The following is a 72,089-nucleotide window of genomic DNA, read 5'->3' as shown; positions in this document are numbered from 1 at the left end:
CAGCCTCCTGCGAACCTCACTCCTATAATTAGCTCCACATATTGTGCCCATGTAGAGACGTAACCGGGGCTGGAAGGTTTCTTCTGCTCATCTCCAGATGTGTCTCCTGCCTCAGCCGAGGTAAATGCTTGGATTAACAGCTCCTAACAGGCAAGGTCGTTCGAGACATCCACTGCCCCAAACAGCCACAGCCATGGTGCAATTGCTTTGCCTCGTTCGTGGTATCGCTGAGGCTGTACTCATGCAGATGACATTCTTTATCCTTCCAATATGCTAAGGAGGAATTTGTTTGCAGTAGACTTCTTCTCACTTCACCTGAATTCATTAATCTCTCCGAAAACAATGTTGAAGGGACATGCATAAAGAAAGCATGCTTTCAGCTTGACATGGACAGGACTAAGCACCCCCAGTGAGCACTTTACTGATGGCATTGATTTAGTATTTCTGCATGCATGCAAAATCAAATGCCAGAAAAGCACAAGCGAGTAAACTTTATCTGAAAAGGGGGAGGGAAAGGACCTCTTTTCCCAGAGCTACCATTGATTTACTGTGATGAGAGTTTTAATCAAGCCCTTGTACCTTTAAGCCGTAAGTTATGAGAGGAGAGCAGGGACAGTCTTTCTGAGGGCTTGCTGACACCCTGAGCTTTCACAATTATTCATCAAAACTGTGGTATTGGAGGAGGGTTTTTTTTGGGGGGGGGGTTGGGGGTATTTTTTTCTTGCAGGCACCACTAAACTCCCAAATAATGTCAGATGGTAGAGAACAATGTGAATCCCCCATAGAGGTCTATAAATAACGGCTATAAACATGCCGCATAAATTACTCAAAGGGTTATTTTCTCCTACCCGCATTCCCTCCCTCACGTTCAAATTCAATTTCATTCATCCAGTTCCTCACCCTGCGCTGCTGTGTGGGAAGCTTGGGTAGAAATCTCTACACGGACAAGGTTGGAGCTCTGCAGGGGAGATTTCCACTGTAACAGGCACAAACTAGTGCTGCAGAGAGACTCCCAACCCGATGCCAGGGCTGGTCCCCTTGTAGTGTGTCCCCCCAAAGTGCCACCCACCCTACACAGCCTCTTGGTTCACTCACTGATGAGGGTTTGTACCTGAAATGAAACACAAACCAGAATGGGCCCGAGTCATGCTCCATGGAGGAAACCCACGGCATGGCAAGGGGGTTTTTTACCCCTGAACAGTGTATTGGGTTTGTGTAGATCCTGGAGGGAGGGAATATTTCTGGGTTAGGCTTTTGAGAAGGACAGACAGAAGGTTTAAGACAAGCAAAACACCAACTAAACAGTGCCAGTGGAGGGGAAAGGTCCTACCCAGAATCCCAAAATAACTCAGTGGGACAGCCAGAAATCCAGACAGGCTGTCTTTGTTAAACAGTGTGGTTTCAGGAGGCATAAACCAGCCCGATGGGAGGAGCAGGACACAGATGGTAGATGCCACGTCCCTCCGTGTGCGTGTGTGTACGCATAATACCTCAGAAAGGGCAATTATTGTCCACCGTGCCTAAGCCAAGGTAACCACTGGCGTAGCCATACGTGGTTTAAAATGGTCTCTGCTTATAGGTAAACAGTGCCACGTCTAAAAATGATTAATTGGCAGATTAGAAATGTGACCCCAAAAGGTATTGTTCTCTGTGATGAAAGACGAGCCTGGCCAAGGATTTACTGCCCAAGCGTCTTATTGCCATAGTAGGGCTGTGCTTGCAGGCGAGGTTATTATGGTGAATGTTAATGACGACTGCATCTGGGTAAAAGCCTCTCCATCACCTCTCGCTGTCGATGCCTCTTCCGTAACTATGGAAATGGCACCTTCTGTTCAGCTGCTGCTTCTGATTAAAATTCAAGTGGAGAGGGATGGGGAAAGAAAAGCCAGGGGACAAACACAGCTGATGAGCCAAGCAGCATGGAGGAGAGGGGGGCTGCAGTGTACCTGTTCAGCTCCTCAGAGAGAGGGAGGGTGCTGGGCTTGGTTACTCTGATGACAGCAGTTTCGGATGAGAGCCACTGTCCTGTTTGCCCAGCGTGAAGTCTAGATATGGAAACAGTCCCTGCCACGAGGAACTTGCCCTTGGAGTACCCATAGGAATGACAAACACCAAGGCAGAGTGCCTTGCCCCGTACATCACCAATCCTCTCCCTGGCAGAGCCAGGTAAAGAGAGGGAGTTTCCTTCGCTGCTGTGTTGCTTCCCATGGTTTTGGCTGCTGATTAGAACCCTTAAGTAGTTTTTGTCTCTTTAAGCTGCAAGAGCAATAGCAGCTTAATGGCAGATTTCAAAGGTCTGTTATACATCATCTTCTAACGCAGATTTTGTGTAACTGCCTCTGGCTTCAAAAATTGGAATAAAGAAAGGATCTCCTGCAGTACGTGTAGGAAAAAACCCACATCTTGGTTATTATAAATTCATGCTATTACGACTATGACACAGTGGTAGTAGAGGAGCATCCAGCCCAAATTGGGGCTCTGCATTTTCTGAGGCAAACACGACTGTGCAGAGCATTAATATGAAAGACAGATAACGGAGGTGTGCTATTGCCTATGGCACTCCCCATTTTAAAGCTGGAGAACAGAGGCCCAGAGAGATGAAGTGACTCATCCCAGGTTATGCAGGAATCCTGTGGCGGAACCAGATGAGTCAAGCTGCTGATCCCAGCCTAGCGCTGGGCAGCAGAGCGCAGGCAAAGGGGCTGCTACAACATTTAAAACTGACTCCTCAGCCTAACCCTGGCTCCTTAGTCTTGGCTCCGGGAGCCTCACTGAGCCGCAAGGTCAAAGGCACACTCCTGAGGTTGGTGGGCTACTGGGAGCTTTGGCGTTGTGAACGGGGCAACATCTGCTGGCTGAGCGATTTACAGAACCAACACCTCATTTTGACAAATTCACCACAAAGAAATAGAATTTGGAGCTGTTCCATGGCCCTGCTGTGCCATCTTGGATCTCATCCTCCAAAAGCTTTTAAGGCATAACAACATTCTTTTGCTGTTGAAATCCTGTGTAAATATTATCTGCCTGGTCTCAGCACAAGTCGATTCCCCGTGTTTGAAAGCAGCATATGCTGTAGCGTTGTGCTCTCCTCACCATCCTCTAGCAGTGCCCAGCCTCCTGGGCTCAGGAGTGCTGGCCCTGGAGGGCTGTCTCGCTAGCTTCCTTGTCATTTTATTGCTTGGGCGGAGGTCTGGAGCAGGGTCTGAGCTCAGAGACACCTGGATCAGCACACAACTTAAAGGTCCAACCCTATTAATTTACAGATAATGGGATATGCCATGACCTCGCTGCTCCGGGGCAGTCGTGGCTCCCAGTGGGTAATTCAGGTTAATGGGGATGATATGGCAGAAATACTGAGTCTTTACCGTCTTTACTATCTTTACTCTTTACCATCTGGTGAAGGTAGTAGGTATAGATGACAGAGCATCAGTGTTTCCTAGGAGACACCCTGCCAAGGCTGCATTCTGGGACTTTACCAGCATCTGTGCAGGAAACTGTCCTGTAAAACTAATTATAAGCATAAAGTTTATTCTGACCTGCCCTTGCCAGTGCAGCACTCTGACACCGAGGGCTCGGCAACGCTGAGCCTACGCTCAGGGTTCAGCCACGGGGGGACTGACCCTTACAGCAGAAGCTGAACCCACGTCCATCAGCCATCTTCAGAGAAAGCACAGGTTGAACTCTGGATGGATTCTTACGTTTGCAAGACATGACATGTCACTTCAGCGTTCCCCAGCGTGCTAGAATCAGCTTCAGGAAGATCCCTTGCAAAGCCAAAGCAGGCTCACCTGTGCTTTTACCACCTGAATACAGTAATGGTGACTCTTACTGGTACGGGATTCTCCTAGTCCTTGGGATGTCGTTAAGACACTTGCTTCCCATCACTAGGTTGTACCAACACAGGCTGTGTGATCTACACTTTTGACCGGCTGCTTAGCTGTGAAAGGTTTTGTATCGTAACAAGCTTTGGCCCAAAAGGCAGACGTTCAGATCTATTGAATCTGTGTAAATCTATTTTCTTTTAGCAGAGCTACTCTGGACTGATTCTGATCACAGCTTTATTGTTGTGACTCTTACTGTTTTCTCAGTGTTCCTGCATATCCACTCCGGGTTTGGATCTGAGCTTACACGGTCCAAATCATCCTCAGCATGGCAAGAGTTAGAACGAACTTCATGGGCTGATAATTGAGATCAGATTCTGGCTTATAGCATCTCCTCCCTCCCTCCAGTTCTGGCTAAACAATTGTGCTGGGAACTTCAGCTAGAACAAATCAGCTCAAAATAATTCTGAACGGTTTGTTGGTTGTTTTTTTTGTGTTTTTTTTTTTCATTTAGACAGTGCAGACAGAGTGAGAGACATCCCTATGAATAATTATGGATCTTTCCCTGCTAAAATCATCACTTTCCCTCCTCCACATTTCACTCATCCCCACATTAGTGCCCAGAACATTACCTGCTGTAGTGGACAGCAATGACTCACCCAGGCAAGGGAGTACACGCTCCCCGCAGCCTGGCAGCCCCACGGATCGGAAGATGAAGCAGTAGTTGATACAGAGGGAACATTGTGCCTTCCTGAGGACTGGATCCAAATGGGAGGTGAGCTATTATTAGCATCAGCGTAGGTGCTTTTAGAAACACGCCAGGCTGTGGCTACAAAATCAGGAGGGGAAACAATGTGCCACGGAAGATCTCGTAGAAGCTCTTGCAGGAGATGCTTTTTGGGTCGTTCCCACATTGCAGCCACACATCTGGCTTTGCTTTACATGCACTGATTGTAAAGTGCCCATTGGACCACTTCAGGTTCAATTTGTACGAGTGGAAAGAATGTATTTTGGCATTCATAACATTGTACAAACAACTTAGCCAGCATCTTCTTGCCTCAACAGAAAGAGTAAGGAAAACAGCCCCAAAGGTGCTACTTAGAGCTCAAATACAACCCTCGGGCCACTTTGTGATTCTGCATGTTCAGTCATCACTGAAAGCCTGTTCCCCCCCAGACTGGGCAAGGGGAAAAGGCTCCTCTCAAGGACGAGCTGCAACAAGCCAAGAGTGCCTCTTTCCCTGCACGGAGTAGTAAGGGTCTCTGCTCACCTAACAACTCAGGTGGGGATGCCTGCACTGAAGAGGCTTGAAACTGGTGCCATGATTATGTCTGTTTCTTCTTTTGGGGCTGGCTTTGTGCCTCAGTTTACCTTCTCTAAAATAGAAATACAATTCTGCCCACCTTTGTAAGCAACTTGGAGTTCTCCCGATGAAAGCTGCCACACAGAAACTATATTATTAAACTAAATAAATAGGTTTATTCTTATGCCAGAGCAATAAATCAGATTCTCAGAAGAAAAACAAACAAATAAACAAACAACTCCTTGAGCTCAGAGTTTTTCAGCTCAGATCCCTTTTTCCCTCTTCTCACAGTCCAGTGTTGATTTCAACAACAAAGACCGTGTCCTTCGCGACCGAACTGCTTTGCCTTTCACCAACATTAAAAAATCACTGAGTAGAGCGGTTCCCTTAACCCTGACAAGGTCTAACAAACCCTCAGAGCATCCCTGACCGAATCCCAGGGCTGCGGTGGGAGGAACCCAGCTGCAGCAGGGGCCCTGTGGTCTTTTGGGCAACCGTCTTTGCGGTTTGCTGGCAATCAGTCTTTATTAAACTGTGCGTGTGGATGGTGCTGAGTTTGCCTGGGCAGCGCCTTCTGATCTGAGGAACGACGGAGAACTCATTAGCACAGCTCTGAAAAACCCTCTGCCAGCCCTGTTTCGTGCAGCTGAACGGATCAAAATCTGGAAACATCAGAGGGGAAGAAACAGTTTTTGTCCTTTTTGCTCTTGTGGGGCTACTCTGGTGTTGCCAGACATTCATTCTCTGTCACCGCAGACTTCACCCTTCCCTGGGTGGTGGGTTTTTTCCTAAAGCAGTTTTTTTCTGGTCGTTTATTTCTAGAGTGAGCAACAGCCAGCAGAGGGCAAGAGTCCCCCATCCTGGGCTGGAGAAATCCCTCCCTGTGCAGCCATCCCATATTAAAAACAGACTGATCCAAACTCATTTAAATCAATGAGAGTATTTCCATCCGTTTCAGTGGCCTTTGGATTGGGTCCTAGAGTTCTTTTAGTATTAAAAAAAAAAAAACAACAAACCCAACAAAACCAGCAAGATGTTTTATATAAACTTAGAAACAAGGTTTTATAAACTGAAAAAAGCCCCTGGCATTTATACAGTTTGGGTTTCACTGTAACTTGTCACTTAGATGTTAAATGGTCCTTTTGATTTATAATAAGTTTATTTTTTGAATAGCCGTGTTATGAACAAGTCACAGCAACAGAGGGGGTATAATCCAACACTCTGCAACTTTTGTTTTAAATCTTCTTTGAAAAGCTGTGTCTGCCTGGTGGAGTGATGAGGTGCTCATTAATACTCACACTCAAAGGTAAGTGCCTGTAAGACAGTTTCAGGCCATAATTTAGCAGAGTATGTTGGCAGGTGCTTGGCTATAGGCATGGAACCAGATCATTGACTGCAACGGGAATCGATGAAGCCTGAGGTTTGAAATCCTACTTTGCCTCCCAGAGGAAAATCCACGGTCCTAATGCCAGAGCCCAGCCCAGACGTTGTCTGCAGAGCTCCTGTAAACAAGGACATGCAGAAGGGAGAGATGGCTGGACATCGTGCTGGCCACACACTTCACAGCTGGGGACGGGCCTGAGGAGAACTGGGTTACATTTTCTCATTTCTGTCTGAGTACATCTGCACCTATATTTTCCATAAGTGTGAATATAAGGAGCTCCTGGGTTCAAAACACTAAATCTCTTGCTGACCCATTGTATGATTCAGGGCAAAGGCACATTTTCTAATTTTACAGCTGAAGAAATGGGCATTAAAAACCTTTAATAGGGTTTAGACAGTATCTCAAGAGCCCTGTGCTAGCCTAGCTCCTCGGGCTGCTCCAGGGCAGGACAGCAGGAATTGCAGATTGCCTGCAGCAGGAGAAGAGCTTTGGCCAATGCAAAATACTTAGGAAAAAAATCTCCCCAATAACGTTTATAAAGCCCTTTCACGTTCTCTGATGAAAGATGCTATTGAAGTGCACAGTGTTTGCTGGAAGTTTTCCCTCCCACCTACTGCACTGTTTCTAGGCAAATATCTCGCCCTTTTGAATAATACGGTGTGGAACGAAAAGATAAACTCCTGTAATTATGCCTTCCCTTAGCGTGGCTGTGCTGAAAAGACAAACTGCCTCCTTCAGCATTACTGCTCACAGAAAAAATGGGACCTGAAGCGTACGTGGGAAGATTAGACTGACTTTAAAACATCTTTCCTCACACCCTCGTTCTTGAGGATGCTACAGCAGAGCGTAAAAAAAGTTAAAAAAACCCCAACTCTGAGTACCACCAAGACCTTATTTGCACAGGGAATGTCATGATCTCCAAGCTGTAGTGGAGGTGAGGAGGAGCTGGGGGGTGGAGGAGAAATTGCTGCCAGTTTATTGAGAAAGCAGGAACGAGGAATGTGCCCAAACACTAATACAAAGATTCGTGTCGAAGCCATTGCTGGAACAAGTTTCTCCTGTGAGCCTGGACAGCTTCCCCGCTGCCTGATCCCACCAGCCAGCACATGTGTGGTGGTCACCAAAGGGAAAAGCTTGGAAACACACTGGGTACCCCAACCACCCTCTGTTTTGCCTTGAGATTATTTCAGTCTTCAGGGCTGCCCAGACTTACACTAGCACTAAAACCATTTCATCTGAGCACCAAAACAGCTTAGGAGAAAGCTCAGGAACATCTGAGAAGATAATATTAGCACGTCTCCCAGTTTGGAAGTGCAGTTTGCTACTCAATATCAGGGGAGAGTGGAAACTCCTATTTTGAGAAAAACCTCCTGGCATCAGGCCTGCCCTATGAGTTGGATTTAGAAATAAGGCAAACTGCAGATGCCATAGTCACAGATCTGTGTTTGCTCTGGGCCAGAAGTGATTCACCCACTGGCTTTGTGGTGCATGAAAGTATTCCCCGTGACAAGCACTCACAATGGAAAGATACAAGAATGACTTCAGCTGACATCCAAAGGGAAGAGAAAATCATCTAAAGCTCCAAGAGACAAAGGCAAGTGCTTCCTTTCTGGCTTGAATGTGAGAGTTAATGAGCTAACGTGGTACAAACCAAGGACATTTCACTGGGAACCTTCAATAGAGACAGCGAGAAGTGTTGGGCTGAAAGAATAAGGAGATGCTACCAGGGAAGTGCCCTTCTTGTGCTGCCTTCCCTCTCCAAAGAGATTTAATTCATTAGGTAAAAGTAATGAGTTGTCAGGCTACATCCAGTCCTATTTCTGGTTGCTGCAGTTCTCTCTGTAACAGTCTGCGGTTTAAGAATAAAGAGAAAAATAAAATGTTTCTTCTCATTAGAAGAGAAAGCCTGAAATAATGAAATAGATGCCAGAAAAATGATCTGTGCCTTTTTGCACTTAGAAAAGAAGACAAGCAGTTTCATAGCTGTCAAAGACACTTAGATTCCTAAATATTAAGTCTTTTTTTGAAACTGTGATTCTTCAGTTAATTCCCTGATTGGTTCCAAGATCAGGCCCAAGAGTTTGAGGTTGAACTATCTCATCCTTTAGACACTCATTTAGTCTTATTAAAAGTCTCTCAGGGATGGAGAATTTGTCACGTCACTTGGTAATCTGTCTTGATGGTGTTTTGCTCTCATCAATAAAAAAAAAAAAAAAAAAAAAAAAGCGCCAAATTTCAGATTTTTCTTCCAGATAGAAACTCTTCTAAATGAAGCAAAAAGAGAGAAATAGTCTCAGTTTCTTCAAAGAGATCTTAGTGGTCCCAAAGAGAATGGAAATCCCATCGTTGTATCATGGCCGTTCATACTGAGCTGTTTCCAGGCTGCAGGGTTGAAGCTGCTGGATAATATCTATTATCAATAGAAATCTGAAAGGGGAAGATTCTTTTTCCTTTGGTTGTCTTAAAAAATGACTTCTGAATTTTTTAATTTTTTTTTTTTTTTCCTGTGGCTTGATTCTTTTGTCTTTGAATAATTCCAGCCTTGCCATTTACTGAGAAGTTCTTTCTTCTAAATTTAGATTAGAGTGTTACTTGCTTCCATAAGAAGTGCTAATATCCCTGAGGTTAAGAATAATTAGATGTTAATTTTCAAAACCTGAAAGGAAATTATACCTCTAATTAATCATTTAGAGTAAAATAGCTGGTTTAAAAGCCATACATAGCTATATTAAACAAAGGTCTAGCCATTTTTTTCCTAAACAAAAATTAACCTCAGTACAAATTAAGATGATATGATTCTAGTTAGATTAATGACACCAATTAGGTTAACACGTTTCTAAAGCTCCCGGAGTTCATGGGAGAAGGCAGCAGAAGATCAGATACTGCAAAGCAGCTCCTCTGGCTTTGGATGGCCTCACTGGCTCTGGTGTCTCCAGCATTAACCTCTTCAGCTTCACAGCAGCTGAAGCTGTACCCCACTGACAAATTGTTCACACCCACTCTTCCCCCAAATCCCTCAGGGTTTGCTCCGTTGGAGTAAGGAAAAATTATCCAAAAGGAACTGGGCAACCTTGGATGTATTAAACAAGGGTAAGAAGACTACTGTGGTAGCTCACTGCGGTGATCAAGAAGTTTCATGTGAAGAGTTAATTTTGCCAAAATATCAGTCTTAACATTTCCTTCGTTTTCTCAGCTATTTGCAGGTGTTTTGTGCTGACGTTTCTGAGGCTGAAGTTCTCCAAACCCACCTCCCCACTGACATCTGCCTGGTTTGCTCCGGCATCTCCCCACCCGCGGCGGCACCTTTGCAGAGTCTCCCATTGCGCGTCCCTATTGGGGATGAGCCTATAGGGGCCTCTATCAGCCTATACACGCCACAAGCAGGTAGATTTTCCTCCCTCTGCGTTGCCATTACCACTTGTGGGATCAGAAATCAAATCTGGCAGCAAAGTCCAGGGCTCTGCGTTGCCATGCGGGTCTGTAAATTGGTCGTCCCAGTGCAGACAGCGGAGCAATACACTGGTGTGAAATGGGAGGGCAATCGGGGGCAATTCCTTGTCTCCCCTGACTTTTTGCCCATCTTCATGAGTTAGTGCAGCATTTCTTTCTCTACCCAACTCTGCTGTCAGATCCTCTCCTTACCCTGACTTTGCTTGCAGACCCGTGCAGACCACGAGATGGCAAGGCTGCACAGAACATCCCCCCAACAGCTACTGCAGATGCAACAGGTGTTTATTGGCCAATTTGCTGTTTGCCACCTGCTTCGATAGATGCTGAATTGTATTTTTATATGTAGCTTCCAGCAAAACAAATGTCCCCAGTGATGTGAACACCGGGTTCTGGAGCATTTAGGCGTGATCCCTTTGCAGCACCAGGAAGGGGCATATGATTCTGATGAGCCCTCTGGAGCCTTTCAATATGCCCAGATCCATATGTAAATATAGCTTGAGATGAGATTTATATTCAGATATTTCCCAGAGAAGCCAGCAGATACTCCAGGCATGTTACAAATGAAACAACAACCCGACTAAGCCTTGTAATTTAATTTAACTGCCTCTTTTTGGGTATGTGTCATGCATTCAAAATTAGACAACTGAATTCCCAATCAAATGTTCTTTGAATATAACAACATAGTGAAAGGCATAAAAGTGCCTTAAAATAGCCTGCTAACAACCACATGGAACCTATTCTTTTGGCAAAAGGAGGAGGCAATTTATGGGTCTGGACTCAGTGCTCATAAATAAGTACATGTTCCTTTTTCTTTGCATTGGCACATTTTTGGCTTTTCAGATTCGCCATGCACTTTATAAATTCTCATGTAACTATTCAGACAGTAGATGGGAATGCACAGGCCTTTTTTTGGGACATGAATTTATCCCATTCGAACTGTCTGGCAGAAGTTCTCTGTTAACCTTGCTCTGAAATTCCTCCTGGACGGGTTATTCGAAGTTTTCCTGCAAAGCCCCTTCTCCTTTAACAGCCTGAGACCAAACAAACTGCTTGTTTTACTGAACCTGTTCTAAATATTATTTTCCTTAATGGGAGCAGCAGCAAGTGAATTAAAACAAACTGCAATTTTAGTTTGTTGCCTCCATATTTTGTGATATCTGGTACCAGCAAAATGCCTTCCTTGAAGTAGGTAAGTAATAGGGTTGAGTCTGGAGTCAAGGAAAGACAGGCAGAATGGCAGAAACACACAGAAAAAAAAAATCAGATTGATTAAATAAAAAAATTAGGTTGTTAAATGCAACTGGTTCAGTACAGGCCACCATGCAGTAGTGCCTGAGTACTAAAAAAAACAGATTGAAGAGATCTTTTTCTCTGTGATTATGCTGTGATGGAATTTTGAATGAGAAATATTGACACTGGAAAAGAAAGTCAGTTTTCTAAGAGTGTAGAGAAATGTAAGACCAATGGAATTAATAATAATAATAATAATAATAATAATAATAATAATAATAATAAAAATATTCCCTAAATCAAATAAACCCTACCCATCTCTGAAATGGATCTCTCAGGATTTTTGAGAAAGCCTTATTTCTTAAAGGTCAGTTGACACACGGAATAACATAATATGTGACCAAAAGGCTGATTTCTGTCAAAAAAATCCACAATATATTAAAAAAAAATCCACCATGGGTGTGAGAGCTTAAAAGCTTAAATACAAACAAAAAGCTGTAGGTTTTCTGTGTGTTTCAAGTAAGGTTGCTCGTTGTAGAGTTGGTTGTCTCGTCCCTGCAGGCCAGACCGTCCCTTTCAGAAATGCCAGTTTTTGGGAAGGGGAGCAGCTCTCCAGGAGGTCACCTTTCCATTATCCCTCCGGAGTTCAGGGATGAGATATTGCTGGACTGGGCATCCTCAGACTTTAAAAGTCACTGAAAGAAGTTCTTCCCTTTTCCAAAATAGCTGGTTTTCTCTAATTCTTAATATAAAAAATAAATAACTAAAATGTTAGGGTGGTTTGATGTCTTTTGAGGGGGTGATTTGTGCCGCCCAGGTTTAACAATACTGCCTGTAACCAACAGATTTGGTTTGTCCTCCCTTTTACAAGTGCTCAAGGAAAGAATTGCTTTTAAAACCTAAGACTCCTTGTTAATATTCTTCCTGTCTGCCCCCTCCTCCACTACATCTCCGGATATAGCACCATTAGTTTGAGATTTTTATGACTCTCAAGGGAAACACAGAACATTCCTGAAACTGAAGTAGCATTTTGGAGTCCCTGAGCTGGAGTTCACGGTCTCTCTCAGGGGTAAATCATGGGAGCTGCCAACATAGGGGATATTTGGTTTAAGAGGACCAATAAACATCGATACTGTTACTTGATTCACTAATAAATTGTAAATGTTTCATCTCGAAGTAGCTCAAGTGTGATTTCCAGCAGCATCTTGATGATGAGGAAGCATCACAACTGAAGGTAGGTAGTGTTAGCAAAAAACTAACTTGTCAGGAAAGCTTCATTTGCTGCCAGCTGCCTCCATCTCAGCAGCTACCATGAGGGAAAAAAAAAAAAAAAAAAGACCAGTAAAAGAACAGGCAGCAGCTCTTTCAGCTTTATGTCAACTCCAAACAACACAATGTGATCGTGGATGTTAATAAAAAAGACTGTTTAATGGCTAAAAAACACCCCCAACCAGTAAAGTAAAAAACTATAGTATAGAAGAGCTTTAGCTGGGCTGAAATACTGCCATGGATTTCACTGAGTGCAAGAAGGATTTCTCCAGTTGTCACCCCTAAGGAGCCGGTTAAAAACTGGGGAGTATTTGAGAGATATTTGAGGGGAGGGAAATAACGAACTAGCCAGAGAATATGTTGTTGTGTTCATAGACATTTCATTCCTCTAAAGGATTGCTCCTGGGTAGGTTAACATGAAAACTGGACAGGAGCTGGGTCCAACATTCGTCAGCGTTGTTACTTCTGAGCTGTCAACTCCCCTTCCCAGCATCCAGGTTAGGTCTGACACTCGGTATGTTCTACCTAAGCCGGCCTAGCCCGGGATGCTCTTCTGGCAAAGCCTGTTTTCCGTGAGCTTCACTATGTGTAACTGCTGATGAAAAATGAAATGTGTAAATGCTGTCTCCTCCGCGTCAGTCAGCAGAGGGCTTGTCACTCAGTAAGGAAACAGGGTGCAGCTGCAAAAAAGCCCCATTTTCCACAGCCTTGGCCAGCTCCATCAGCAGCGCTCAGCTCCTGAAAGGAAAATCAGGTGTGTGTTGGGGTGAGGGAGGGGAAAATGCAGAGCCACCTGCCCAGCAGCAAAGCAGCTGTTTAATGAAGCTCTCCAACCCTTCGCTTTGTAATAGCTGCAGGGTGGAGGGAAGGACCAAGTTAGGAATCTGCAAAATCAGGCATGTGCTCTTACTCTCGGCCAACAAGTTCAGGCAGGTTTTTCTGTTTGAAAATAAATCTCACAGAGAGCTCAAGTTTCTAAAATAAATCTTTAGGTCAACTAATAGATTTCTACTCCTTACAGACTATATATATATATTTTTTTCCCCCCAGATTTTTCAGTCTCAACTGTGAAAATGCCTTCAGGCGTTGAACAGAGCGCTCTGGGCTAAGATTAGGCAGGATCTGCACGTGTATACACATGCATGTGTGTGTGCAAATACATATAGGCACACATACGGTAAAGTGACACTGAGCTGGTCTCAGTCCACCCACTATACCAATGAAATTATATAGTTTTCTTCTCCTGGGAGGTGCAAAACAACCACTGCAGTCTGGATATCCAGGCTGAAAAGGAGGTGGGCTCCCCTTAGTCAGCAGATCTGTGATTGTGAACTTAACTGGAATCCCAACATATTGCTATGTAAAGGGAACTTAAATGCTGCCTTGCCACTGCTACTAACACCACAGGCCTTTATCTCCGTGTTGCACATAAGCCAAGTGGGGAATAAAACATGTAGGTCTAGAGAATCATTTGCTTGTGCTATTTTCATAACTTGTCGGGTTAAGTTGTGCTCAGTTTTGCACCCAGTGGAGTCCCGGGGAAGTTAACAGTCCCCAAGGTCTCAGAGCTTTGTCTAGAAGGTGATGTTACACCCCTGTATGAAGAAAGGGGTGAGTTTATACTGACAAGTAACAGAGAAGTAATCCTCCACTCAGTATTCTAGAAAAAAGCATAGCGCTGGTGGGACACGTGGAGACCATCCGTTTGACTCTCTCGGTACTCACATCTGCAAGTATTTCTTGCTTGTCCTTCTAAAAAACTCGTATTTCTACTCTCAGTGCTGCTGAGAGTGAATGAACAACTTCCAGCCTGTGATACGAAGGTGCTGGTAATCACTTTTGTGAGATTTGGTTTGCATTCACCAGGCACGCTTCTGCTGGAGGTTAAAGAGCCAAAGGTGCCCCACTGGAGGGCTGTTCTGCCACAGCTACCGGGGTTGACTTGCTGCTCAATATGGGTAAGGAATGCTGGATCTGCTTCAATATATATTTTTAATTGGGTTGAGGGGAAAATGGATCACCCTTCTTTTTTTCTTTTTTTTTTTTTTTTTTCGATATGGGAGGCATTCATTTTTTTTTCTGGTTGGTTTTTTTTTTTTTTTTTCTTCCTCTTTTCTGCCAAAATATATCAGGAAGAAAATGCAAAATAAAAAGAAAACATACCCAGAAAGCTTCTATCCATCATGCAGTATGTTTTTCTGAAGACTAAACAGAGCACTTCAATTATAACAAACTGTAAGAGCTAAAAGATGTGCTCTGGTGTGGAAGTGTTTGGGTACAGTCAGTCCTGCTCATTATTTGTTACACCTCTTCTCTTGTGTACAAACCCAAGCCGTGATTTCAGTTAAACCCTTAGAAATGTTTATGCAGAATTCCTTACCCGTGTCTCTGATGCATTTTGTGCAGGTTCTCCTGGCTTTAGGAGATGGACTATCATATTAACAGAACGACTTCTAATTATAACTGGGAATCTGTCCCTTATGGAGCGAATCATTACAGTGATAACCTAAGCCAGCAGCGACAGATCACTGGTACCCTGCCCGTATAGCTGCTCCAAATGTAGTTGCTTCATAAAAAAAGATAATGTCAACTGCACGCCCAGGCCAAAACTGGAGCATGGCATTAGGCTTTTTATCAAGGGGGGAAAAAAGCCATTTCCCCAAGGTTGTTCAGTCAATTCTGCAGCTTTCTGATAAAGCTCAGTGGCTGGTAATCGCATTACCCAACTAGTGGATTTAAACAAATACCTGTTTGGCTCACTTACCACTTTAATGAACAGCAGAAGTTTACTGTAAGAACTATGATAGCATTAGGCCAATAACAAGCTGAAAAAAACCACCAAACCCTCTATGTTTTATGGCTTTCACTTCTCCTGTAATTGCCAGCACAGTGTCACTTATGGTGGTAAAAGCGTTTGAACCTCAATAAAGCTCCTGACTGCTTTGACCTTTGCCTGCAGCTAGATTAACAAAACAAAAGCTACAGCGCCAAGATTTTTATCCTGCAGGAGACCGGGATTAAAACTGTCATAAAATTTCTAGCAGGGCCTGAATCTTTATGAAAAAACCCTCAACAGCTCTTGAGAGCACGAGCAGAATTTCCTTGGGAGATGGAGCGGTCCCGTTAGCATCACCCAGCCATGGGTTATTAGACAGGAAAATGCAGTTGTGTTGACTTGCGTTGCTTTGGCCAAAGTCATAGTTGGGTGGTTATGTTCTGCCTCTTGCATTTCCCTTCAAGTTGTCACTGGTGAGGGAAATAGCTGGTTCCTTATCAAAGCTGTAGGGTGATGTTAATGTAGATACTAAACCAGATGCCTCCTTTCACACCAGAGTGGAGGATGACTTTACCTTTTCATACAGTTTGTTTAAAGTTACATTAAGTTAATGAAACAGCTTGGGAGCCTTTAAGGGGATGTGTATAATGCAGTTTCCATATTGGAAAGGACTAATTAAGAAATGTTTCTAAAAGCACTTGGTGATACTTGACTGAAGTGTACCGCATTAACAGTAGTTAAGGTATTTTAACTACGGTGGCATCTGTAACACTTGAAACGTAAGAAAATCCAGAGCCACTCTGGGGCGTGTTGGTGGATCACATATAAGACCGACAATTGTTTTTTATTATTTGGTTAAAACTTACTTGTAACGTGGAGCACAGACATTACTGTTGGAATTAATGTGTAGAGCAGAGATGGGGAAAGTGGAAACGTTGCTTTTTCTCTTGATTATGTAATTTTGGAGGAAATCAAGGACATCCTGAAGCCTCCTGTGTGTGTTATTTCACCCTGATGGCTCAAGACAGAGAAATAATCCTCAGTAACCACGGAAGTGGCTACTAGAGAGGTAGAGGTAGCAACCTAGTGGCTCTTTTTCACTGTGCCATTAGCAGAGCAGCAGGAGCTCTGTCCTGCCTTGGCCATCACAAAAAAATATGCAACAGGGACAGTTTATTGATGAGACTGGACAGAAGCTGCTGAGAAACTAGCAAAAACATTTGAGGAGCTGGAAAGGGGTAGTAAGTTCCTCCCCCAAAAAGCACAAGGAGAATTTGCCAAATTCATGTACTTGTAGTGAAATGAAACAAATGCATCAACAGGTTGTTGTGCTTTTGGTTTTTTGTTTTGTTTTGGTTTTTTTCCTGTCATATGTCAGCTTTTGAGAATCATTGATGGAATTTTATGAGGTTCAACATTCCTGGGACAGTTGGGATCTATCACATCCATTGCTCAGAGGGGAGTTTAGACACAGTGTAAATGCACTGACTCGCCTAAGGTCAGAAAATCGTGACCCAGTTAGGAAAATGCATTTTCTGACATATTGGATGAGAATTTTAACTCCTTCCTTGCCTCACCTGGCAGGTTCACAGCAAGGGAGTGTGTCCTGTAACGGAGGAAGGACCTATACCCACATTACTAAAACAGACTGACGTAGTGCTACGTAATCTTAACAAGGTTGATTTTATAAAACCAAGCAAAAATTGCACATTTCCTGAACAATTTCCCTACCATTGGTTAAAAATATCTCTACTTCTTTTATCTGACAGTAAATCTAGTGATCGCAGAGTCATTCTGATTCTCTAAGTAATGACTTGTAGTTGCAATATTTCTCATACCCATCTGTGAATGTAGGTGGGTGTCCTGTAGAGCAAGGTCTAAAGGACAAATTCTGGTCCTTGGCTGAAGCTCCCAGGCTCCCAATACAGAGTCACACAGGGTAAATGTGCATTGTAGGCCAGAGGAAGAACAGGCCTGTAAAAGAAGCAGGAGGGCAACTGTTTTCTTGTTTGTGGTTTTGTTTTTTTTTTTTTTCTTTTTTTCAACTACAGTTTTTCTCCAGAATTTCCCTGAGACCTAGGATGAATTTTTCAAGGGTTTCACCAGCGACAGCTACAGCAAGGGCTGTCTATGTTCCTAGTGTATCAGCTGTTTTGGAAATCTGTCTTTCCTTCTCTGTCTCAGTTCTCCCTTTATAAATCACGAAATAATAATTCAGCACTGTCTTTCCCAAGGAGGATTTACATTCTTGGGTTGACAAGGATTGTTCTCCTAGTGCTTGTTTATAAGGAATACAGCAAAATGGGCTGGATTTCATCTGGGACATGATGTTTTATTGTAAGTAAATTGAATAGGCATGATAAGGATCTGGGGCCCAAATCCCAATTCAATCTCCTTTCAAAATTTTTTAAGACCTGAACTTTTTGCAGTAGAAATAGAAGTTTGATTGCTTTGTCCTCCTTGTACCTTACTCCCACTAAAACCCACCGAGATCAGCACGTTTGGTAGGAATCTTTACCTGATCCTCTGCCTGAAATTGTTGAAAAGGAGAAGTCACATTTATATAGATGCCTTTGGGGAAAAAACAAACAAACAAATGAGCAAGCAAACAGACTTGTAGCTCACATGTCACAAAGTGCACATTCCCCCCAATAATTTATTTGTTCACCTAGCAATATTTCATATACATTCAGTTTTGTTCAAGAAAATGACCAGCATGACTGTTCAAACATGTCGCACGATAAACAATGGGCCTTTAAAAACAGCACGTAGAAAATTCAATGATATTGGAATTCTGTGTTCAGAAAATGCAGCGCCCGTTTCAAGAAACACCTTTAAAAACCACTGGCAGCCAAACTTGTACAACATGCAGGCAAAATGCTGCAGCAGCCCGAAGAAAAGGAAAATATTTTTGTCACCAAAGACTGGCAAAGCAAAAAAAAAAAACAACCCAAACCCAAACCAGCTTGTATACAATTCCCACAGTTGTAACGTCAGCTCTGTAGAACTGGGTATTCAGGGATATTCAGCAATGGTTTTGTATCACGGAACAATGATGTGTGATCATGAACTGAGCAGAATTGCTTTTTAAGTGGAAAACTGCTGAAATGCTGGCTAGATTTCTGGTTTATTTCGGAAAATGGTTTGCAAGGACGGAGATTTTGCAGATCGCAGAAGAAATTTGGATCAATGCAAGATGGTCTTGTCGTTCAGCCTGAGACAATGAGTACTGGAAAATAATTTTTGCTTTTCAGCATTAACACTTGGACATTTTTTACTCTGAAAAAGATCTTAATGTTATCGTGATGATAAAGGAGAGGATATTTCTCAGCCTGGGTTTGAGCACGGTATAACAGGCAGTAATCTGCATTAACTAGATTTTTGAGCATGTCGTGGATCTAAAAGATGTGGGGTTTTTCTTACATGATAGTTGCTCGCAATACGTAGCTCTCTTTAGCAATTAATTTCCCCTTAGCTCATGCTTGCTATTTTTTCTCTTTCTCTGTCAGTATGAGAAATATGCAGCGTTCTCTGTGCAGAAGGCATGACATTTTACTCAACTGCCTAATACAAATGCTTAATCTCCTCCTGGTAAATAAGTGATTCAATTACGTTTATCAAGCTGGGTGGAAGATCTTTATTTTAATGCCCCACAAGCTCTCTCCGTAGCGCCTTGGATTTTCATAATACTGCCATATATTAAACAATCTGTTTAGGAATACCTTCAAAAAGTTGTTGATTATGCTTATGGATTAGCTCCCTTTTTACAGATGGAGAAGCTTTAGTTTACTTATGTGCACTGATAGGAAAAGACAGGATTAGTCTGGCCAGACGGTCTAACCTTCTCCCTGTGAGTCTCATTATAATTAGGTAAGAAACAGAATAAATATTGGATAGATTAATTCACAGAAAGTGCTAGTTGACTCTTGGGCTTCTTGGGAAACAATTTACAGGCTGATATGTCAGTGAGACTTAAAGGCTCTGGGCAGAAGGGTGACTGGAAGCAGGTATGAGGAATGCAGCAAGCAGAGAGCAGATACACCAGGAGCCTCATTACAGCAGTTCTCTTGTGATCTATTAGACAGCTTTTCCTTCTGGCAAACAATGAGACTGTGTGGTGCAGGTCCCAAATATGCCTTGAGCTTAGTGCAACATCTTGAAGACCAACTGGCTTTTCTCTTTGGCTCTGTTGTCGGAAGCAATCATCTGGAAATAATTGGAGTCAACAGCCCGTCCTATTTGTCTTGCTTACCCAAACAATATTAAGACAGGAAAGAGGATAAAGGTATCTCTGAGTAGGATACAGAGTTAATTACCAAGCGTGGATTCAACATGGGGCAGCTGAAATCTTCCTTGAGCAAATCACTGTGCCTTTATCTTAAAATGGAGTTCCCCATAAAAACCCAAACATGAGCATTAGTTAACGTGAGGCCAACAGGCATACCTGGAACTAAGGAACTTCCACTTCGGTAAAACAATAAGATCTTTTTTAACTGCCTTCAACTGGTATATGATACTCTGGTTTGTAACTGTTACCTTTCAGAAAATTGAAAAAGTCAGGCAGGAAAATCTTGCAAGTAAGACTGAAGAAGGTTTGTGAAATCCATTTGCTCACTCTGGTGAGTAGAAAAGGAAGAAATATTCCTAGCTTAATCTTTCCTCTTTTCAATGTCACAGATTTTCAAAACATTAAAGCCTGGCAAAGGAAAATATTCTTTTATACAGTACAGAATTTCTCCTTGGGCTTGGCAGAGCAACATTTTTATATATTTTTTTTTTTTTTTTAAAGAAGACATTTATTTGGATAGTGCACAGAGGTCAAGTATTTGGCATTTGAATAATCTTAGAGTATGTGAAGCCTCAGAACCATGAGACAGTAAATCTGAATGATCATTAACTGTGGAAACTGGAATAGTGAACGTTTCCTGCCCTGTGAGGAAGAGATTGGTCATCTGCTTAGCCTCAACCTGTGTAAATTAAAAGTCATCTATATGATGGTGACAGCTCTCAAAGCTTTGCAGCAGAGCCTATTTGCTCCGCTCAAGATGGAAATCTTGGCTGTCACTCTCAAAAGGAAATACTGAACAGAGAGGACAGTTGTTGTCATACGTGTCCCTCAAAGATTTCGGTCAGGACACATCAATTGCCAGGTCAGCGTGGCCACTGGATGTGGCTCTGAAGGGAAAAATCACATCACCCCTCTGTGTTCTTACGTCCCATCTGACTGCTTCCTGCTCTCTGGTCTGTGCTGCTGTGGAGTCCTGATGGTAGAAAGGTTTTACATGTGATGATAGATGGCAAGCCACTGGGAAATCTCCTGTTCTGCTAGTGCTTTAGATAGACAGATACACTCAGCCTCTGTGGCTGCAGCTCTTTTACCAGTTCCAAGTTCATTTTAAATAATAGAAAAATATGGGCTGCTTAAACCTGCACTGCTTTTTTTTTTTTTTTTTTTTCCCCCCTTCCCTTCCTAGAGCTCCTTCTACGCTTTTTGAGCCTTGTCAGTCCAAATGTCCATCAAGATGACAAGTGCCCATGACCCTGCTTACAACAAGGGAACAAGGGCAGTTTTCATGCAGAAATTCTCTGAGTGGCCCAAACTGATTTTGTTTTTACTGGCAAACGTGAGAGCAGCAGAGGTGTGGCTGGGCCCAGGCTCGCCTGGTGCTGAGGTCTGAGTGCTTTTCAGAGTCACTGGAGAGAGAGAGAGGTCTGTTAGCATCTGTTCGATGACGGGAAAAAAAAAAAAAAGGGATGAAAGTGAGACCAAGACTTCATTATTCTACCCTCAGTCTCTCACAGGCAGGAGCGCTGTGCTACACAGGCAGCTATCCATGTCTATGCAGACATTGCCACCAGCATGATGACCGACTTATCCATCCTCATCTTACAGGTTATATTGGTACTTCAGTATTGCTCTGGATTTGAATGACTAATCTGTTTGTATCAGCCTATGCGTAGCTCCACAGAAACCCCCTGACACCCCCTGACACCATGAAACCTCACCAAATCTAAAATTATTGGAGAGACCCTGTGTAAATCTCCCAGCTCCAAAGGAGAGATGGCACAAATGACCTTACTGGTTCAAGTTATAAAACGTATACAAATAGGGTTGGGCAGCAAGTGTGTGCAGCGAAGACTTTGTACCCTGCTAGTTTTGCTGTTTGCTCAATTTAATGGGTGTTTTTTTGAAATGTATCAGAGTTCAGGTTTTGCTCAAATAATTGTTCTACATATTTGAACCCCGTGAGACTGAAAACCTTGGCCACGAGTCTCACGTGACTTTCTTATGAGATTTCCAGCTTTTCTGCTCCTGGTCTTGGCTTGAAGTACCATGAGAATATTTTTTTCATGGTATTTCAACACTTCAAGTTTCAAATTCTAGACTTTATTGAAATTTTAACCTGTTTGGGACATTGTGTATCTTTCTTACGCAGCATTCATGTGGGAGAAGGAAATAACTATTTACTTCAGCTAACCAGCAAAGCTAGATGTTTCATTTTCCAAGTATAAGAGGAGGTAGACAGTGCCATTCACTGTCCCACTGAACACAACAAAAGCTTAAAGGTCTGAAAAACACCGTGCTTCCAAATTCAAGTGTCTTGTCCGTGGCTTCAGACCACTGCAGGCTGAGTCAAGAACTGTTGGCTTCATTTTCCCAATCACCACACCCTCGTTCGTGTGAAGGCTGGGAGAAGCAAGCCCTGTGCTTGGTGTGACATGTTAGCACCTGAAAACACCTATGAGACACATACCTGAGGCAGCAAGTGCAAGGAAAATCTACCAGCACTTATGGGACTTGAAGTGGTCTTGGTTATTACACCAGGAAAAAAAAAAGATGCCAACACTACCAGGGCTTTTACACCTTTCTTCTTTTCTAACATAGCTCCATCAGGCTGGTGTTGTCTCAGTCAATATTAGTGAATCTGCCCCAAAACAGGATTCTTCCTTTTACAGATCTTACTTTGGATCCTGCAAGATCTGTAAATGGGCACTTTGTTGTAGGTTTCCTAGGTGTACTGATAATTAATAATTTTAATGTGCTGAGAACAAGGCCAAATGTAGGGTGGAAAATTAGCTGGCTTTTCTGCCTCTCTCTACACAAAACACAGGCTTAGGTCCATCTACTCTCTTCTTTCACTTTGAGCTCAACATTTATTTAGAGTGGCAATGTTAGTATCCTGGCCGTGTATAGATGTGAAGTGCATTTACACCCTGAGGTTTCTTTCTGCTTCCAAGAAAGCAACAGTATTGCACAAACTCCAAGGATCAGATTTTACCTTTGCAAATTGTCCCATAATGTTCTAGATGAAAACGTGTTTGCGGTAGGAAAGAAGTCTCATTTATGCATAAGTGAAAGACACAGAAGGCTGAAATTCTCCAGACCCTGGGGACTTAATACTGAATGAGAGCTGAATGAACAATGATCCCTCATCAATAATATCAGGGTGTCCTTTCAAGGCCCTACCCTGTAAAAGCTAGCATTATCTTAAGGCCTTTCCCTTTCCAAGCCAGTAGATATTTAGCACAGGAGCTGACACTGAGACATGAGTAAAGGCTTATGCGTTGTTTCAAGAAGCCGCATTCTTACTTGGCAGGCCCAGGAGGAGTTATGTCAAGAGCTGCTTATTTCTAATATTGTACAGAGAATTCCTCCCACTATTTCTTCCAGATGCTGAACAGCTCATTTATTTATTTATTTGGATTAGCTATATTAAAATATAACATGCTTCCAAATGCTTTTCTCCCAAATTCCCAAAGGGGGGCCCTTTCTCATGGGGATGGACGTCCTTAAGTCATTTAACGTGCTTAACTCCCACTGCTCAGAATGAGGGTAAAGTTCCTGACTCCAGGGTACCCAGGATCTCATAGAAAGCTTAGAGCACTTGGTATGGAAGGAGTCAGAGAAGGAATGTAGCATAACACTGGGCAGGGAGACAGAAAAATGTCTGCAGCTTTTCCAGTGACTGTGGCACTGATCTGACTAACAAGCACCTGAGCAAGGAATTATTGAGTCTTTAAGCAGGTCTCTGCTGGACTCAGAACAGAGAAACAAATGGATGAGTAGCATTGACCTCCTTGAGCCTTATTTGCTGATGACTTACCTAGTTTTGAATTTTATTAGACCCGCATCAAAGCACAGAGACCTTCCAAACAAACCTGGGATGCATGCAGATTTTCATTTGGATTTGTCTGGAGATTTGGGAGGTTGATTGTACCAAAAGAAAAAAAAGTTCGGGCTGGTCTCTGAAGCTAGGAGGAGGGCAGCCACTTGGATCAAGTTTCCCTTGGCAATGGAGTTTACTGAAATCCACAGCACAAAGGGAAACTTAGAGCAACTCCAAGCAGGGCAAGAGCCAAGGGAGTGTTTTTGCAATGCCCTGTGAGCTGGAGCGACTGCCTTTCCGGAGAGGTGGAGGACAGGCAGCCTTGCAGGCAGTGCAGAAGACCAATTCCCCACCTGAACCAGCCCAGGAATGAGGAGCAATGAGGCTGCCCAGCTGAAGATGCAAACCCAAAGTGCTGCCTGTTGTCTCCAGCAAAGCGTGCAGGACTTCACCGAGCCAGGACCTGGACGTGAACGAAAGAGGCAAGACATGGTAGGAAAACCTTCTTGTCCACAGTCCCTTAATGAAAAGTAAGCAGAGATCTGTAAACACTGTCCCAAGACCTGAGCCTCCCAACCTCAGCTCTCCAGGCTGTTGGATCGAGGTTTAGCTCTTCTGGGGAGCAGAATCACGAAATGGCTCTAAATGTGGAGCTGTCTGAAAGTATCCACGCTGAAATCAGCATGGGGTCTGCGCAGTTTGCTCTTTCTCCCCTGTTGCACCTAAATCAGAGCAGTAAGAACTTTGAAACAGGGGAACACAGTGAAAAATAAAGCCTTTAAATGTCAGGCAGATCCCTCACGGAGGCCAGGCTCTCGGAAGACCGTAGGGTGCTCACCGTCCACTGAAGCCATTCACTGTCTTTAAGGGGCTTCATTCAGGCTACCAGCACTCAAAGACATCGCTCCTCAAAACCTTTGGCCCTGTTTTACCATTTGTTTCACCTGGATCTTTTCAGCTGTTGTAGCATCTAATTCTACTTCCCAATGGAAAGAGCAACATCCCATCAGCAGAGCCACGAGTTTGCTGGCCTGGGCTGCCAGGCACGTTCAGTCCTTTAGACATCCTCCCCATTCTCACCGAGGGAGATGGTGTGTATTTTAATGGTTGGCACTTTACAGTTTTCATGGACGAGGTTCCCTGAAGTGCCTGCGCAGCAGCATTCCTGGAGGAAACCTTTACTTTTTGCTTTGGCAGCAGTACAGTCTTTAGAAACGGCATTTTTTGCAGGCATGCTTTGCACAGCAGAGAATATCTTCCATTCGCAGACCCCATCCGACTTGGAAATCTTGTAGAAGGTTTCTCCGGAGCCGACGGGGATACGGACCACACCTTTGCTGCTCTCCATGCTTTGGCTGGTGGGATGGTTGAGGTTGAAACTTGGGGATTGCTTCTTCGCTGCTTGCTTCCTTGGGAGGCACTGAGCTCTCAGGACGTTCTGGAACGCTTTCTTAAACTCTTGACTCGAGCACGGATAGATGATGGGGTTGATGCAGCTGTTTAAATATCCAAGCCAAAACGTTATTTTAAAAAGTGTGTCCGGGGGTTTGATTGCAGGAAAGAAAGAACCTAAAATGGAAAATACACATCTTGTTAAGGCAGAGACAGTGAGAAATTGCAGGTAACCAAAGAAACTTGGAAAAAATAAATAAAAGTCTGTTCTGTCTTGAAAAAATTTATGACTCAAAGCCCAATTCCTGCAGGGGCAAGTCTTTCGGAAGGTAGGGTGTTGTATAATTACATGGATGTTCTATCAGTGATCAATTCAAGACATCTACTCTATTCCACAAGCATTGTATTCCCAGTTACAGGCAGTGAGGCAAGCAAGGGGGCTGGTATCGAGTGGTAGAGGAAAATTACTTCCTCTGGGACTTCTAGCTCAAGATTAGTTAGCCAAGTAACAGTTATATCTAGGAGGTCATCAAAAGAGGTTTCAAATGACAAGCAAATGGCACCACTTCAGAAGTCAGAGTAAGGAACAAGTAGGATTACTGAGTTGACTGCATTCCAGCTAGAAGTCTTGAAAATTATGAAGTTATTTATATTGAAAATATAAAGTTATAGAGAGGCTACTCATTTTCCTTTGAAACCTGTAGGTAAATCTAACTATCCACATTTTTCTGTCTCACAGAATGCACCTAAAATTCAGACAAGTTAAAGGAAACGTTCCTTCTTAATGTTGACGAACACTGGAGAGGGTCTCATGAGCAGCCATGATACAGATACTGATACAGGCTTGCAAGGTTACCTCCCAGAGATGATAGAGCAAGAACTTAGATGGCTCCTTTGTAAGGAACCATCATTATTCAGCACATCAGTGACAGAGCCATGGACTGTGCATTTATTAGTCCTCACTGTCTTGGCACACAACAGTCAAGTACAAGTGACCATGCAAACTGAAAATTAAATAGCGTTACTAATATCCTTTAAAAAAATAATTATGATATATGATAACATAGGATTTAATTACGATTTATCTGCTGATTTAAAATCTTGGGAACATTTTCCTAATGCCAAGCCTTTGTTTCTTTGTTTAACTACAACTTGAGCTCCTTATTGCTTGTATAAGCAAGTTTTTAACTTTAAATTATTTGAATAGCATGTCGATAAATGCTTAAGAGATTTACTCATGGAGAATGTTGTTATAAAGCTAGAGACACATTTAAGATATCAAAGATTCAACACTGCAGCTTACAGAGAATTGTTTAGAAATTTGTTGCTTTTCTTGAATGATACTGGAAAATGGCCACTGTAACAAGATCCTAATTCCTCTTATTTGGTACTTCTCTTTGCTTAGAAATAAAACCAATATTGTCTGAATGTGAACGGACCAGAAAACGAAACTCTGTGAGTTGCTGGGTTGGGAATAAGTGATAACAGCACTTCTAAGATTAGTTTTGCAAAATGAATCTAGAACTAGAGAAAAACATTTGCCATATGTTGTCAAGGCGAAAGGCTGTTTCTTGCCTCATTTTTTTTTTTAAAAAAAAGGGGGAAAAAATGTGGTTCTATCATACCAGTGTCAGTAATTAGTTTGGGCACAAGAAGAAAAATAATTTCCTGGAAAACATAATTGGCTTCTTTTGGACTTTATAGTGAAGTTTGTTATAAACAGAACTTTTAGCACGGACAGGCTTGTCTTCCCGTTTCCCCCTGGAAGAATCGTAAGCATGGACATGTTGAAAGAAATACTGTGGAAGATGTGAGCATCGATACATGTGTCATCCTCTGCAGTTTAACTCTGTCTGTAAGCAGCTCCTAAGCTCTACAGGGATTGATCTGTTTGTTGGACCTCCCCTGACTTAGGAAAAGCTAATAATGCAATCAAAGGGTCTTCTAATTTAATTCTGAGAGCTGCCGAACTTCAGTTTGGATCTTTTACTTCCCATCTTCGACAAACAAAGCTACAGAAAGTGCAGCAAATGCTTTCAAGTGGCAAAAGCCCGAGAGGAATTCTCAGGGTGTTTTTGCCTGTGTGAGAATGTATCAAAATATTGCCCAAAGCAGAGACACAAATAGTGCAGTGTGATTAATGACTTGCTCATTCTGCTGAACACGGGCTCTGCTGTGGAAGGCGAAGCAATGTCTTCTTGCTGTGGCACCAGCTCCTGCCCGCTGAGTGGAGCTGATGGGCCCGGAGGACCCGCTGCTGTCAGGGAAGGAATCGGTGTTGTGGATGGGTGAGGAGCCTTCCTGGTGACTCTGACCTGGGAGAGGTCCCCAAGACCCTGTCCGTCTGGTGTGTGGTTGAAATGCTGGGGTTTCAACCCCAAGCCCCAAATCAAGGCTGACATCTGGGTGATTCCCACAGCCCTTCCCAAAGGGGGGTGAGTTTGCCTTTAGGCTTCCCCCCAGGGTGGGCCGGCCTGGCAGACAGAGCCATTGGGTAAAGGAGCCCCAGGGGTCCCGCAGTCGGTAACCCAAGGTCAGGTGTCCCACTTGGGGATAACAGCTGGGACCCCTTGAAGGAGGGGCAGTGTCTGTGTGTGAGGTGGGTGCCCTGTGCAGAGTTCCCTGTTGGGGAAGGACCTCCCGCCTCCCTGGGACTGGGCTCCAGTCAGGTCTGGCTTTTGTAAACGCGGGCTGTGTGAGATTCAGTGTGTGCCTTCCTTGGTCTGATGTGTTTGGCTTGTTGACTCGGTTGTCTCCCGTCCCTTCTATGGGAGACTGCATGTCGCCATTTATCCCACCCATTGTTGGTCGTGCGGTGTCGTTGGGGTCAGTGGGATTGATGTCGGTTATGTATCATCTGACTGACTTGTTTGTACCCCCAGCGCTCACCCACGTACTGACCCTTTTGTATCAAACACAATTTAGTGATTGGTTCATCTTTCTGCTAGCTGTGTCCTTTATGCTAGGCCTGATAATTGGCAAAACAGTGGTGGAGCAGCGGAGGAGCGAGACCGAGTCAGAAGACCCAAGGGTGGTGCAGAATGTGCCGCAGGAGCTCGCTCTTTGTGTTGGAGCAGCTGGACCTCTGATTCCAACCCCAGCCACAACCTGGGCATTGACCACAAATTTCACTGCCCCCGTGATTGCTTCTGCGTTGCCCCAAGCTGGCTAGGTAGAGCAGTTTCACTGTTACAACACCAACCAGTATTTAAGACCAAAAATGTTGTGCTCAAGCAAGCAAACGCTGTTTTGCAGTTAAGCATGAGTGAGCAGGCGGATCCACGACCTAGAATTTTTTCTCAGCAAATTAATGCTGCTTTCCTTGAGTGAAAAACAACCAAATAACGTTCTCAAAGAACTTTCTGGCTGAAGTCATTGGCAGATGAAAAATAACGAAAGGCTTCTAAATGCCCAAATCATGCTCAATTTTTTTTTCTTTATTTCCTCATTTAATTGCAGCATATCTACCGCTTTCCCATTTTGTGTTAAGACAAAAGGTGAAACAAATCTCAGTTTAGGGAATCAGCTGTGTGAGGCTGAGTGTAAAAACGGGTAAACAATAACAATTCCTGTTTGCTGCAACTTCTGGCTCACTCTAAATGGAATGCTAGTGCCTTGCCAAAGTCTGTTAAAAATAGAAAATAGCCAGTGTCAGAGTCTGTCTCTTGCTTTTTTTTTTTTTTTTGGGGTGGGGATCTGCATGCTAATTTATTAATGTAACCTTTTTTGGTTCATCAGTGTAGAGACTTGTTGCCTTGGAACAAGACACAGTGAAAAGAAAACGAAATAGCTCCAACAGCAACCAGACTTTGCTATCTGTAGACCCCGTCACTCTCCATCTTTAACACTTTCTTTCCAGTGGTGGACACAACTTGGGCTTTAGGACAGTTGCTTTGCTCTGCCATGCATTTGGCTGTGCCAGGCTGTGATGTTTCATGAGTTTAGGCCAGCTAAAATTCTGTCTCCAGGCTTTATGATAACTGTGTGTTGTCCTGTGAATGGAACAGTGCAAACGTCAATAGGAAGAAATACTGTAAGTAGCATCTTGAAAGGGCTGAGGGTGGAATTGATAGTCAATGGACCCAATACGTAACAGAGTTAGAGGTAAAATCAAAATAGAGATAATTTGGACTCTCTTCTTACTTACACTGACAGCTTATTCCACTTCCAGAGCAATATAAATCAAAATTTATAAACCTTGAGCTGCCGAATTATTGTGTAGGGTGAAAAAACCCATTTCTCCTTCTGCGTCTTCTTTGTCTGATGAGCAAAACCCTTCTGTATGTTGCAGGACTGCTGTGAGGAACTATTGACACACCAGCATTTCCTTAGTGCCTCTGTAGAAGTGTGATGTGCAAAGGGCCACGGAAAGCAATGCCCTGCTGTTGCAAACACCGGTTTACCTCTGTAGTTCGAAGCTTTCCCTAATCTTCTCTCTTGGCTACCCAAGTATCTGGCAAAAGGAGAAGACTATCACATTCTCCAAGGCCTTGAGGAATCATGTTCCTCCCCACAGAATACTGAGAATGGATTATTTTCTTCCAGGCCTTTAATATTCGGTGATGTTGCTGTCACGATTCAAATCAGTGGCTGATGTGTCTGGTAGCAAGCAGGAGACATTTTCAACCAGTGCTGCTAAGGCTGGTGATAAAGTGTTTTGTTCAGCGTGCTGAGACATCGAAATGGGCAGCAGCTGGCAGCTCAAGTCAGATGAGTTCGAAGTAGAAATAAAATATAGGCTCTGTGGGGTTTTTTAAAACAATGATTGTAATTAACCACGAGATTAAACAATGGAGTGGTGAATTCTCTCTTCTTTAAGATATACAGCGTGAAGCTGTTTCCTACAAAGCAGCGAGGCAGCGCAGGGAAACCAGGAGGATCTGGGGTGAGCGGTTCAGAGTCCGTGTCCACACAATCCTTGACCACTCGGTGTCAGCTCACGTTTGGACACTTGCCTGCTAGCAGCCAGGACTGAGAAAACAGAATTATTATAGCACCTAATTCTCCAGAGCAAGCTTTTCTGATTCTCTCGTTCTAGGCTAGGTGTAATCATAGATTAATAAAGTGCTGCCACCCCAGTATCCTCTAACAGAGGTGGGTAGGGAGCACCAGTTCAGAAGTGAAAAGTTTTCTTTCTTAAAATTAATTCTCTGTTCTATCCAGATGCCTTAATGTCTTCCCTGGTACACTGTAAGGAATAAAATGGTAAATAGTGGCAAAACTGATTACAGATTAGAGGCTTCATCTTACATTGTTTACCTGCAGTCTGCTGGAGGAATAATAAAGAAAACTTCAATGAGCCTTTTAATGCCTTTGAGTTATAGATTGACTAAATGATGCTTGAATTCCTGCTTTGTTTTCAAAAGGTTGAGGACTCTCAAGTGTCAGTAGTACAATGTAATTGCTTGGTATATGAAAATTAAATAAAATAAAATGCACTATTAGCCTCCTGAGATCCTTTGCCACTAAGTGTTTCATTGCTCACGCCTGAAAATGTCAGGATTGCACTCCCTTCCCTAATCATTTGTTTTCCTGTTTGTCAACTGGAAGTTTCTTCAGATCTGAGAGAAAAGTTTTCCATGTACCTCCTGGTGAGTAAGTGCCAATTCAGTCACAAAGATGTAATTTGACTTTGCCGTTTGTCAGAAGTTAGAGCTGCTTAATTATAGGTTGTTTAAAACCCAGTACTGATACCGTGCGTTGTTTCACTAATGGACAGCAAAGGGAGATTTAGAAGCTGCCAGACTAGAGAAACTGTTATTTGTTTCCTCTCTATCATCTCTGTCAGCACCATGGGAATAAGATCCCATACATTTTTGTGACCCGTGGACCCGTAGTGGTGTAAAAATCCATCTCGGCTACTAAATCTTGCAGCTCTGTTTGGGTTTGATACTTTTTTCCCCTTTGGATGTTGTACGTCACAAATCTGGCGATTGAGTCGGAGCACAGGAAAAAGCAGGGAGGGGGTTATGGCTACACTGGGTGAGATCAGGGCTGTAGCTGTATGTGATGAGACCCTGCACAGCAGTCCTGCCCCTGTACTCAGAGCGTGCAGTGAGCAGCAGCTAGGAGTGAGCAGCTGCAGCCTCTGCTCAGCAGACACCAGCAGTGCCTGTGCACCTTGTGAGCAGACAACCACGCTGTGTTTGTTAGTGTTATGTTACTGGGGAAGCAGGAGAAGTACCCAGTTTAAACCTTGCACAGCAGTCAAACAAAAATCCCAGCATCTCTCACCTCTGACCTATAGGAACTGCACCTCTGTCACGGCAAGCTGGAAACAGGGAGAGTGGTCTGGTTTACAGGGAGGCAAGACTTAAAACTCAGGTCCTGGGATCTGCCCTAAAGGGGTCAAGCAGCAGCTATTCCAGAGCATTTGCCCTAAAGACCCAGAGGGTGAAGCCCAGAGGAGCACTGATGTCCCCACACAGATTAACTGTACCAGGGGCACCCTCGATCTCTCGTGAGGCAGTTTGCTTTACAAACATTGATAAATGTGTTACATCTTGTGTTCCCAAGCTCAGCATTAGCACTGAACTTTACTCCATAAGACTGGCGTTCTATACTGCATCTCAGGTCAAAACACAAACCACCCTCTGGAAAGTGTATTTTTATATATATATATATATATATATATATATATATATATGTATTGCTGCAGACGTGCACCAGCTGCACTCTGTACATATATGCTCTCCCAGCACGTCTCACCCCACTGCACTCTTAGGGAAAAGTATTTTCTGTGGGAACAAAAAGTGGGATCAAAGAACCCAGGAGCAGTAGGAAACGCTTCTGGGTTTTGTACAATCAAATTAACGCCTCAAACGCAGAACAGTGGTTCATAGACTTGAGGAAGGGTAAAAGTCTGCATTTGGCAAGTCTTGCACATTTACAGCTGTGCCTGTCCCAGGGCCTGGAATATTGTGGCCGATTCAGGGGGAAAATGAGAGTGACTTTACGCCTGGATATCCCCAACCCATAATAAACAGATGTAGAAGGGACTGAGGGTTTTGTTTCCTTCCCAAGGGCTTGAATTCAGATCTCTGGGGCATCAGGAGGGTCGTGGGTGTTTGGACACAGGTGAGAGGTGGAAAGGACAGGCAGCAGGAATGAATCAGTCTGGGAATGGTGCTCCGATTATTTGGCTTTTTTCAGATCTAATTTATGCTCTGTTTCGCATTGTACCCACTCACGATAGCTGATATTTCTGGCAAAGAGCAAACATCTCAGCAAGCAACTATTTCCAGATTCACTGTGGACAGCTGCAGATTTAGAAAGCTGATAAAAAACCATGGGAAGGTAAACTGAGGTTTTGTTACCCACGTAAACCCAAATAATCACATTGTTTTACAAATCAATTGCATTGTCGTTGAAATTCCAGCTCCCATGCTGTTACTGCAGTGGGATGGTTCTGGATCTCGTTGCTCACATTTTTAAGATATTTGATATTCGTCCCGAAGCCCTCGCTCTTGGAGTCATGCACTTGCAACAACATCTTAGCTTTACTTTAAAAATTAAAAAAAAATAACCCAACAAAAAACAAGCGGGTGGGTCAGAGAATAGTTTGAAAAGATGAGTCTATCTCAGCCTGTCTCATGAGTTTGTCACTACGTGGTTGTTAGTCGTGATTTTGGAATCCTTGGGGTTAGCAATACAGGAATTATCTTCAGCAAAAGCTGAGTTATCTCTCCCTTAGGTATCCAAACTGAAGACAAATGCTGATATTTGCTGGGGGAGGTGGGAGAATCACTCATTGCCTTTCAATCACTAACAAACCCTAAATTGCGCCGTGACGTTTGAAAATGAGTGAAAAATTACATTCTTGATTCATTTATTCCAGGGACTGGAAAGTGGTGACTACACAAAGCAGGAACATTTTTAAGACAAGGACAAACCTTCTCTGACAGGTATCGCATGCAGGAGGGCCATGGAAATGAATCACGAAACACAGCACAACTGACTCTGCTTTCTCTCCCTCGTTTTCTGTGTAAATGACTATTAACATGCCCAATCCCTTCGCTGTGTCATGAGGCAGTGGGACACAACGTTTCAGGGTAACGGTGGAGAAGTGTTGGCCACAGGGATGTCAGCGGGATCTTTGCCATTGGCTTCAGTGCAGCTGAGTTATCCGCCTAGACCGACAAAGCCTTTCCAGTCTGTGTTTATGAAAAATGCCCCTTGTGATTAGCAAAAAAACCAAAACTTGCCAAGGAAATATCTTGGCCGTTTATATTCATTGCTTATTTTCTCCCCATTCAATGGCTTAACACACACACACTTGTGCTCCATGATTCAAGCAGTGTAAACACCCCTCTTCTCCCTGACCTGTGCTCCAGAGAATGAGCTGGGGATTTATTCTGTATTTTTTTTCCCCCCCTCTTTAATTTTTTTTTTTTTAATTTTTTTGTTGTTATTGTTGTTGCTGAGGAAACACACTGAAATACTAGTGGGGGGAATCTAGCTCTGAATATTTCCTCCATGGCTGGAGTTCAGCATTTTCTGTTATGAAAACTATGTTGGGCATTAGGTTGTCACAGCTTTTATTAATTTTATTTTCTTATATTATTATCAGCTGAACAACAAAAAGAAAGGGGATTCAGATTTATGTTTCTCTGAATATCTGGACAACTCAGCCATGACGATGTTGAGGGAGTGCATGGGCTGCTTGCCTTGCTCTCTGCCCTCCAAGTAAAGGGGTAGGAGGGAGAGGAGGATCCTGTATTTATATTTACTACTATGAGGCCATCTATGCAATTCTAAAGAAAAGAAGAGGGGATGCATGAAAAGGATTTAACCTTCTGTATGGGGAAATGCCAGGATAGTGATTCCCTGTGCAATTCTACACAGTGCTGCTTCTCAGGAAAACAACTGCTTTCTCTTCCTTATTTTCCTCCTCAGCAAACTTACCCTCCCATCACGTAAACACCTTCCCTTTAACACTGCCTTCACGGGATGACACAACACTACCCATTGCTTCTGTATCATCCATCAAAATTGTCTTGCTTCTGCAGGAAATTCATCATCTACAGTTAACCTGTTGCTCAGGGGATCCCAGCTCACTGCTGAATCTCACATCGTGGCAGTTCCCATTATGCTGCTGCTTAAATTATGGGGGATGGATGAATCACGAGCGCTGCCTTTTTTGTGCCCCAAAAGACCCTAAAAAAACATATTTATGCTCTCAGAATCTCACACCGGTTGGAGTCTGTGTGTTACTCTGAAGTGGCGTTCCCAGATTTTGCTCGTTAAAACACCTCTGTCTGATGGAGTCGGTAGGTGGGAAACAGAGAGAACAGCAGGGTATAAACTTCAGGACTGTAGCAGGTGTTTGAACTCCTGCTGTGATATGGGTGAAACAGAAACCCTGGCTCTTCTTCCCTGACCTGAGTCTGTCATATTCTGGTTCACGATAACAAAGGAACATGGTCTGAAGCCCGGTTGCTTTGATGTAAGTGGGCAGGATACAGGATGGCTCGTCCAGAAACTGTGGAACTTGATCTGAAAATATTCTGGCAGGAGAACACATTGACTAGACTCAGATGGTCTTGAAAAGAGCAAGAGGCCATAAAGCCATACCTGATATGTTTTTCACCAAAAATCATACAGGTCCTTGAAGCCTTTGGGAAATACCATACCCTCACAGACTAAGTGGAAGCTCTGTGTTGTCCCAGCATTGCAACATAGAGGAGGACGGGTCAATTCTGCCTTAACAGCGTGATTAAGGTAAATTAATTTCTGTATCTGATAACATACAAACTACTGCAGCTTTTCTGTCATGTCTGAACAGCTTTGATTCCAAAATTAGGCTTCCCATTACAGCTGAGTGGACTGGGTATGAACGCATGGCTCTGGAGCCCAAGCAAGGTGCCGTAGTTAAATCAGCCACCTTATTAAAACACGTAACAAGTGATGATATAAACAACTAATGCAAACCTCACAGGAAAATAGAGATAAATCCACCAATCTCTAACTGTCGGTGCATGTTCCTACTCCTCACCTTGTGACCTCCTGAGATATTGCATCAGTGGTAGAGATAGAAAAATATGTTCTGGTTTTCTAGTTTACCTCTACCGAAAGTAGAGAGTCATTCTCTTTGACTCCATTTAAAAAACAACCACAAAATAGTAATTAGGAACCAGCTACAGACAAGCACGTAGGCAGGATTAGAGGATTCCCTTGATAGTGTTTGTGTCAGCTCACAAGACTAATTTACTACTCTACTACAAATATAAATACCCTCCAGCGGATCCTCTTTTCTGCTCTCTTCATCATGAGAATGATTGACAAATGCTAAAAGCCTTCCTCTCCCTTGCCCGGTTTTAGTAGTATGGATTGTTTTCTCTCCTGTGACATCCTGGCTCAGACTTTCCCTTTTCCCTTCTTTCTGCTTCTGAACACAACATCCACCACCAGATTGATTTAAGACAGCTTGCCACAGAAAGTGAACGGCAAAGTTCTGTAAGTCTGTTCGCTTCTGAGAGTTTGTTAAGATGAACCATCAACCCCAGCTTAGGACCATTTCTGTAATATCCCAGCCCTTTTTGCTTTTTTCCTTCAGTTCTGTGCATGTTTCACCTCAAAACAACCTCCAAGCACTGTCATCTATGTTGTTGAAAATAAACCTTCTGAAAAACTCCCAGAGCGACCATTAAGTGTCTTCCAGCTACAGCAAAAGGTCTGCTCTGTCAGCTGGCACCACTTTCCAAGGTGATGTTGAGGGCACGCACTGAATTTCAGGACTCTTCTAGCTCTGAGAATTTCTTCCTATGTCTGTCTGTATCCCTTTCTAACAAGGGGAAAACAAAAAACAGAAAGGGAAGGGGCCCATAAGCCTTAATTGCCTAGATGAGCCTCATTTCTGGCTCCTACCCACAAGCCCTCTGCCACTGGCATGGGAGCTGTGTGTAGGGTCAGGCTCTTATTAACCCTTTCTGAGTGATGTAGACAAGCTTTTTTCTTTCCTGCCTCTGTTTTGTTGGTTGGTGTTTGGTGATTACAGGACCGTCAGGTGATGGACGCTATCTCTGCCCGCTTCTGCTCAGATATGGGGAGTGCACGCTTTTGGGGAGGACGTGGCTCCTGCCTGTGCTGTCCTGGGTTTTCCTTCCTCCTGGGGCAGCCCTGCTGCTGCTGCTCCTTGATGTTCAAGTTCTCAGGTTTCTAGTTCAGCTTCAAGTACTCCCTGTTTGCTAGTGCCAAAGAGAATATGGGGTGCTCCAATCTGGAAAGCAATATTGCTTACTTTAGGGCACTTTTTTCCCCCCAAAATCTTAACAAACTTTGGCAACATGTCAAAGAAGATCTTAAAGAACTTTGAGAAGAGATGCGGGGTTTCACTTCATACCTCACTTGGAAAAAAAGAAACTTGGTGAGAAGAAGGTTTTGGTGACACCTGGCTTGCCCTCCTCCCAGCTGTTTGAATGGAGTGCTTCAGAGCTTTGAGAAAGGAGCCAAGCATGGGGTAACCAATGTGGGAAGGTCAGGACTAAAAAACTTCTTAAAGCTATTCTTGCCCTGTAAATTAACATGAGTTGTTAAATGGGGAAGCTCAAGTCTCTAGTAGGTGTCTAGCGGTTGCGAATATGGTGATTAAGTGTTGCAGAAGAGACTAAGAAAATGATGCAACGGGTGTAGAAGATGATATGGGAGCAATAGCCCTAAAGTAAACAAGGAAACATCCTTTCCAGCTGCCTTCTCTGAAGGGCTGAATAATAAACTACCTGGATGGGGTAGGATGCTCTTGTAGTCTGCTTGCTGCAAACATCAGCCTCTACTAAACAAGTGGCAGCAAGTGAAAGTATTTAGAGCTCCTAAACAGGCAAACAATTTATTCAGAAGACTAACATTTCCTTCTGTTGAATATATATCCCTTGTATGACTATCCTTATGGAAAGGTGGGTGCCTAGTGTAGAATGAGGAGAGTTTGGTGGACATATCTTCAAATCTTCTGCTTGGGAAGCAATTGCAGAGAGCTGAGGATGTACACGGACCTCAGTTTTCTTCACATCCTAATACTAGGGTTAATGTATTGGACGTGATTACCGTTAGGTAATGACATTTATAGGAAGAGTCTTTGCAGAATTCCCCCAATAAGGTTAATTCAGCAATAGGTTTACAGTCTCTCTTGGGTAACAGCAATGCAGAGGAAGGTTTGCAGAATAAAAAGAACTTTATACCATCAGACTTGCACTGCTGTGGAGCAGAGCCAGAATTCAAGCTCAGTAAGAAGAGGTATCGTATAGAGAGGCTAATGGGCATAAAGGACCTCACAGTTCTTGCTGGCTCTCTTTAAACCCCAGTTTAGGTGCCTATTACTACCTTTTACCCTGCACTTCAGTTGGTCTAAGCCTTCCCTAAACTATCATCATGGCAAAGGACCTCTCCTTGCTCTAGGAGAGCGATGTGTCTAGAGAGAAACTGAGATTTAATTAGGGGGCTACAAAGACTGCAGATCTAGTTGGGATACACTTGAGCTTGGACTTGGGAGGTTTTGCTACACCATTTGTGAAGACCTGTCAAATTCAAAGAAGCTTTTACAGAAAAGCTTTGAGACTAAGAGCGGATCCACTGGTCGTCTCTAAAGTGGGAGAGAAAGCACATTCAAAAGAGAAAACCTGACTTCTTCCAGGGGAAATCAGCTGTTTTGACACACTTTTATTTTACAGTTTTGTGAAAGGTGGGTTTGCACTCCAGCATGTGGTGAAAATATAAATCTTAACCTCAGTTATCTTCATGCAACAGGATTATCATTCCCTGGCTCACTCCACAAACATCAAAGTAAAGTGAGAAGAAGGTGTATCGGACTATGGCACTGAAAACCTGTGAACAGACCCTTTGTCTGGAATGAAACTCCGTCCAAGAAGGTAAGACAGACATCCCTCAGATCGCAACGGGCAACTTCACATACCGATTTCAATTAAGATATTGTCCCATGGCAGGGACACTCAGACTGTTTCCCCAGTCACTTTCAGCAGCATCTACCAGTACAGATGTCATGTCTCTATCCCCTTCTTGATATTCTCTATCACCCTTCCCATACCTACACCCCACAAGTTTCTACCTCCATGTATTATACACTTTTAACAAGCCTGGTGTTTCCTATTTACCTCAGTTCTTAGCTGGTAGAGTTGATGTTAATAGACATGGGGATCTTGAAGGTGCTGGAGATCATAGTAAAATAAACTTACGTTTTGGGAGCCCCTGTTGCACGGAGTGGCAAGCACCTGCCAGTGGTTTGTGTAGCACAGTATAAGAATGGGCAATCTAAGTTGGGGACATGCTTCTAAAAGGCTACAACTCCTACAAATGACAGAAGTGAGCTGACGGGATCATTTATAAGCCCATCCCATAGCCAGAAAGCTGCAGACCTGGTCTGCTGCACAACAAAGTTCTTGCCCAGCTGTGTTGGCCACAGTTGGCCACAACTCTTTGGCCACAGTGATCTGTGGAGCTGGAAAGCTTGATCTCTGCCACTAACCTGCTGCGTGGTCTTGGTGGGATCACTTCTCCTCCCTATGCCTATCTTCACCTGCCTGCAGAATAGGTCTGGTGATGGTTACTGGGCAGGGGAACACTCCTGGAAAGTGTTCTGCTTGGTATGGGTGTAGAGTGCCACATGGAACCATCTCTGGGTGGGTGGGACAGTCTGTCTCAAGATGTTTCCTTGGTTGTTTTTTTGTTGGTTTTTTTTTTGTTTTCAAGACATGTTATTTTGTGCCACTTGTGTGTTTAATAGTTTTCTCTCTCTTTAAACAAAAGTAGCAAATAGGTTTTGAAAACATACGGTTTAAAAATAACATAGTAACCCCACAAAGATAGGGAAACTAACCTCAAGGAAGTTTCCTTATAAAGGATCAAAGAAAGATGCAAAGAAATGCTTGAGTTCAGAAAATTTCTTAAACCCAAAGCAAATTAATTAACGACAGCTCTGTGTGGACAACCACATTTGCAGATGAAAAGAAGTGTGTTTAATGCGTTCTCACAAACCCTTTTTGGGTATGTTTCAGACATCTTGGCAACCAGCATTCCAACATGCTGACATCCTGGACAGCACGAGCCAGGCCTTTCAGGGCTTCTCCTTATGAAACGTCTACATCTGTTACTCCAGCACTTTCCAATATCGACCAGCAGAAAAGATTTTGTATTTTGGGGTTTTTTCACATGGCAACATTAGCAACAGGTTTTTGGGAAGCAACCTGGTAATCTTGGTAAATCTGATAGAAGTTAATTAAAAAAAATCAGCTTTTTATAAGTTAAAAAAAAAAAAAATCCCCGAATCTTTCTTTTCATGTTTAGGTAAGGCTGTTCTTTCTTTTTCTTAATTGTACACATTTTTCTGTTACTAGCTAAAACTTCCCCACAATCTTACCTTATTTTTTCTGTACAGCACAAGCCCTTTCCATAAGAAAAGTTACTGAAATTGAGCAAGTCACAGAAACGAGGTTCCATGTTTTGAAAACTGATCCTTAGTACAGCTGCTTCCGAGCAAACTTCAGTGTGATGTGCCACATACATACCTCACGCTCACATATAGGTATGAAATTAGTATTCTGCCTTTAAGTCCTGAAATCGCATCAAAGGTGACTGAGCAAGGCTTAATTAAAATTCTAATTACTTTTTTATATTTCAGTGATAGCAAAGCAGAACAAATCCCTGACTTTCCTCTGCTTTAGAATTACAGCCAGTGAATAAATATTCATATTCAGCGTGATGGTTGAAGCCAGTGTTTGGCCAGTGGGCTCAGTGGGTTTCCACAATAGATGCAAGCCAGAGAAGTATAAAATGAGTTTGAAGGAGCCTCACTGCTGTCTTCTGGCTGGTCATACAATAAATTAAAAAAATACATTCATTTGATTTGGAGTATCGTATCTCATAGTGTGGATTTCCTGATAGGAAGCTGATTTTTTTTTCCTTATAGTGGGAAATATTAGTTGCACTCCAGGAGTTCTGGCCCCAGGTCTGTGAACAGCTATTTTGACCTTGAATGCATTTATAGCTTGACCTTTTATATCTTTATATCACCTGAAGGACTGGCTGCAAACTTAGCTATAAACCCACACATCTAATATAGCAGAGTTGGTCAGAAATAAGTCTGAGCTCTGAAAGAGTATTTTCTATATGGAAAAAGAGTACTAAATCCTTTTCATTATTCTCAGAATTTTATGCTGATCATCAGCAGAGATGTTTTGTTTCATTTGAGACTTTCATTTTTTACATTCACTGCTTTGTGATGGTGAATGTTTTGATTTTGACAGCTTTGCAATGGGAAATTATTCCCTTAGAGCTTTTCTGGTCAGCATTATTGTACAGAAGCACGAACACGGCCCTCCCTCCAGGAAGGTGCTCTATAGGGCAGAGGGGTTGCTTTACTTACCAAGTGGCATTACTACAAAAAATGGAAGCCAGCAGAGAACGAAGCATCCCACAACTATTCCCAGGGTCTTGGCAGCTTTCTTTTCCCTTGAGAACTTGAGGAGACGCACTGAGAAGTGATGCTTGCTCTTGGGGTTGGATGCCGATCTGCTCCCTTCAGGAGCATTTTTACGATGGATCCGGAGAGTCACTTCTTCGGAACGAGATCTCTCTGTCTTCAGACCAGAAGTCAGACCTTTGTTTTCCCTTTTGGCCACTACATACACTCGGCAATACATCACCAAGATAATAGTCAGGGGGAGGTAGAAGGAGCCTAGAGCAGAGAACAACACGTAGCCAGGCTCCTCAGTGATTTGACAGATTGTCTCGTCTTCTGGTGCTGGTTCCTTCCAGCCAAAAAGAGGCCCAATCGATATCACCAGAGACAACGCCCAGACGCACAGTAAGGCCAGGAGGCCTCTCTTCTCTGTCACTATGCTTGGGTATCTCAGTGGGTAGCTCACCCCGATGTATCTGTCTATCGAGATGATACAGAGGCTCATAATGGAAGCAGTGCAGCAAAGAACATCTACAGCTGCCCAGATGTTGCAGAAGATTCTCCCAAAGGTCCAGTAGCCCAAAATCTCCATAGTAGCTGAGAAGGGCAGGACAGTGGAAGTCAGGAGGAGGTCAGCTACAGCCAGGTTAATTATATAGTAGTGGGTAACACTCTGAAGATGTCTGTGGCAGGCTACAGAGAGGATAACCAGGATATTACCCAAAACCCCAAAAACTATCAGCCCCCCTAGAATAACACCTAGTAAAATGGCCTTTGAAATGTTCACAGGCCCCACAGAGTGGGTGCAGTTGGAGCAGTCGGAGGAGTTTCCAGGGAGGAAAGCCATGGTGAGTGGCCGGTAATGTTCATGCAAGGCTGATGTACTTCACTTCCCTGTCAGGTAGAAAGAGTGATGAGATCAGTTCTCGGAGATCCTACAGGAAACGTTTGCCTGGCTTTGCTGGGGAAAAGAGGTTTTAAGGATGTCTTAGAAGTGCAGCACCAGGAACAATGAGAAGGATCCAGAAACATGTTAGAAAATCTACCTTTCTCCCCAAGTTTCTACCATTACAGCACAGTTAATAACCACCATTTCCAAGTCAAAGATAACTCCATTTGCATTTTTTCTTGGGGTGCAGAAGTGAGGCTACACAAAACTGAGGCTATTTATCCTACTTTCCAGGATTACATGATAAGAAATATTGGAATTGCAGGTTAAAACCATTTTTGTTTTTTTGGGGTAGATTCGATATCTAAGTAACATAAATATTCCAAAGAGTCTCAAATTTAAGTTTCTTCCAAGAGGAAATCACTGGTGCTTTTAATTACCTTGTGTTAGTCCTGATTCTGCCTTATAACTGGTTTAGAAACCTGGCAAGGTGAAGGCTTCTGCTTCTGTGTCCACTCAGCAATGTCATTTGAGATACCTGCCGCTACCCATCTTGAGGGTCTGAAGCGTCAGTCAAAGCTTCCCCATGCTGTGGAGCAGTTATCACTTGAGGTCCTGGGCTACGAATTCAAGTTCATTTACATCAGTTTCTGGCTTGCTCTGAAGGGGAGGGTGAAGTTTGCCATGTCAGCGCTGCAGGCTGTGTGCTCTGTGCAGGTCATCGCTGCCCTGAAGGAGACAAAGACACAAACAATATGATTCCCAGAAGCAACATTCACTTACCGTTATGGTTCCCATATAAGAATAGAGCGGGACGCTATTTTAGGGAGCCTTCCTCGAGCTGGCTCCTGCCAGTTGAACCAACCTTTTTCAGCCCAGTATTGTTTAACAACAACTAAGAGACCAACATGGATTTTGTTGCCTGAATTTTCTCACCACATTCTCAGCATTAGTCTGTGCTCCTTTAGGGATAGTAATCAATCCTAATTATCAGTTCACCTGCAGAGACCAGTTCTAGGCGAGAGAGAAACCTGTGGGACTCAATTCAGGACTACAAACTGTGAAGCAGATTTATAAACCCAGAACTTAGTCAAAGATTTATTTATTAAGTGCATCCTTTACTCACTGAACTGGTTGTTAGTTCAGCTAAACTGTCCATTTTGGAAATCTATAGGGAAAAGCAATTCTTGCCAAGCAGAAGATGTTGCAAGGAACAACTTTCCTACTGAGTGACACAACGTTTCAGAATATCTGGAAGCCAAGCTCAGCCTTAGCTGACTAAATATGGAGAAAAGGTACATCAGATGGAAAAGTGAGGGTAAGCCTGGGAACAGAGACACGGGGGGCACGAAGGGGAAAGCTGCAAGTGTGGGCTAAAAAGCTTTTTCACAGCACCTAGATGTGGGTATAGTGTTCCCATCCAAAGTATTCATCAGACACGTGAAAAAAACCCACCAAGACTCCTGTTAAATGTGAGATGAGATAAGGTAGGGCTCTGTAAATCTCCTAATGTTAGGTCTTTCAGATGAGTCCCTCAGATTGCACTTTACAGAAACACTGAGCAGCAACAGCTGTCATATAACTGAATCTCAAACCCGAATTTTTCTGCAGGCAAAGGCATTTAAAACTCTGAACCCTCGAAATTCCCAGTTCACAAGCAGGGAGGGTGGGGGAAGGGAGATGAAAAGGTATTGCACTGTGGGAATTTGCCTTCTGTGCAGTGAAATGAAACTGGAGCTTAGATTTTCTTCCCTGTGAGAGGGAAGAAGTTGAAGAATAATTCCAAGAAAGAAAAGGACAGATTTTACTAAGCATATAAATGAAAAGTGACTGTAACATCAAGCATCTCTAACCGTTCTAACTGTGGCCATTATAGGGTGGATGGTGGACAAGGAAATGAAGCAATTACCAAACTTGATTTTTAAGCACATGAAGCAAAACTTCCCAGAGAGTCAAGGAGATGCAGCAGAAAGGACCGACAGAGATAATCATGCTCAAAACCAACCAGATAATACTCAACCTGGGGAGACAGATGGTTTGGGGAAGAGCATACCCTGGACTCTTGTGCCTGCCCCAATCCACACTCACCTCTTTAGTCTCTAGAAGGCAGCACAGCTCCTCTGAGCATCTGGAAAGGAGATTCACAGCACCACACAGCAGGCTCCTCTCTTCATGCAGAGATGGGACTCTGTGCCTGAAAATCCATTGCTTTTTTTCCCTTTATTGCCCCACTAGTATTTTGAGGGCTCCCAGTTGCAGTGATTCCCTGGATCCTAATGCTTGTGAGGGGCTTGACTCCAGCATCCCTCAAGGGATCCCTCCCCAGTTGCAGTGCTCAGCTCCACACTGTCAAGGAGCAGCAGTAACTTTACTGCTCTGCTGATGTAGCAGGCAATATCTTTGCCATTACCGTAATCCCCTGCCATTCCCGTATTGCTCAGAAAGGAAGAGCACTTAATCTGATGACAAGTGGTGTTTCAAACATTTTTTTTTTTTTTTTTTCCCCATGCAAATCTACCCGTTCCTGCAGAAATCATCAGAAAGTGGAAGCCAGCTAATGAGCTCCTTTTTATAGGCTAACAAGTAATTCTTGTGATATAAAAAGACAACTGCCTGCCAGGCAAGCTGAGCATGAAGAAAATAACAAGGAGAATGAACCACACTGACCATGCAATCCGCATGCTGGGAAAAATTACTGGAGTAGGCAGCACAGCCAACCTGGAGATTGGGGCTTAAGTATGAAAAGCCTTGTGCAGAATCTGCTGTTGAGGTGAGATTGATTTTTCACATGGTTCTTTTAACTGTTCGGTGGTTTCTTTTAAGTGCCCCAAGTCACTGATGATGAACAAATGAATATAAAAATGGTGTCCTGAGTGAAAGGAGGGGAGCAGAATGCAGACTGGGATTTTGCAGCCAAATGAAAGCAATTCCTATAGCCACAGGGAAGCAGATGAACCAAGCACAAATCCAGGCTGGGTGTTGAGTGGGTTGAGAGCAGCCCCAAGGAGAAGGACTTGGGGGTATTAGTGGATGGCAAACTGACTGTGAGCCAGCACTGTGTGCTCACAGCCCAGAAAGGCCCCGTGTGCTGGGCTGCACCCAGAGCAGGGTGGGCACAGGGAGAGGGGGGATTCTCCTCCTCTGCTCCGCTCTGTGAGCCCCCCCCTGCAGTGTGGGTCCAGCTCTGGGGGCACCAACAGCAGAAGGACACGGACCTGCTCGGGCGGGGCCGGAGGAGGCCACGGAGATGCTGGGGGGGCTGGAGCCCCCCTGTGAGGACAGGCTGGGAGAGTTGGGGGGTTCAGCTGGAGGAGAGAAGGCTGTGGGGAGACCTTAGAGTGGCCCCCCAGGGCTGAAAGGGGCTGCAGGAAAGGGGGGGGGGACTCCTGATCAAGGGGGGAGGGATAGGATGAGGGGTAACGGGTTTAAACTGACAGAGGGGAGATTTAGATCAGATCTAAGGCAGAAATTCTCCCCTGTGAGGGGGGTGAGGCCCTGGCACAGGCTGCCCAGAGCTGCTGTGGCTGCCCCCTCCTGGGAAGGGTTCAAGGCCAGGTTGGACGGGGCTTTGGGCAACCTGGGCTGGTGGAAGGTGGCCCTGCCCAGGGCAGGGGGTGGGAACTGGATGGTCTTTATGGTCCCTTCCAACCCAAACCAGTCAGGGATTCCATGTGCCTGTTCTCCCACGATGGATTCTCCACCTCCTCCTCCTAGGCAGTAACTCTGAGAGGGAGAGTTTTTGTTGGACTCACATGCTTCCTGAACAGAGGCAAATTTAAAAGTGATGCTCAGGTTGCCCCAGAGAGCACAGAACACAGAGCTGGGCTTGTCGGTAGCCCTGATGACTGTTCCAACAGCTGTAGACTGTCTGCTTTCTTCTTGGACAACCCTTGTTCCTGGAAGGAAGAACATCAAAGCAGCTAAGGGGAACCTACAGTTTGTGTAGATTAGGCAAAGAGTTTGGGGAAGCGTAGTCCTCCTTAACTTATGACAGTTCCAGCTCCTGTATCATTTCCAGTCTTTGTTTTTGGATGAGAAGAAATAGCAGGGGAAGGAGAGAGGAGAAGAGAATTCAGATGAATTTTGAGAACCTTGCAAACTACAAAAACAAGAGGCGATTTGTAAATGCTCAGCTCCCATTTCTCCGCAGTTTTTTTTGGCACCCGTGCTACTTGTTCTGGAGTTGTAACACTTGATTTTGAAAGCTGCTTGGAGGTCTTGAGAATCCCTGCACAGACTGGAGTGCCGGGCTGTGCCGTGGCCCTTCCCTCAGTAGCAAAGGCTGTTGGGAGAAAGTGGAGTCTAAATAAATAAAGGAAATCTTGAGTTACTAAAGACCCTTAAAGACCATGATTCAGCAGACCTATTTTAGATGTATGTCTTAGGATGAGGCGACTCTATTTCACTCGATCAATTGGAAAATGAGTCTAAATGACTCAAGGGAGGGAAGAGAGAGAAACCCCGCCCAGGGTTTTGTTTCTACTAATACATATGACCTCTTCATACCGGTGGCTTGTTTCAAGCTCTTAAATGCAGAATGGAAATAAATTTATATTAATAGCTTCAGTCATTAACACTGTACTCAAAGTATCAGCTCACTTATGAGTAATACCGTTGTTAGAGGACATCTTTCTGAAGTGGAGGGAAGCAGAAGGAAGTGCCAGACATTGGGGGTGGTTTTTTTTCCTAAATCCTCAGAGAAAAATTAATGCATCGCAGTGAAGAACTGCCCCTGGAGACCACTAACAGTCCAAGGTCAGAAGGGCTGCTGAACAAAGTACAGTATGTTATCAGGTAAAGATGGACAGGGCAGGATTACTGCCACATCTAAGTTTTATGAAGGAATCTTTGTACTTAGCTCTGCAAGACATGCTGGAGATGCAGGAGTCCAATTTAAAAGTTTTGGACTGGTCAGAAAGTTCAGGAGAAAGCAGTGAGAATGATACAGGTCTAGAAAATGTGACCTGTGAAGCTGGGAGAGGGGAGCTGTTTAATATCAAACTTTGCACCTCTGAAGACAGGTGAAAGACTACCTGTAGAGGTTATGAATATCCACCACTGGACGTTTTTTAAGAACAGATTAGGCAAAGCTCTGTCTCAGTGTTTAGCTTTCATTCTCTGCTTAGAGAGGGTTAAATGCCCTGTAGGGTCCCACAGTTAAGATCCGCAGAGAAAGGCAGGTCTCTGAGTTCAGCAGTTCAGAACTGGAGTCCTGGATGTGGTCCTTGTTTCTACTGCAGCCTTCTCTGCTGATCTTGGGCAATCTGTTTCGAAGTGTATCTTCCCTATCTCTGAAGTAGAGGAAATAATGCTTTTCTTCTTCTTTTATTCACTTAGACCATAATAATTTTGGAGTAGGGGTTGCATCTACTCTGCCTCGATAGCACTCAACACAAAAAAGATCCTGTGCTTTCTGCCTTCTAAACTACACCGAAAAGCATGAGAGGGTCCCCAAGGAAGAGCTCCAGGCAATGCTCAGCTGTTTCTAAGCCTCTGTCTCTTTCTTATTTGTTATCTTTGTTAAAAGCACAGCCTCAAATTCTGGCCTTCGGTCAGCGTTGCCTTTTCATTTACACGTTGTACAACGGCCCAGCATCCTGATGCTTGTCTGTCCGATGCCCTTTAGGGAAGGGCCGTTGTTAATCTGCTGAGCTCAGAACTAGCCCATGCAGGCAACCTGTGTCTGGGACCAGGAGTGGGATAACTTCTCCAAGGTGCTATGGGCTTTGACATGATTAGTTATTCACCTCTTCAGAAAGTAGTGAAAAATATTGCTTTGAGAAACCACCCCTCAGGGTTTAGTAAGGGCTTAGCTTGTGCTTGGGTGAGAAGAAAAACCCATTCAAAGGCAAGTGATATTAAATGTTGTCTATTAAACTCGAAGCTGGAAGTAGTCTCATTCCTCTGTCTTTTAAGATTTGGACAGCCTGAAGCTTATAGCACAGATGAGTTGAAGATAAATTGCAAACTTCTGAGTATTTAAAAAGAAAAAAGAAAGAAAAAAATAATCAACCCAGCATAGTTGTTGTTGGGCTGCAGCTGCTCATACGGTGAAGACAATCACTTTGCATCGAGAGTAGGGACTTTGGAGGATATTGCTACATGTGGTGTGAGACTCAGAAGACAGGAGTATCTATTCTGCACTTACTGGTGATTTACCGTTCCTTGAGAGCAGTGGAGTGAGCATTCAAACAATGGGTTAAGAAAAAGTGAGTTAAGAAAAAAGCGTTGGACAAGAAGGACTGAACTTGCCTGTTGATTTCATACTCACTTTACTGTTCGATAGGTCTCAAATTTTCCATCTTGGGATTCACAGGGACTTTTTTACCATGTTCCTAGATCACTTAAGCATAGGTAAATGCTGGATAAACAAGATCAATGCTTTTACATAAATCAAGACAGCTTCATTAAAGCTAGGGGTACTTCCTTAATTCACAACAGATAATGATTTGGGCCACTGGATTTTGTGTTCAGCTGCAGGTCTGAAGGCTGCCTAATTAGAGATGCTGTTAAATGTTTATCTCCATGTAGCTCATGAAGAATTTCCTAGTTTGATTTATTACCTGGATGATCTGATAAAGTCTAACCACATACAGAGGACAGTTCTATTTCGTAGCCTCAGGAAGATTGATTTTTACCTACTGCTGAAACAAATCTATCCAAAGATGAATGCCTACTTCAGTTTTCATCCCTCCTTCTTTCTCGTTTACCTCCTGCATCTAGCTGGGTCCTTTCCCGTGATGTTACTGCTGCTTCCCTCTAGTGAGAGCTTATGCTGCTTTTCTTTGCTTTAGCTTGATGTTCATCTTTAATATGTAAAATAGTTTGGGGGAATTGAAGGTATGGCTAAATCATACCTATCTTGGACTGTCTTAAATACTTCATTTGGGTTTTTATCTGCTGCCTGCCCACATGTGAGAAGCAATGAGATCCAACGCACTGAAACACCTGCCTTCATGCTACTGACTGAATTTTTTTCTCCCCAAAGCATCTCCCTTCATCTCCCTTCATCTCCCTTCTTCCAACTTTTGACTGGCAAGGCAGAAGTCTCCTCAGGGCCAGAGCTCTGACTATGCATCCAGTGTGGCACATCCAGCTCTTTGTACAGTCCTGATTGCAATCCGTATAACATCACTGGGACAGAAATAAAAGCAGTGTGCTGCTTTATCTTTCCCAGATCTGAGCTAGATTTAGGTCTGGGCTTGTGCCTCAGCATTCACTACAGGCCTGCAAGCTTTCTTTTCCATCCAAAACACACAGTACAGCAAATTCCTTGACTACTTTAGAGAAGCATGGCTCTGAAAAAATCATGGGGAAGAAATTTTGTCTTTATTCAGAAACGTTCTTTTATTCCAGGGGGGCTGGATGTCACTGTGAGCTTTATTTGTCCCCTTGTGTTGGCTGATTGTCCAAGCTTAGAGCATCTTCGTGTGCCCATACTAAATTTCTCTCGCCATCTGACTTTGCATACAATCCTGTCATCTCTGCTAAGCCCCCCACCTCTCTACTGTGCTCGAACAGCAGCTTTTGTCCAAGTAATCTTCCAAGCAGCTCAGAGCATAACGATGTTACGTTTGATATATGGAGCCTCTCATCTATAAGGAGCCTGTGGTACTTTGGGGCTGTAAATGCAAAGCTTGTGTCACCCACTGCCATCTTCAGGCGGCAATGTTAGAGAAAATATTTGCTAGCAATGTTAGAGAAAATTGTTTAGGGAAAGGATGTAATGTGTTAGTGATGTATTGGCCTTTCCATCGGCATGTGTTTACCTATTATTTGCTATCAGCGCATCTTGTCTGAGATCCCCTTGAAATGGAAAGGGCCCAGGCTGATGACAGCAGAAGTCAGCAGCTTTAAAAGCAACGTGGCAACAAGAAGTACTTCTGGCAGCGTGTTACAGGGAGCAGCTTCCCGATGGCAGCACCAGCATGGGCAGAGAGGAGATCCAAAGCCCCCTCAAGTCAGAATCAATAGCTGGAGCTGCGGAAACCTGCCTGCTGAGGTTACTGGGCCCTGTCTCTTAGGGATAGCAGCTACCATGCCAGAATAAATCAGTGCTCCATCTAATTTAGGACCCTGTCATACAGTGGCCAGCACAGGATGTTCCAGAGGAAGAGACATTTGTAGCGTAAATCTACAGATGATCAGACAATCAGCGTCATACCTATGCAAGATCACTGCAGCCACTATTTTAACCTTTTCCAAGCCAAGGCGTCGCCCTGCCAGCCTCCCTTCTCCGCTGATGATTTTGGCCAGACCGATGGTGAGCTGTGTGTCCTTTTGCCTGGGCTAGACTCACTCCCTTCTCCTGATGCACCTGCTTGCTCCTTACCTGTCTGCTGTGTCTACCTGCCTGTTGCTTATGTCTTAAGCAAAATGGGGTTGGAGCTGCCTTTAGTTCAGAGCCGAACACAACAGAGCACGCTGTGTTCCTAATTAAGACTTCAAGGTATTACTATAACAGCACCAACAAATATCTCTGCTGCTTTTTTTTTTTTTTTTTTTCTTTTTCTCCTGATGGGCCTTTCTCTTAAGAACCTCAGCTCACAACAGGAGTTAACAGCTTCCATGTGCCTAGTGCTACGACAAAAATCACTGCCCAGTTCTTCTTTCACTTCCATTAATTGCCTCAAATTAAAGCTGTCTGTAGAAATGTGTACAGTTTGTATCTCGATGGCATGCCAGTAGACATAGGTGTTTGAGAGATCTAGACAGATTTTTATTCCCTTAAAGCAACAAGCTGTAGCTTTCTTGCTAAGTACGTGAGTATTTTAGTAATATGTTCTCTCTCCTGTCTCTCTTTTTCTTTTTTTTTTTTTTTTTCCCCAGGCTCTCTAATCGTTATTACTAAAATACACACACCAATAATTCCCTTCTTCTGAGCCAGGCTCTTATGACTGCATCACACAATTACCGCAAATTAGCATCTCATGAAAAACAAAGAAACAACACAAAGCCCAAAAACCCAAACAAACCCTCCCCACTGCCTGACACTTTAAAACTCTACTTAAAACACCAACAGGCAGGAATGGTAATTAGATTTGCAAATCAAAATGTTTTTACATGTTAAGGATTTAATTCAACAGTACTGTACATTTTATTTATACTCAGCGTCTGTGTTGCTGTAAGATTGTATGCGAAGTAGAAAAGGCTTTTCTATTATGTGGGCTAAGCCTGTAGGGGAAGGAAAGAGGCTTTGTGCTATTTATTGCTCTTCAGACCCCTGGAGATGAGGCAGGTGAGGAATGGAATAACATGGAATAACTGAGGGCAGGCACCGGCACCTGTGGTGGTGGAACATCAGCCTGTAGCTGACCACCCTGCTCACGGGAGCTCAGAAACATCCCAAATCCCCTTCCATCAAGCTGCAACCCTCCTGACAGCAAAGCACAAAGGCTGTTTCTGCGCCTTGGATCCTTTCAAAGAGGAAAAAAATCTCAAAATAATTGCATGAAAAAGAAGCATCTTAGTGTCCAGAAGAAGGAAAGAAGTTATTAGACTTCCTCTGCTTCTCTAAAAGCGAGTTCAAATCAAACCTCTTGTGCCCAGATAGAAAGCTGCCAGCACAACAAATTCTCCATCTTAACATTAGACAGAGCAAAAACCCCAGCTGCAGATGCAGCTGAACTTTTGATCAAGCCCAGCTTTGCTTACTCTTTGTTAAAATACTCACGGTTCAAAAATTGGGGGAAAAACAAGCAACCAAATTAAAAACCATAAATGAAAATATATTCTTAAAATGCTTGCTTTTTTTTTTTCCCTATGAATCAGTGTTAATTTTTAATGTGGGAGGATAATAGCAAAATTACCCTAGGTTCATTTAGCACAAATTTGAGCCTTTAGTGACAATTTCTAGATGATACACGATCGGCAATCATCTAACAAAATACGAATGATTTTGCTGCATCAAATGCATGACTTGCAAGGTTCTCTATGTCTGTTTTTAATATCGTATAGATTAGAAAGTGAGTTAGAAATAGACAGGACAAATTATAGAATTAGTCTCAGAAGCCCTTCAATGTTCATGCAAGGAATAGTCTCACATGAAGAAGATGATGGAACGGGATTTAAAGAACTCGCTCCTAATTTGTTACACACTGTTCAAGCCTCCTGGAGTACCTGTTGTAAAGCTGGCTACGGAATAAGTTCCCCAACTATTTTTTTTTTTTTCCGTGCTGATGAATTAAAGTTCAAAAGAGCAGAGAGTTATTTCTGGCATCTTTCAGTGTAGCGGAAATTAGTAAATAACTAAAAGGGGAAATGACAAAGTATTTGGGTGAAAGCAGAATAAAAAGAAACAGGTTGTTTATTACACTGTAAAGCTGTTTTACAGAGAAGAAATGATGCGTTGTGCTGTTCATTGTTCTCCAGACCCAAGTATAACTGCAAGCAGTAGGTTTTCCAAGAAACTAAGAGTGCAACTACAAGAAAATATGTATTTTTTCTTGCTGATGCTTTCCAGGCTACATATTAAATACCAATTAAGAATGTGAAAGGAGTCAGAGACTATTCCAGCTGGATGGATGGATTGTTATCTATGGAGTGGTTTGTGGCTGGGGCAGCAGAAGGTGGATTCTGACCTGCTTTGAGCACTTGTGCCTACAACGTCACGTAAACGAGGCGAAAGGAGCGGGGCTGCCCCAGCAGTGATGCTCTATAGCTGCATCCAGGCGCCTGGCAATGGAGAGCAGCCCTAGGAGTTGTCTGCTGGGTTCTGTTCCTAGTTCCCCACCTGACACTTACATTGCCTGTGCTTTGAGCTAGTCAGAATTTATCATTACTGTTTCTTAGCATTACATGGTAGTTATCACCTAATAAATGCCATCTTATTTCAGAGACGTAAGCTAGCAAATCCCTTGATATCTTTTACCCCCTTCCCCATGGCATACTGTATTTATCCTAGTCCTTAGATTATTATTATTTTTTTTTTTTTAATAAAATGGTCTCTGAGTTTTACTGCGGAGTGTGGAACTGGTTTTGGCCAGCGGCAAAGTAATTTGTAGCGATGCTCTGCGATCCTTTCTGTCCTGACACATGGGTTGTTAGAGGTCACACAGGACTTCGACTTAGACAACTGCTCTTGATTGCTCTTGGAAAGATGACCAAAATATCAAGTGGCTTTATAGCTGTTCAGCTGCAGCAGTTTCCCTAGCTTACGTTGATCACTAGGGAGGGCCAGTTCAAAGGCAGACGTGTTCCTAATCATATCCCTGTGTAAGAAAATCCTCATTCCCTAGAGCTTCAAACCTCAAGCACGTGAAGGTGTGAACTTCTCGGGCTGCTCTCTTGCCTTGAAACTGGGCCCCAGTGAACATGCACAGATTTTCCCAGGCTGGCTGGCATCAGCATGCCAGTGCACGCTGCTTTTTGGCAGAAAGATGGGGCACGATGTTCTTTATATACCGAAGAATGGACCCAAACCAAAATGATTTTCTCCTCCAACATTTTCCATGCACAAACAATACACAGAATTCCTGTGACTCAACGTCAGCGAAACCAGTCTCGAGTTCTGGATTTCGCAATTAAACTTTGTCCTAAATTTAATACGGCACGGAGAGATGGAGGAAGTGGACACATCACTTATTTTTAGGTGCCTACCTCTGTTTCTAGGCAGTAGGGCAAGTACTTTACAGTCCTAAGCACCTACAATAGGAGACTAACTGCTGACTAATTTAAGTTCTTGTCTTACAGACTGGAAAATCATATGCAAACAGCAACGATCCAGGAGAGATTTGAGTTTAGAAAGTATGTGTGTGGTTTTGTAAGTGTGTATAGGGAGTGTTGCTCCTTTTGCTGCTTATTTGACTGTTGGTTTAGCAGACTCTAAGGGGAAAAGATGTCTCTCTTGTCTAATACTTGAGCCTGGTTTGCTCGGGAGAAGAATAATAATAATAGAGTTCCCAGTATCTGCAGGCATACTGTTGCTGAACCTTATCTTCACAGTGCTGGTGCTCAAACAGTGACTCATTTTAGCAAAGCGATGAAGGTGAGAAAGCAGGAGCAGTTAAATGAAGAAAAAAAAAATAATCTGTCCATTAATTCCATTAATCAGGTAAAGAATCAGTAATATATCACTCTATGATTTTCTGCAGATGAACTTCCTTACAAAACCAATACTCAGGATAATAAAAAAAGAATGTGCTGTTTTCCCAATGTTAACACTAACCAAGTAGTATTACCTTGGAATAGATAAAAAATCATGTTAAATAATCTACCTCTTAGAGGCTGGAACAGTGCTCCTTTGTTCATATCAGCTGAGGCTGACTGCTTCCTGCAGAGGGTTCTTATTCTACCAGAGTAAAAATGCACCTTAAAAATTAGTTGTGAAAGCTACATTTTCTTTTAAATGAAAAGAGCTATATAACTGGATTTTCCTCCTTTTTTTTTTTTTTTTTTTTCGTCATGATACGGGAGACTGTCTTAGTGAACTGAACCATAAATGTTTTGGTGATGGAAAAACCAGAAATGAATTATTGTTCCTCGCAATTTTTTCCTCCCACTCTCTACGGCACGCCAGAACACAAAAGTCTCAAGTCATCAGAACTGTCCTCCAGAACTGCAGCAGTTCTCTCAGAAATTGAGTGTCTGGAGTGATGCACAGTCATTAAAAAAAAAAAAAAAAAAAGAAATAATTGAGTACTAGGCAGCAAATACAGAGTTTTTGCATGATGCCACTTCCAAACCTGTATGGAGGGTATTTTAAGACACTTCACAGACAAGCAGGAGAAGCAGGAAGCCGTTAAGAAAGGAATCAGCCCATGAACTGGAAAGATGTGCAGCATCCATATGTTACATCAAGGGAAACTCAGCCCGAAATGCTCTTGCTAGAGCACGTTAATGCCTCAGTGAGTCAGTATCAGAGACACCTCACTAACTCCACGGCCGTTTGTGCAGTGACCTCTCTCGCAGGAGGAAAGCTATCGACTACCTGTGCTAACTTCCAGGAGCTTCTTTTGTCCGAAAAAGTACATTCTGAATTATTGAAGGCTTTGTGTTGGGACCTGGCAGTCACTAACAGCTAGAAGAAGAAGCAGGAATTGTCTCTTTAAAGATTTCAAATAAACCTGTGCACATATGTAATCCCCTTACTGAGCTCTGGCCAAAATATTCTTATTAGAGCCAAGTGGGGGAGGATAAATCCATTTTGTCGTAACCACTGAACTTTCATATTTCATTTTCATCCCACATCAGAACAGAAGCAAAATCTTCCTCCAAAAGAGAATGACATCAGTCCATCTACTTGGGGATTACATGACAGTTTTCGTGCAGGTCTTGCCTTGCTCTTCTCTTTTAATGCAGGTCCACCAGCTTGCTCAGAAATACCAAAAAGCTCCGGACAAAAGCTTCTGCTTGACAAAACCCGTTAAAACTAGCACATCGCTGCAAGAGAATTCACTTTTAAAATTTCATTGAGCCGAAAATGTTCTGATCAGCTGTAATTCACACTCCCCTGGCTTCATTCTCCTTTTGTGCATTACTGCTGCACAGTGGATTGCATAAACTCAAAAGCTAATTCTAAGCAGATGGACCTGATTTTAGTTGCTTTTTTTTTTTTTTTTTTTTTTTTTTTTTTTTTGCCAGCCCCTCCATTTCTGTGCCAGCAAGAAATCCAGCCACATTGGGAAACATCCTCCTTTTACTTCTATACAAGGCAAACCAAAGCACTTCTGCTGTAGCATTTATTTTTTGGCCCCTGCAAGCTACATGGATGCTTTCAACCAACAGCCACGGCTTTCACTTTAGGTCAGTGTTCAAATGGTTCCCAAGCTTTTATGCCTTCTCCCATTGAGCAAACAAGTGGGTTCATATTTTCATGCTGTAAAACTTTTCTTGTTTACTGGCACTCAATATGCCTGTAGTATTGAGCTCCTCAGGGCAGATCAGTCTGTACTGGTCGTCTGGGAAGTACCTAATAGAGCTGTGAGTTTAAAGTACAGAGAGCACAGACCCAAACATTTGTGCTGGAAAGGACATTTTCTATGGAGATTTCCAAGTCTGACACATTAAGATAAAATTAATGCTAGCAAAATCAAGAAAATTTCAAAGTGGAGGAAAACCTGGTTATTTCAGACTACTTGGATGCAGAATTTATGTTAAATACCCAAGTAGTTAATACAGTTAAAAATAAAACTTTCAGAGATAATGAAAAGAAACATTTCAGCTTATACCAAGTTGTTATTTTCCCCCCACAACTGATTTCCTGGAACTCTTGAAATGTGGTCTTTTGGGGCACCCAACTCTGGGATCTGAGCAGGTTTTTATGGCCTGTGAAGTTTCCAGACTTCACACACGGAGGCAAGATCAAGTATCTCCTGCTGTTCTCAGCATCACTCTTGCACATTTCTCTTTACTCCCGGAGATTTCTGTAATCCAATGTATCGAGGGCCTGTCTGCTGTGTCATTGTTTTAATTAAACACAGAAATCAGCTCCTTTAGCCCAGCAAAGTACATCCTGTTCTTTGACCTGTGACCTTCCACTTGTGCTCTCGCACCAGGACAGGAGTTAACTTCATCACTTACTTACTGGCCACTCAGTGCTCACGGATTTGTACCCAGATGCTCTTGATGATTCAGTGTTCTCCTTTGCAGAAATGGCAGAGTATCTGGAATAAAATCTTGGAAGCCACTGGTTTATGAGCAGGGGTCCAATTTAAGGGATTAAAAGATGTTGGGAACTGATGCTGCATTACATAACCAATCACAGCTGCCTTAATTCTAGCTCACATTTCAGAAGGAGTCACATCCATCATTCAGCTATCTGGTGCCTTATAGGGAAGTAACATATGTCATCAAAACACCGGAGGCAGCTCCAACTTTGCAATATTAGAGAGGCTCTTGAATATTAAGCAAAACAGCCCCTGTGTAATAGGAAAATATTTTACTGGGTGGGGGGAACCTGAGACACAGAGATTAAATAACGTCTTCTGGGAGCATAGAATTGATCCCAGACATCCCCAATAGGCTTCTGCTCTACCCTCGTGGCTTTTTTCTTGTTGGTGCCACAGGTCTGCAGCCATCTATAAACTGCTGGTGCTTTGGGTTCTCAGCAAGACTTACAGCAGCTGGTCCGTGCCGACTGATGACCCTGTCACAGTCAAACACAGTGCCTTTAAATTCAGTGCTGAGGAACGCTGGCAAGGTATAAGGGACACTTGCTGCTAGACTTACTCTTTGGATATGTACTTGTATTTATTTCTCTCCATATGCTGTAACATATTTCACAAACATGACATTTATTAGAGATCAAGATAAAAAATAGTATAGCAGTAATGGGAAGAAAAAGATTTATGGTTTAGGTGCAGGGCTGGGGATGGGGAGAGCAAAGCTCTCTATTTTTGAGTAAGGTCTCTACTTTGGTTGTAAAATAGAGATAAAATTATCATTCTTTAGGGCTATTCCTAAAGTAGACTAAGCATCTGTGAGGCGTTACTATCATAACAAAGCAGACAATATAATACTGAGGACTACTTTGTTATTTTTATTTATATCATCCATCATCTTATTGGCTTCTTCATCCCCACATCCCAGCAGCTGCTTTTCCAGCTCTCCTGCCACAAAGGAGCCGTTGCTGCCTGGATCTGAAGGTCCATGCTCCCGAGGTGAGGCGGGTCGTTTCTGTGAGCGTTTGCTCGCTCGGGCTGAGGGTTTGAAATTGCTCATGGTGCAGAGAGCAGGAGCAAGGAACAAAGTAACTGTAATTCTGAAATGTCTGTATTTTTAGCAAGCTGACTTGTTTTATGTGAGGTGGTGTAGCGAGAATCTCTTTGCTTTAAACAAAGTTACTGTCTTGTGTTTAGCTGGCAAGCCAGTCCAAGGCTTAAATATTAAAAAAGCTGGTCCTTGGTGGTTAGCTAAAATTTCACTGTAAGTACTAAGAAAAGAACAAAATGGATAAGAAGAAACAATTAAAATACTTCTAATGTGTCAAAGGAGAGGGGGAGTGGTATACCAGTGTAAGCTCTTTCAGATTCATTTTAGTTTTTATTATTTGATACAAATGAGAAGTCTGTCTTTGAAAAAATTCATTAGAACTCGTGGTGGTTCCTGAATTCTCTTGCAGAGTGTTTGTGTGACCAGATGACTGTAGTGCCAGGCTGCGGGGCAGCAGGGTGATGCCTGACTCTGCGGGCGTTCCCCGCTAGCTGCAAACCATCAAACACCCGCTGAAAATGGCAGCCTGAAATTACTACCTAAAGAAAATCAGTCCTTTTGCCCAAAGAGCAATCCTGATGGCTACATCATCAAAAAGATTACAGCTGCTGGTTTGTTCACAAAGAGCACAGACGGAGAATGGCAACACCATCTCCCAGCTCTGCTTGCAGCATTATTCCCTCTGGTTCATTCTCTATTTTGATGATGTTTGTAAAGCATCTCAAGAGGCAGGGGTTCGATGGCTCCCAAGGGGAGCCAATCTCACCACCTAAAATTGGACATTTCTCTTTATTCTCCACTAGAATTTTAGCCATCCCTGGCACGTAGCCTGCCACAACAAGGTAGCGTGTCTGCCTACAAATCTCCTTCTTAGGAAGTCTGCCCCATTTCCCGGTGATCTAGAAGACTCCATTTCATCTGGGGGAATGTTCCTTGCCTGCTTTGAAACAAGTGTTTGGATATTACACTAAATATCTCTTTAGGTGAAAAACAATCTAAGCAGGGAGCTAAGAAAAATTATTAACGCTCTGCCGTCAAGCAGGGGCTGGATCCACTCATTTGCTTTGAATTCCTCTGGTTTTGTAATGCAGGTTTTGCTGTAGGAAATGGATTAAACGATGTCCATGAGGCATATAAGAGAGAAAAGTAATGTATCCATTTTCCATTTTCATGAATTTATTTCTACTTTAAAGATACTCTCAGGGCACTGGGATATTTGGGAATTATGGTTTTGCTGGTTAGCAGCCAGGCACACAGCAGTAAACTCGGATCAGCCTGGCTTACCAGAAAAGTGGTGGTTTATGGTTGTCCCAATTTCTTTTGGTTCTGCATTCGGAGATATTTCCTGACATTGTTTCATCTGACTTGGAATCTGCCCATGACTCCAAACATCAAGGTCAGGAAAGCACATGATCAAGATGCTTATCGAGACCTCCTGCCTGGGCCGAATTTGGCCAGAAAGCCCATAACGAAAGCAGTGAGATTGCTCATGAAACGAGGGTAATTTTTACTAGCTCAGGACTGGCTCACACATTTCTGTGATTGATGCCTTGCAGTCAGAACGGGGCTCTGCTGACAGGCATGGGGAGAGTGGATAGTCAAAGCAAAATGCAGTCAACTGTAGGTATTTTTAGACCTAAGGGATAATAACTGATTCCAGAGTTTACCTGAGACACGCATTACTGGCCTGACTTTCATTCACCCTGAGGACTCCCACCTTGGATGGAGCAGGGAATGGTTCAGTTTTTATTAAAGTGAGACAGTGAGAAAGGATAACAGGGCACAGGGTCAGCAAGGACCATTTAGTTGGCAACTAGAGGAGCTGAAAAGCCTGTGGTTTAACCCCGGGTGAATTAAATTTTTCCTGAGTATTCTTCAAAAGCAAACTTCATTGCCATGCAGCTGCAATGCTCATAAATCCTGTGCTTACACAAGCAGACTCCTGTCAGTGACTGGTGACCAGTTCTGCCTCCAGTCAGACCCTTCCAGCCAACCTCGAGGTGAGGAGGAGAGTCTTTGATTTGTGAGCAAATGAAAAAAATCCAGACAGTCTTGAAAACCCTGGGGGGAAGAGAATCAGGCTTGATTGCAAAGAAAGGAGCAATTTAAAAAAAAAAAAAAATAACTATGGATTTCTAAAGCAACACTCATCACTTGCTTGTTTCTCTGGTTCAGATTCATGTCTTTATAAGTTACTGTTAAGGGGAACAGAGTTGTGAAAACCTAAAGCTTTTCTGCCTGCAGTATGATTTGTAGCAAATTTATAGAGTAGGTAGATTATATCTAAGGATCTTTCCTTTAGTTAATTTGTTGGCAAAGTACGCAAATGCCGCTTCAGCAAAATTGGACTTTTGTTCTCAGTAAAATAACTTGGCTGGTGTATCAACCTGCTGCCCAGTAAAGTGTTCCTGCCATCCCCCAGAATATTAGAAATAAAAGGATGTTGGCTTGTGCTGCTAGAGCGGGATCCAACAAAATGATTCAAACCTGAGTGATATTTATCTGAGCTCTCAAGGGAAGGTCTGGCTGGGTCACGTCTCAGATCTTCAAATTTTCCTTGGAATGACTTGATTTTCCCTTGCCTTGGTGCTCTGATGTGCTCCCCGTGCTAACCAGGGAGCCGTAGTTCTGTGCACGGTGCTGTGCTGTCGGTTCCAGACCCCTCTCTAGGGAAAACTTCTCTTTAAGGCCAGCAAAACCCTTTTACACAGTTTTCCCAGGGGAAGGCAAACCTTCCCATCTGAGCTCCAGGTTTGGGAAATGGCCATTCGATAACGCAGACAAAGCCTGAGCTCTCAAAGTAATGAACCCATGCTGTGTTAGCATGAACGGTCAATGTTTTTAAAAGGAGGATAGGAAAGGTATGCTGAGTTGTTTGTGTTGATGGGGAATGGATAAAAAAAAAAATAAAAAATGTTAAAAGTGTTTAATTGTATGTGTAATGTATGTGAATGTGCACGTGACATCAGAAGTCTGATGGAGGAGAAACTGTGCCTACTTGAAATTTGTACGAATCTTGCTATTATATCTTCCCTGATCCACTTAAAAATAGACTGCACGGAGTACTTGGAGAAGCACAGAAGAGAACAACACCTGCTGAATTTCTCCATTACTGATTTCCTATCTGCTCTGAAATGTGTTACCTGATCATCTTGGCCCTTGGAAAAGTACTCGAACTGGTACTGATGATACTGATGATACAAACCCAGTAATTTTTCTGTTTTCCTCAATAATTAGATTTCTGGAATGGGCATCCTTGAAGGGGGCAGGGGTTAGGGATCTACTCCCATGTAACCGAGCTGCAAAACGTAACTTTTTCAGGACTGAAGGGACATTCCTTTAGAACCGTCTCATGGTAAACTGCACTAAGATCCTCTACAGCCCGTTCCTGCTCAGCATCCCTCCCTTTCCTCTTCTGTTGTGGTCTGATTCCAGATCCCTATTTGCTAGTGGTGCCTGTATTTGCATCCTAATTGTAATGCTAACTAATTAATATGCTGCCAAACAGGCATATTAATTAGTGTTCTTCTCCATTCTACCCCTGTGTCTGGCAGATTTCCACGGGTACTTTTAGCCTGGTATCTCTTTTTCTTTAGCCCATTGCATAACTAAGTAAAAAAATGTGACTTTGAGATGGAGAACTAGTTCTGTGGTGCACATAATTATAATCAGAGTAGCTTTTTCTCTCACAAGGTGTCAGATATCAGCAGTCTGTTCATATTCAGGTTCTAATTAACAGTATAGCTTAGAAGAGGTCTTCAAATGGCTGCATGGTGATTTCAACCAATCTATCTATTAAAGGTTGGATCCAGGCTCCTAGGAGGTGTGGGAGGGGCAAATTGGCCCACGTTTCTAATAACTTCTAATAACTTCTTCCTTTGTGAAAGCAAAGAGAACTATTTTTCTTCTAGGCTCTTTCCATCAGTAGATATTGATCACTTAACAAAGACAGCCTTTCAGCTACGAAAGGCCTTTGATTAAAATTTCACTTGGCAGTCTCTTGGATTAGATATTTTATCATCATCATGAACACTAGAGCCCCATAATATGAAAAAAGGAAATGAAATGAGGAGGCAGTAACCTGAAGTAAGAAGTGGAAAATTACGTATTAAATGCCAGACACATACTTTTAGATACTACTGTGCCACTTTACACATGGTACAGCCAATTAGATTTCGTAGGGTTGGGTGTAATCACTGCAGAAAAAATCTCAAGGGCTAAAAAGATTCTGTTTAGTCTAAGCCTTATGAACAGCACCTGTAAATCTGACTGGTTTTGTTAAGGGGCTGTAGATTTTTCTGCTATGTTCTTGTTGTAATGGGAATTTCTCTGCATTAGAAAATGGAGTTTGTTTTGACTGGGAAACAAACTGCTTGCTACAAAATTTGCTCTGATATAGCTAAAGTTTAAGTTTTCTCCTTGTGGGTTGTTTTTTTTTGTGTGTGTTTTTTTTTTTTTTTTTTTACCAGAAAACTCCATACCACATAGGGAGATAGCTGATAGTATGAATAAATGCTACTGGAGATGAGTCAGCCGCAGAGGAGGAGAGGACTGTTCAAGTAACTTTCTGTAGAAAAAAAAATATCAAGATTCAACAAAAAGAAAGAAGGCAGCACTTTATTCAGCTGTAAGGTAGCAGTGATGATCAGAGACGACAAAGGAAGATTTTTTTAGTGCTAGAACCAGGAAAAAAAAAAAAGAAGACTCTATTGCAAATGGTCCATTCTGGCAATTAGGGGCAACGGTAATGTCTGGGTGGGTGGTTTAACTCTTTCTTGTGTGGTTCTTTAAGCTGTTTCAGGCAGGAACCCTTTAGGGGAGGCTAAAGGCAATCTGCATTGGGCTGAATAATGAATTGGGTAAGTGTGTTTCCCCAAAACAGCATCCTTTTTGAAGTTAGTGGTAAATAGTTGCAAGCACAGTCATTCAGAGAGAATGAAGTAGTAAAAGCAGATGATAGAAGACTTACAGATCTTCTGCCATTTCCCTCAGTGATGGGACTTAGACACCTCCAGTATCAAAGCTCTAGAGGCTTGAAAATTACTCGGGAGAAATGTGATTTCTCACAACAGAACCAAGCTGGTGTTGAGGAGGACATGAAAGAAAGCAGAAACACGACCCTGAACTTAGTTATTTAATAAAATGTAAATTATTTGGTTTTGTCTGCTGCTTCCAAGCGCTAACACGTTAATTCAGCAAATCCCCAGGGAAAGGTTTGGTTCAACAGAAGGTAATAACCACCACTTTTTAGTTTTTCTGTCCCAGGAGAGTAAATTATTTTATTAATCTAAGTCATCACACCTATCTCTGCAATCGTGCATCTGACCTGGTTGCGTTGGTAGCCTTTATAATCAACAGACAAAGAGATACACACACAGAGAAAAAGCAAAGAACTCCAGTTTTTATCAACACATTGAAGGTCCTACAGCTTATAGTATGTCTCCCATTCTGTGGGAAGAAAGTTAAACAAAAACAACAGTTTGCGGACTGGGGGGGATCTCTTATGACCTCAGTTAGAGCATGGGAAAGATGGAAACATTTTTTTCTATTTTAACCTAATTCTCTCACCAGGCCTTTTCTTCAAAGGCCACAGATTTTTTTTTTTTTTTTTTTTTTTTTTTAGTGGTTATTAGATCTTTATCTGTGAGTAAGAGAAATAGCACGACATCTGCAAAGGTTAATGCTGACTTGGCCAATCCCTCTTTTAAAAGGCGAAGCTATATTTCTGTGACCTGGAGCTGCCAGTACTGCAGATATTGTGCGGGACACAGAAACCATCTCACGGAGATGAGATTCTGGGGACAGAACCACCAGGACAGGAGAGGAAATTATATTAAGGGAAGGAGAAGCTCTCACAAGTCCCAGTTCTCACATTTGAGGTTTTGTGGCTGGTAAAGAACAATTCAAACTCCGTTTTCAAACCTGTGTGCCAGCCCTTGCGCTGCACCCACTACGTAACAGAACCAGATAAAATAAAAACACATTTGCCAGTCCCTTGAAATGTATAAATAGTACAAAGTTCTCATAATCCAGACAAGAAAGTGCCAAGTGGTGTATCACCTTCTCCTCTTCTTTGTCTCACAATGTTATCCGGTCCAGATGTCACTATGACCAGAAAAGTATGGCTTCAGTGTGACCATTACCAAATGTGCTGCAGTGGGGGTTTTCTATTTAAATAAAAGGCTTTTATGGCACAGGACTGAGGGTCTGATCTCAGCCCTTCTGCCTCCTTGGTCGTGGTGGGCAGGAATATTTTCTTCCTGAATTTTCTCATGCAGTCACCATTTGCAATCAGTTACTGGAAATGATAATTTTGCTTGCTCAGCAGTACTAGAAGCTAATAAATTCAAGGAAAACTGTTTGATACAAACAAATCAACACTCATTGATTTTAGCTTTTCACCCCTGAGCCTTTTGTCTGTCATTTCACTATATTAATGAGCTCATTAATAGTTCTGGAGAAGGTTAAAAGTTATGGCCACCCAACTCAATCCATCACACTCCCACTGGCTGCTGTCAACATAAAATGGTAATATACCACCAGAATAGGATATTAAACTATTGCTGTAATGCGGTGTGGGTCAGTTCTATTCATAGTAAAATATATTTAGATCTTAACAGCTCTACTCTGCATTGACTCATGGCTGCATGATATACATATTAATGAGCTACATTCTACTAACAGTGAAAGTATGACGTTGTTTTTCAGGCAACTGCCTCTTTATAAGTATTTCTGGGTGATGCATCACTGTTACGTGTCATCAGTCTATACCAGCCTGACAAATCACGGCACATCAGTCCTATCTTGGCAGACTTTCGTGCACACTTACCTAAATACAAGATACTTGCTATTCTGTTTTAAAATAAATAGGTTCTGTTGCCTTGATGCTGTTGTGGCAACAGAAATCCTCCTTTGGCATTGCTGCACATGGGCCAGGAGAGGTTCAGTATTCTGTACGTAGGTACGGGCGTGAAGGATTCCAGCACCTGGGGGTGATAAAGCAGTGTCACCCTGGACTCCCTCGGGCAGTGGGGACACAGGCAGACATGGTGGGATGTCTGTGGCTGGGAGGCACCAACTCTCCATTGCCTGTGAAGGCTGGGGACTGCTGCTAGACCGGGCGACTTCAGAAAGGTGGCAGGAATCTGTGATCTCATAATTAGATCATAAGCCTCAGACCCCTCTGTTCTGAGTTAATGCTACTAATCAAGGCAAATAGTTTTATGACTAGAAGGCAGGTTACGTTACGTATGTAACTAAATCTCAAATCACACGAAATAGCTTTTAGTTATAAGACAGACAGGCTTAAGGCTTTCTGTATCATTAAGGCCTTTTCTTCGATCAGATAGGGGTAAAATTAATTTCATTTATCGGCATAAAACCCGAGGCTCTGGTAGATGGCTACAGCAACTAAGTTTAGACTAAGGGCTGAAGCACAGACATCCCAGCCCTCTGCGCTCTCCCACTGAGGCTGTCACAGCTGCTGGGTTTTACAGCCTTGCTTCCAGTCTCTTCCTGCCATGGCACTGACCCAATCATCCAATTATCCCAATCGCCGCGATAGCCTGTGCTAATGACTTTCAGCATTAACAGAGCCAGTGGCACTCAAGTATGAGAGGGCTGGTATTCCTCAACAGAGGATGATCTTGATAAACTCAAGATTATCAAGGTTTAATAATCAAAGGTTTGAGGTTGTCCAACCTCAAACTATTTATTAATAATAAATATTAAACCAGGCCACCTATTTTGGCAGAACGGGTTGTAGGTAGGTTGTATTCAAGTTAAAAAGGCCAGAAGACAATATTAACTAAATGTATCCCACAATCTAATGAGCTTTGAGTTACCTCATATTAGGCATGCCCCTGCTGTGTTTTACCACTCCAGAATAAATCATCCCGGTTTTGTTGCTACTCCCAAATTCCAGCCTAAAGTAAACCTCAGTGAAGAACCTCAAGCAGCCAGGCAAGAAGGAAGATATTAGAGAAGTCATGAAGGCATGGAGACACCAAGGCAGACGATAAATAAGAATTCAGATTCTTACAGCTGGATCCCAAAGCTGTTTGTATTTAACCCCAAACCATAACGGATCGAAATCAATTCAGTCTATGATATTTTTTCCCTTTGTTGCCTTATTAGTTTGGAAACAAAGATATTACTGTTGGATGGCTACTTAAAACCCTGAGCAGTTCTTCCTCTGGGCTTTAATAATTAAATCCATTCAATGAAGTGAATTCATTGCAGTGCTAAGACAAGGTAGTTTCAGAACCACCAGATTTAATGTTGATTAAAATATTTCCCTAGGCAGTGATAAGCAGCCAACAGCTGACTCAGAGTTTCTTGTTAAGCAGGATTTGAGTGTCTAATTCTCAGATCTGTGGAAAAAAAGCATTGTTATAAAGGAAGAAGTCAAAGGATGCACAAGCCAGAATTCACTATTTAATTCTACCCTAAGGCGAGCTTTAAGTATAGTTGTGTCTGCAAAACGGATGTAGTTAGGGGCAGGATATTTTAGAAACCCAAAGTGCTCACTCTTAGCAAAATCACTCTGAGTTTTAACGACAGGTGGATGAAGAGCTAGGCTGACAGAATTATACCCCAAAAAGGTTAAGCCTGTCAGAAACCAACCTGAACAACCAACACACTGCATTAACTTTGCCCTTTATTGAGGTAAATATTTATTGCCCGCTGAAACGGAAACCTGCGCATTCATTGCCGGGCGCTCCCAAATTCATGCAAAAGGCTGTGAAAGAAGCAACAAATAAAGAAGCACAAGCTGCCCAAACTTTCATTTGTTTCTCTTCACATTTCGATTCACAGCTTACAATGTCTTTTATGATAGCACAGCGACAAATAGGTTGGCTGTTCATCCACCGTGAAATGATTTTTTAAATTTGTATCCATTATCTGAGTAGGAAGAGGCACTGCTCTTGGTGTTTATTGTGCTAGCAAAAGAGCTTCCAGTAACACAAAGATTATTGAAAAGGATAGCTGGGTGTCGTCTTGTTTTGCTAACTCTGTTGAGCGAGTTTGCGACGTCGATGCCAACTTCTGAAGAATGTTTGTGGGCCTCATCTTCTTTCAACTAATTAGTTGGATATAATGGTCTTGCCTGAAGCATCACATAAAGGAGTATAGATTTTGTTAGCGACTGGCATTCCATTTGATTCCCTAGCAAGAAAACTTGAGATACTATAGGAAACCAACTAGTGTTTTCTTCCATGCTTTCTAAACTTTTGCTTTAGTATTTTATGAGACAGCAGATGATACAATTCCTCCAGTCACATTTAAACTGAAGTCAGAACTGGCAGGTAGCTGCATGTTTTACCAAGCTTATGCCTAAAGGGTATCTTTATCTCTGTGTGTCACGGAGCCTGGGTGATGATGTCACGCCAGTGGTGTTCACCGAGCAAAAATGAGCTATTTCTCAGCCTATCCTACACACACGAGTTGTTCCAATCTGTATTAAAATACAGTGCTTCGATTACTGACTACTGCGCATGGAAAGCATTTAGAAAGTTTTTAACTCCCGTCGCAGCATCTTTACAATACCCGTGTGTGAGTTTCCAGTCCTAAGTATAAATCTGCCAAATCTGAATATGTTATATACTTATTTTTCAGTAAAAATATGCTTTATCAAATAGTATAGTTCAATAAAAATGTGCTTTGAAATGCCAACAACCCTGTTCAGTATCACACAGTGCTGCACTATTTGTTAGTATCCAGAAAGTAAGTCCATCTGAAAGCAGATGTAAATTGTTCAAGCCTAGTGCAATTATTTGCACTCATTGAAAGGTTGAAAGTAAAGATCATAAAGCAAACACTTAAACTCCTTCAGAATTAATCATGAAAGAAGTCTTTAGTAAATGATTTGACCTTTGACAAAAGGTTTTCAGTATTTCTAAAAAATGTAATGGTATTCTCTTCCATTTAATTGCTACTTGCAGGCAGAGGAGCTTTTGTTTTATGCTTAGTGCTTATGATTGCAATTTGAATAATTGTCCTCCGTTGGTGTGCGTGTGTAGGTTTCTTTGAAGCTAAAGCAAATCAGAGAGGCAATTATAACTAATTCTACAGTAGTGGTCATTTTAAATTCTAAGTGTAAAAAGAAGTCTTTTACTGATGATTTACTTAATGGCAAGCTACACAATGCAAGCAAAAATAACAGAAGTTTGAAGTCATTTGCTGAAAAACATTGATCTAAAAATTGCATTCTAATCTCATTTAAAAATATGGATTCCTTGATCCCACAATCCCTCTTACAAGCTTGAGCACAATTACACATTTGTTATAGGCTAGTAATTCGTTAGAGGCTAGTGATCACTGTGCAGCGCAAGACGTTTCTGAAGAAGGGATTATCAGCCATTAATAACAGAAATGACGGAGGCTGACGTTCCGCGGCTGTGGAACAGGTATCTTGCTTCAGATGGGGAAATAGCTCAGAAACTTGTGTACAACAACCACAGGCCTTCTGTGGCAAAGTCGGGAGGAAATTTAACTTCCCTGCCAGTGCCACATTTTAATTTCCGCAGTATGTTGTTCCTCAGGACCCTCTGGAGTACTTTGGGACCTCCCAGCTCTTCTGATTATACGAGAAGATGCTAAAACCCAGATGGAGCTGTTCGTTTATTTTGCCGCTGCTAACAATGAGATGTAACAATGCTTATCTATATTATTTATAGAAAGAGCTTTCACAATGGTTCATATGGGACCAGCAGACGCTTCCAACTACTGTGTAAAGTGCTGAATGCCCAGAGCTCTCCTGGGCCACTCAGTATTGATCAGCTAACACCACGCTGGGAACAGCTGGTTGTGCTAGATTAGAAGTGTGACCTGAGAGGGTTAGATTCTAATAAACTAGCGGAGCCACAAGCTGTAGAAACCAAATGATTCATATCCTCTGAGCTTTCACAGAACAACTGCTGTCACCCTAAGAGCACGCAAAACCAACAAAGAGGTTTTCTTTGGAGGCAAAGAGACATCTGCTGTAATTAGAGTGGGACACAGATGGGGCACATTGTATCCAGGTTAACTGTCCGTTATTGCAATAGATGTTGTTCTCTTTAAGTCCAGGTAAGCTGTCTTCTGGTGCTAAATATTCAAAACATCATACAAAGCTTGCGACTTTATTCTGCTGTCTTCACAGGGGTTCTACAGTCCCACAGGCATGCAGTTCTAAAATAAACAGCACTCACCCTTGCAGCGTGTGGCCAGGGAGGCTATGGTCATCCTGCAGTGTGAGATGAAGTACAGAAAGACATCTTGCAGAGAGAGAGCCCGTCTTGACAGGACAGTGACCAATATAATCACAACATCCCGTTACTGGAGATGTACTGTGTCTCTGCAGTAGATATTTTAATAACAAATGATAATGACTCCTTGCTCTGGCGAGGTTGAAAGCTAAAATAATAAGAAGAGAAATTAATGCAGATTCCTATAATATTGCCCAGTCTTCTGGATGGTCTGCAGCAGTAGGAGTTGCACCCTCTTTTTTACTATATTTTGTTAGCAATATCTGTAAATGTGGGAAAAAAAATTAATATAACTCACTTAACCACTTCCATCTGTACCTCTATACAGCTCTTTAAGAATATGCCATTTAATTACTTCATCCCTCCTGGGGCACATGAAACATTTCTTCCCTTCTAAAATTATTTGGCAAGTCTAAATGTAAACATATGAAGATGCTTTAATCATCTTCTCTGAGACATTCTACAGCTTGTCCTATTCCAGAGAGATGTAGGAAGCCCATCTCAAGAACAACAATAGAACCAATTAATTTTCCGTTTATTCCTGTTGATCTTCGGGTACTGCAGTGTCTGGAAAATGCACTACCTCGCACAGAAAACTGCCAGGGAAATTTTTCTTGTTATTTAGAAGAAATTGTCAACTAGATGAATATGAAGGCTTGAGAAATCCATTAGAAGGTTCAAAACTAGTTGGTTATCTCACTTCATTCTTCTACCTCTGCACTTTGGCACGAGTCTAAGAGATTTCTGTCATCATTTCAGAGTTGTGTCTTAAATGGAGGAAGACTGAAATTGAAAATGGAATCATTTATCTACAGACCTAAATTAAACAATGTTGAGGAATCCTTCTAGTTGCGAAGGAAAAAAAAATGAAAGCTCTTCTCTCTGCAAAAAATGCAAACTTTACAGAGAGTAAGAGACAGCAGTGATCTATTCGAGTAATATTTGAGGAGGCATGTTTACAGCAAAAGCATCACAAAAGATAATCATAGGAACTATTTTAGTCTCTAAAATGTCACAATCTACATCACAGCATGACCCGTTAATATATCTAAGTTGTAAACTGTTCTCAAAGTTCCTCGCACTCTGTTTCTTTCAAGCCCCTGAGCAGAATAGCTTTGAATGAAACGGTTAAGAGTCTGCTGTCAGGGATTGAAAGAGCTGTTGAAGACATTTTTGTGTTACACCAAAGCTTTTTTAGTAGCAAGAGGTTTAAGTAAATATAAACGCCCTTTATGGTTCTTTGATGCTGCCAGCCTGAGAGCCAGAACCTCTTCACTGTACAATGTCTTAGAAGGTTTTAATATAAGAAGTGGAAGAGCTGCATGGAGAGACAGAGGTCATTCCAACGGATAGAAGAATGTCACCTCCCTACTCCTTCAAGCAAAGGTTGCTCATCCATTCTGACCTAATTTCCCATTTCGTTCTGCTTTAAACTTCAGTGTGTTGCTTCTCTAGGCACCTCCAACCCCTTCTAGGCTGGCCTAATCTGCTTTTTTTGAGTCTGAAACATGCCAAAAACTAACGTCTTTTCCCACTGACTTCAGCAACTGTTATGCGAGGTCCTTAAAATACAGTTCTGATCTCAGTTCTGCTCGTTGCTGCATTGATGTAAATTCATTGACTGCAGTGGAGTTTTGATACTTGTGCTGTTGTAGAATATGAACTAAATCAAGGCAGTAGTGGCAAATGATGACACTGAAAAAATAAACTTTGGTGTCAAAGGTCCACTTCAGCTGGGGGGTTGTACAAATATTCTGACAAAAAGCAAAGCATAAAGGGAACAAGGAAAATAAACTATCTAGCAGTTATCCCAGCACTTTCAGGCACTGGTTCCCGTGATTCTATGAACAACAGAGAACTGAAAATATTTACTAATCCCTTTTTGAAATATTTAACTATTTTCAGCTGTGATACTTAAAGAGAACACTCCCTGGCATGTAATTTCTCATGTGGAGGAAATCTACTCTTTCTATCACCAACAGGTATTTTACTCTCATGAATTCTGTGTAGGCAGCATGAAGGCATTTCTTATCTGTAGAAATTCCCAGGAGAAGTTAGTGACACAAACAGCGGGAGTCTGAGCAGCAGCGAGAGCAGGGGAGCAGCGTGCTCTTCCCATGTTCTGTTGGTGGTTCTGATGACAAGTCTTTGGCATCACAGAAGACTCGCTAGAGCCAAGAGACCATGGGTAAACTTCACTCTTTCTATTTTTGCCATTTGTAGTTTTGTTGTTTTTTTTTTTTTTAACAATTTCATGCTCCCTTTTCTACTAGAGCAAAGCGGTGGCACCTTTGTAGTTAGACCTTTCCTTGTGGGCTTTCCAGAATATTGCATTCTGGCCAGATCTAAGTGCTTACAAGGACGTGAGCTACGTTATTTACCATAAAACAAGAGGAAAAGGATACATAATGCCCCCATTTCCCTGTCTCTTTCTGCATCAAGGGAAACATAGATTCATTTGGAGTCCTGTTGGCTGCTTGACAGTAAAGTCCTCAAGAATTAACTTCTTCAATAAATTAATGAAATGTGAAAATAATTTGGTACAATCTAGGAATGCCTTGGCACTGCAGTGTAAGATTTAATAGCAATTCCTTGCACTTTCTGTTCTCTGGATGAGAGGTGCTTAATAAATAGAAGAGGATGTTTATTTCAGAAGAGCTCAGCTTGATGGGTGGAAAGCACCTCTGTAAGACTGCAGGACTCTGGTTGCACATTTCTCTTCCTTCTGTGGCAGATACATATTCAGATATTCCCCTGTTCCCAGTTTCACAATTATTGCCGTTTCCATAAACACTCTGTCAGTTTTGTTGATTCATCTCACTCTATAGCCACGCTTTAAACCTGACTCTGTTTTAAATATTCAGATTTGAAATATTCACCAAATAGCTGGAGTGGCACTGGTGTGGGATGAGCATTTTTTTCTCCAAGGGGAGGGGATGAAAGTCAGGAGACATAGAATGGCAACCAGATCTCCATCCCAAGGAGGAGCAGCATGCAAAACCAGCCAGGCGCGCAATCAGATGCACTTCGTGCTAAAAGTCTGCTTTATGTTTAGATGTTTAACTGGCAACAGAGAGATGGAGGCTCTTAAAGATATAGATCAGCATCTCAGGGATTTTGAAGAGCACTTTGGCCTAATTCCTGTTCTTCTCAAGGCGTTAAACACCTCTAATGACCACTCTCTTTTTGCAAGAACACTCCCCCAGGTTCCAAATATATCCCCTACTCTATTTGCCTTAGTTTCAGTGATTTCTTTTCCCTGCATTTGCCTACCACTTCTGTCTCAATCTGTGGTAGCCAGGTGTGTTGCTGCTTTTGGGAGGCTAGTTGTGTGTGCAGCACGAATGCTAAAGAAAACGAATACATTAGCAAGAAGTGACAGAGAAAAAAAATGCCAGTATGCTGGATGGCACTGGTAGTAGCTTTTGTTTGCTTTCCAAACGTATTTGCACAAAAGTATTTTGCCAAGAAAGACAGTAAAAAGGAAAAAAGCGAGTGTGTTAAATATAGAAAGTATTTCTACGTTGTGTTAGTATCATCGGGAGAACGTGGGTCATCCAGGCAACAGAAGCAGACCCTGAACATCTCCAAGCAGAAGCATGTGATACCAGTAGCAAGGCCTGAAAGCACTGGTTTGTGACCAGCCAATTGCCAGGGCTGACTTATTCAAGGAATGGTTTATGAATACGGAATTTCAAAGCATCGATATTCCTAAAAATCAAAACCTGGACACGGTCATTTGAAAAGATAAAGGAGCTACACAGAGGCACTTGTTCCCCGCAAGCAGATCACTCCGTGCTCAAGGTGTGCAGCCTTTTCCGTGTTACACAGCTGGACAAAAGAAGAGCAGGATGATTAAATGATTTGTCCTTGTTATGCATGCAGAGGACTGAGAAAAGCACGCCGAGGGCATGTTAAAGCAACATCTACCAATGCAGATTTTTTTTTTTTCCCTGTGATAGATTTCCCTGTTGGATTCCAGGTAATTCAAACAAAAGGACACTTGAAGCCTTTGGGAATTGTGAATACAAGGCACCTGACAACCACATTATTTACTTATGCTGGAAGAGGTCTGCTATTCTTCTAATACATGTAACATTTCCTATGGCTCTGTGCAGCAGGCTTTTTTGTAGCAGGGATTTAACCTTGGATCATTTAATT

At 42.8% G+C, this 72,089-nt stretch overlaps 1 protein-coding gene across 1 annotated transcript; it reads right to left on the bottom strand.

Annotated features, from left to right (window-relative positions):
• Nucleotides 1-24,398: 24,398 nt before the first annotated feature.
• ADRA1A (adrenoceptor alpha 1A) lies at nucleotides 24,399-41,150 on the bottom strand. Its single transcript, XM_074928547.1, has 2 exons — nucleotides 40,104-41,150; nucleotides 24,399-24,910 (listed from the first exon to the last, which is right to left on the bottom strand). The coding sequence occupies exons 1-2, from the start codon at nucleotides 40,984-40,986 to the stop codon at nucleotides 24,399-24,401; spliced, it is 1,395 nt and encodes a 464-aa protein (XP_074784648.1). The 5' UTR covers nucleotides 40,987-41,150.
• Between the last annotated feature and the right edge of the window lie 30,939 nt (nucleotides 41,151-72,089).

This window comes from Athene noctua, chromosome 28 (assembly GCF_965140245.1).
Source record: "Athene noctua chromosome 28, bAthNoc1.hap1.1, whole genome shotgun sequence".
In the NCBI taxonomy this organism is placed as follows: Eukaryota; Metazoa; Chordata; class Aves; order Strigiformes; family Strigidae; genus Athene; species Athene noctua.
The sequence above is the reverse complement of the archived record's forward strand: the minus strand, read 5'-3'. Positions and strand labels throughout refer to the sequence as shown.

Bases quoted from the DNA above. Each gene is read 5' to 3' on its own strand.
- ADRA1A (XM_074928547.1), bottom strand. From the start codon at position 40,986: ATGGCTTTCCTCCCTGGAAACTCCTCCGACTGCTCCAACTGCACCCAC. The intron at 24,911-40,103 runs GTAAGTAAAGCA...TTTCCATTTTAG, and splicing joins TTTTGTAGTAATGCCACTTG to GTTCTTTCTTTCCTGCAATC.